A 72,089-nucleotide genomic window follows, 5' to 3' on the forward strand; every position below is an offset into this window, starting at 1 on the left:
ACAGTATGAATCCATTTGGTCTGACTTCTTTCATTAAGCACAAGGGAGGGGGAGGCATTTCCCCTGGATTCTGTAGAAGTCTAAATTTCAAGAAGTTGGCAAGTCTCCTGAGGATGCTGACTAATATGTAGCCAGAGATTTGCCTTAATATCAACTATCCCTTCATTAAATATCTCCTTATATTCGCCTTTAGTTATGAAAATAGCCCAAACTGTTTTTTCCTTCCGAGTCATGTTGCAAAAGAGTCTCCACTCTCTTTAGTACAGACACGAAGCATTTTCAGTCTAATACAATGAACCTTCCAAGCGCAGTGGACCCTCCGAATGCTGCCACTTTCTGTGACTGCCATGTTTTGATACGACTGACATGATTTTGACTGAGTGAGGCTTTCAACCCTTCCTTAGCTCTATACTTTGACAACTGCAAATTGTGGAAAAGCTTTTTTGTTGTATCATTAAATGGAGAATAACAACGGATTATTAAAATGTGTGTACTATAATTCCAATTTGATTAAAAAGACTATTGAGGAAATGAATAGTGATATTCATCTGGAATGATAAACAGCAAAAGATTTATTAGCATTTTTCTTAATGGTGAAAACATGAGTGATATAAATTTTCTTCTTCATCCTTTTGTGTTTTTTTTAAATTTTCAGAAATGACTGTGTGCCGTCAGAAATAGTGTGAAAAAAAATTTTATATCGAACCCCAAATTTGGGCTTTAGATTTGCAAGAAATCAGCACTTTATTTGGAATAGCTCCCATCTCCAACTAACTTGAACCCTAAGGCAATGAGAATCATTACTTATCATCCATCAGTCATTCATTCACTTACTCCTCCAACAAATATTTTTTATTCACTTTCAGGGTGCCAGGCTCTGTGTTAGATGTTGGATATAAAGATGGGGCACCTGGGTGGCTCAGTCGGTTAAGTGTCCGACTTTGGCTCAGGTCATGATCTCACGGTTCATGGGTTCAAGCTCCATATTGGGCTCTGTGCTGACAGCTCGGAGACTGGAGCCTGCTTCAGATTCTGTGTCTCCCTCTCTCTCTACCCCTCCCCCGCTCACACCTGCTCATCTCTCTATCTCTGTCAAAAACAAATAAACATTACAAAAATAAAATATAATAAAGATGAACAAAATAGCCACCCCTTTCCCTCGGAAAGATCTTTCTAGAGTTAGTCAATCAATTATCCAGGTCACATCACTGGTTTGAACAAGTCAGTCAAGAGAGGTGATTAAGATTTCAACTAGGAAGTTGGCCTTGAACGGGAAGGAGAAATGTGCTGCTCTTGGTTCCCAAGGGTGTGAAGCCACTGCGATGGCAAGTGGCGTTCTGTATGATGCTCATGCTGGTGCTTCCATCGGTCAACTGCAAACACCAGGAAGGGCCTTCACAGTGATTCAGGTCAATGGCAACTTCTGTTCTATCAGTGCGCATGCCCACTCCATTATTCTAGGGATTTTTTAAAGTTAATTTTAACTTTATGCTACTTGTGGATTCCCATGCAGTTGTAAGAAATAATACAAGGAGATTCCATGTGCCCCTTAGCCAATTTCTCCTACTGGTAACATCTTGCAGAACTCTAGTACAGTATCACACATCCTAGAGAGTTTAATGCTAGGTAAAGGGGAAAAGAGACAGCTTTGACTCCTCATCAAACTTGAAACATAGCAGGTGCCTCTTCCTTTCTTAGCAGGATTCTGCAGCACTGGCTCTTTCTCTCATACTTTAATATAAAGACCTCCCTCAAGACAGATTTTTCTTTACATCTTAAAACATTTAAATATTTCCAGGTTCTGGGGACCCTGGAAAGAAAAACTTCACCTGTGAACAGTTAGTATGTTCGAAGGAAGGAGAGTGATGGAAGGAATATTCCTGAAGGAGATCATTCAGCTGTGCACAGTCTCCAGGGAGCCTGAACAGTGGCAGCTAGAAGGGGATACAGTCTCCAGCCACTGCTGTGGGGCCATTCACAAGAGAGAGGCTCTTTCTTTTGCAAGAAGATGAGAAGCCACACTTAGAGACTCTAAAGAGTTCAGTTCCAGGCAAAAATCTAGGAGGGGAAGAGAGGGAAAGTGGTCCCAGGAGGAGGCCTACCCACCTCCCAATTCAGAAGGAAGTAAAAGAAAGTCCCTTGGTCTTTCCATAGCAGTGGAGATGAAAGCAAGTCAGGAGGCCACTTGGATGCTCAGCGGGAGTTTTAGTTTTAAAGTCACAGTGCATCTTTGTTCTCATTCACAAATGTATTTAATAAATAGTCTTGAGCAGATGCTATCCATCCATCCGTAACTGTTGAGTTGGCAGAGAGACAAGAATTAAGAGTGACTTTTAAATAGGAGATGCTTGAGACAAAGATGAGAGAGAAAAAAGTATCCCCATCAGGAAGGTGATATCTCATATTTTACTTATCCTGATTGCCTAGCGTCAGGAAAAAACACTGCACTGTGGACCAGGAGACGGAGGCTTTGTTGCTAACTAGATGGGCGGGCCTTGGTTTTCTCAATTGAGAGTCTTGGTCTATATGATTTTTAAACTTCTTATCCAAATCTATAATTTATGAGAAGATATAGGTCGGAGACCATGGGTAGCACTAACTGTAGGATAAAAGGAGCTCTTGGTACTGCCTGACTCAGGTTCACCTTTACAGAAGTAGGCTCCCCTCCACCCAGTCTGGAATTTTCAATGAGACTAAGCAGAGTTCAACATGTCACTAGAAATTAGCTAAGGCTTGCATGATGGTGTCTCCCTGACTTCTCTTTAGTGTCTCTTCCCCATCCATGTGACCCACACCAACTCTCCATCTAAACCCAAAAGTTTGAGCATGTGGTGAGGGTGACCTAGTTGTGAAAAGAGAATGAGCTTATAAGCTTTGATGCCCAGTTTTACCACTGTATTGTGTCCCCTGTTACCAAACTTATATGTTGAAGTCCTAACCCCAGTACCTCAGAATACACCCCTGCTTGGAAATAAGGCCACTGCGGATCTATTGAGATGTAAGATGAAGTTGTATTCGAGTAGGGTGGGCCCCTAAGCTAATATACTGGTGTCCTTATAAATACGGGAAATGTGGATACATATGCGCCCATGAGGAGAGGGCCATGTGAAGACTGAGTTGTGTTGCCGGAAGCCAAGGAACCACCAGAAGCTGGGAGAGGGTCCCAGAGTAGATCCTTCCCCGTTGCTTTCAGAAGGAGCCTAGCTCTGCCAACAGCCCGATCTCCAACTTCCAGCCTCCAGAACTGTGAGAGAATAAACTTCTGTGAGTCGAGCCGCTCAGTCTGTGGTACTAAACTCTTAAAACTTTTTAAATGCTTCAGTTTATCTTTCAATAGTTCCTCATGACAGCCATAGCAAACTAATATACCATCTGTGCGGACTTGGGCAACTCATACAAATTCTATGAGCTCAAATTTTCTCAGTGGAAATTAAAGACAGACAGGGAGGTTGTTTTTTTCTTTCTTTCTTTTTTTAATACAAGGTGTTGTTTTTTTGAAAGAGAGAGTGCAGAGAGGGAAAGGGGGGCAGGCAGAGGGGAAGAGAGAGAGAGTCTTAAGCAGCCTCCACACTGAGTGTGGAGCCCAGTGTGGGACTAGATCCCCACGACCCTGGGATCATAACCTGATCTGAAACCAAGAGTCGGACACTCAACCCACTGAGCCACCCAGTCTTCCTGATGTAAGTATTTTTCTTCAATGTACTTTATTTACTCTTTAAGTCTTCACCCTCCATGGCTCCCAATCCCCTTATGCACCGTGACTTTGCTTCTTCAAGTGCAATTTTATATTTCCTCAGGCCTTCAGTGAGGACAACCATGTTTCCACCAACAACAGTGCTCACCCCTCCATCATTTCTGCATCTTCTGCTGAGTTCTGACCTGGCCTTCAGATCACCGCGCTCAAGATGGAATCCATTTCCATGGCGTCAATTCAATAGATTTTGTGACTATAAAAATAATGCTATTATAAGCTTCTTTCATAACTAAAGTGAAACCAAAACCTCCATGAAATTATCTTGTTTTGTCTGTTTTCCTTCTTAGACCAGAACATTTTTTAGAAATGAAAACTTCATAACAGAGAAATTTACATTTAGTAGGCAGCTGTCTGCCATGATTTGCAAGAACATATATATTTTTTTATAGCTCATGAAATGAGTTGGAAGTTTAGAGTTATTCTTTTAGGCTGTGTGTGTGTGTGTGTGTGTGTGTGTGTGCGTGCGCACTTGGCTTATTAAAAGTAGCTGAATTCGTGCAGCTGAGATTAAATGAGGAGGTCATTTTCAAAGAGAATATCAGACAGACATCACGGTTAGATGTTTTTGACAGCAGTTATAAAATAATGAACATGGTATGAAGCACCAGATTCAGGTCAAGTATTTTTTGAAGAAGATTTATTTATTTTTCTTATTTTTAATGATAGCTCATTTTTATCAGCTCTTAAAACTAGTATGAATGGTTTCAAATTTGGTTTACCCATAGTCTATGTGGCTTATTTAAGATTTGTTCATACATATATTTGTTATAATTGATTCCTAAATTCCAAGGCTAAGAGAATTAGTATACCTATAAACACAACATATCATTTAATTACTCTTGCAGACTCTAAGAAAAAACAGTTCTGGGGCACCTGACTGGCTCAGTTGGAGGAACATGTGACTCTTGATTTCAGGGTCATGAGTTTGAGTTCCAGGCTGAGTGTAGAGATTATTTAAATAAATACAACTTAAAAAAACTTAAAAAAAACACAGTTCGTTTCATTTCTAGGTAGTAACATTGCATTATGGATGAGAACATTTTCCATATGCCAAAGTTAGAAGCACTGATGTAGTTTCCAGAAGGAAACATATTATGAAAAGTACTTATAATTAAATTCTTGGATTAAATGTGTGTATGTGTATATGTATGAATGTGTGTATGTATATGTGTGTATTAATTGATAAATCCTGGGATAAAGATTCAGTGGGGAGGACTTTTTAGTATCCTAGTGGAATTTCCCCCCACCTTCCTGGTTGTCCATTGAAATAGAGGAATTATGGGCTATTGATTTAGAAGGTAATGGCTCTCCAAATTGAAAATGACATAATAGGTCAGACTGCAGTACAGAAATTTAAAAGGTTGACTGTGGCACCAATAGATTCTTCTATGGAAATAATAGTAATTACAGTCACTCTTTGCTGAGTACCTACTGTGTGCCAAGTTCTGCAAGGCAATTTATATGTGGGGTCACATTTAACCCTTAAAATTAAACTTGGTAGATATTATCATCTTGGATTGATGGATGAGGAAGCTGGGGCTAAGAGAAGGTAACTACGTTGTCCAAGGTCATTGAACTAGGAAGTAGCAGGGTCAAGATCAATAAAACCAATCTGGGTTGTGCCAAAGCCATAGTGCCTTTATAATACTTACAGAAAAAGTTCCTCTACATAATGCCATCCTCACAAATGCCCATCATTCTAAATTTTTTAACTTAAGATTTTTAATGTATGATTAAAAAGATAAGTACTGTATAGGCATGATTCAAAATTCAAAATGTACAAAAGAACAAAAATAAGTCTCTTTTCTTCTCTGATTTCCCAGCCTTCTAAGCTCCCTTCCCAGAGACAGCCACTCACCTTGTTTTCTGTGTTTATACACTACATTTACACACAGATAGACAGGCACAGTCTCTCTCTCTCTCTCTCTCTCTCTCTCTCTCTCTCTCCTCTCTCTCTCTCTCTCTTTCTGTCTTCCCCCCAACACCTTCACATGTAAATGCCAGCACAATGAATTCATAGTTATGTACCTCATGTTTTTCACTTGACAATATATTTTGGTGATCCTTCTAGGGCCCAAACAGTCTTAGTCACACATTTATAAACTCTGGTGGATTTGTTAGTACTAGAGTTGTCCAGAAGAGTTTACATTTTCAGCCTGTATACTTTCTTGCAAATTTGTAAGTGGTATTTGCTGGGTTTGATAAGAAGTGCGCAGGAAAGGGAGTGATTCCCTTCCTTCCAGAGATCCATATTTTTATGATTTTTAGTTTATTTATTTTGAGAGAGAGCATACATGAGCGTGAGTGGAGGAGGGGCAGGGAGAGAGAGAGAAAGAGAGAGAGAGAGAGAGAGAGAGAGAGAGAGGATCCCAAACAGGCTCTGTACCACCAGTGCAGAGCCCAACTCGGGACTCAACCTCACAAACCACAAGATCATGACCTGAGCCGAAACCAAGAGTCAGATGCCCAACCAACTGAGCCACCCAGATCCCCCACAGATCCATATTTTGAAGGAGGAGTAGCTATATTACCTACCCAAGTAAGTCATTAAATTATACAGGTACACATTAAAAAATCGAAGTTGAATACCTGTTACCAGGGTGAAGGATAAAACCCAAAGGATAAAATAGGGCTTGGAGGGCACCAGGGTGCATAACAAATGAATATAAAGATGTGCAATGCAAAATCTGAAATGAAAAGATGTGTTTGATGTATAAAGACAGCCTTAAGGAAAGACTATCCAAAAATGCACCCAGTAGGGGAAAACTGCATCCCACTGAAATACCAGAAAGCCACACAGCTCATTCCTAACCCTTAATTCCTCTGAAGAACAATTTACACCACCAAGAAAAGGAAAGCTCTTAGATGTAGAAAGCAAAACCCTTATCAGGACAGATGCCCAGCATTTAGGAAACCATTTGGACACAGGGGAAAAAATAATCTCTTTCCTGCATGATATGGCAGCAGAGAATAGATCAAAAAGCGTTGGGCAGAGGAGTCCAGCAGGGACTACAAACTGGGAGGATTTTCACATTTGGAGACATGCCGAAAAGAGCAGGCAACTCACTGACAGGCAGAAGAAAGATGCGAATAATTTTTCTGTCTTAGCCTTAGCAACAGCTCTAAAAACATTTACAGACCCATTGGGTTGCTTACCAGGCTTAGAGACATGTGTGTCTTCCTCCTTTGAGTGTGTGAAGCAGGCTTGCATTCTATCTTCAAAGTTTTGCAAACCCATCCTGCCCCATTCACTCACAAACTCCCCAAGCATCTGATTCAATTCACTTCCAGGAGCACACACGGAATCCTTCTCACATACAAGCAGGTTCTAGGGGCCAAAATGCAAAATGGAAATATGTAGGACATTCTTCTCATTAAGATGCTTCCCTCTACTGTAAAACAAATTGCTTTTTAATAAGGCACTTTCTACTTTCAGATTACTTAGCTCTATGATACACAGCCTCCTTCCTCTCTACTGGGTTTCAGAACATTTCTTAGAATAGTCCTTGATTCTATGGCTTCCACTAGCTGTAAATGATCTCAATTTGCCCATGAGATATCTCCTCCTGGATTTTGCTCTTTGTTTTCCAGCAAAGACTTTTCCTTTTGTAAATAAGGCAATATATAATTACAGCTATGCCCATGATGTGACAACGTCTTAGCTTATCTTGGCTTGGTCCTTAGATTTCTGATTACTTACACTAACTTCTCAGGAATTCTTGGATTTTTCTCTCACCCCTGGTTTGCTCACAAACAACGACTTGGCTGCCTGTTTATTACCTTTGGACTGACGCAGGAGTATGTGTGCATCTATCTATCTATCTATCTATTTATCTCTCTCTCTCTTTCTGTCTCTATATCCTATATATATATATGTATATACATATGTATATATATAGTTTAATAGAGACAAAAGTGAACTCTTGCATTTTGACCCTGTTACGGGCTGAATTGTGTTCTGTCGAAATTAACATGTTGCAACCCTATCCCCAGTACCGCAGAATGTGACTGTACAAGGAGTCGGGGCACTTAAAGAGGTAAAGTGAAAATGAAGATGTTGGGGAGGGTCCCAGCCCAGTCTGATGTGTGTCCTCATGAGAAAAGGAGATCTGGACACACAAGGAGACATCAGGGCCTGTGTGCACAAGGAGAGACCATGAGGCGAGACAGCGAAAGGACAGCCATTTGCATGCCAAGGAGAGAGGCTTCAGATGAAACCAGCCTGGTGGCACCTTGGTCTCGGACCTCCAGGCTCCAGCACTGTGAGAAATAAATTTCTGTTTTATCGTGCCATTGTGTTAAGGCAGGCCTAGCAAACTAATACAGACCCCAGAGGCAAGTCCATAAGAAAAGAATAGGGGGGATGGGGAGAGTGGGGGCACTTGACTTTGAAGCAGCTGCATGAAAGCTATGCGAAAGAAGTGTAGGGATTTAGGATGATTTTAAATGCAACTAAATGCTTGCAGACCTTCCCCATAGGGGCTCTCTTTACAGAACCCCTGTCTTTGACTGCAGCAGTCTTGGCCACGAGGCTTGCTTTTGCCAATAGAATGTGAGCAGAAATGAGGGAGGTAGTGGCCCATCACTGACTTCTTTGTCAGAATATGAACAGTATCAAGGGAGTGAGGAAAAGATTCTCCTTTACCCTGAGTCCTGTGGGGGTGGGGGGAGGGGAGGCATTGTGGAGCATAACTAGAGCTGATGGGTGGTAGACGTTGTTTCACAAGCCAATGAGATTCTTGAGGTCTTAACTGCCACGTGACTTAGCTTGGGCTAACAGATACAAAATTGATGAGCGATATGGCTGCTAAGCAAAGCTCATGAGCTATTTTTTTTACGTTTATTTATTTATTTTGAGAGAGAGAAAGTGAGAGAGCAAGTGGGAAGGGATGGAGAGAGAGGGAGACCAAGAATCCTAAGCAGGTTTCATGCTGTCAGCGCAGAGCCAAATGTGAGGCTTGAACGCGTGAACTGTGAGATCATGAGCTGAGCCAAAATCAATAGTCAGATGTTTAACCGACTGAGCTACCCAGGCGCCACCTGCCCATGAGCTAATTTGTTAGTCGTCTTTACTCAGATTTTATCAGGAACATTGATTTAACTTACGGAAAACATGCATGAAGAGGTCAAATGGCAAACTGAATTTTCCAGAAAAAAAGAGTACAGGCTAATGGGAGGATTTAAAATTAGGTCATATGAAGGAAAAATGGAAGGAACTGAAGAAATGTGGTCTGAAAAAAGAGAAGATAGGGACAAAATTCTATGGAAAATGGACTGGACCCATTCTGGGGGAGCTGGGGGGGTAGGTTATTTCCCAAGGGCTTTTGATGGAAACATTGGTGAAGGAAATCTTCACTGTTTATATTCAAATTCAAATTGTGTTAAATTTTAAATATGAAATAGTTATTAAAAAGGAAGAATTTCCTAACCTTTAGAACTATTTCTTCAACAGATGTTGGCGAGGATGCAGAGAAAGAGGATCTCTTTCGCATTGTTGGTGGCAATGCAAGCTGGTGCAGCGACTCTGCAAAACAGTATGGAGGTTCCTCAAAAAACTAAAAATAGAACTACCCTATGACCCAGCAATTGCGCTACTAGGCATTTATCGAAGGGATACAGGTGTGCTGTTTCGAAGGGACACATGCACCCCCATGTTTATAGCAGCACTATCAACAGTAACCAAAGTATGGAAAGAGCCCAAATGTCCATCGATGGATGAATGGATAAAGAAGATGTGGTATATTTATACAATGGAGTATTACTCAGCAATCAAAAAGAATGAAATCTTGCCATTTGCAACTATGTGGATGGAACTGGAGGGTATTATGCTAAGTGAAATTAGTCAGAGAAAGACAAAAATCATATGACTTCACTCATACGAGGACTTTAAGAGACAAAATAGATGAACATAAGGGAAGGGAAACAAAAATAATATAAAAACAGGGAGGGGGACAAAACAGAGGAGACTCATAAATATGGAGAACAAACTGAGGGTTACCGGAAAGGTTGTGGGAGGGGGGATGGGCTAAATGGGTAATGGGAATTAAGGAATCTACTCCTGAAATCATTGTTGCACTATATGCTAATTTGGATGTGAATTTAAAAAAATGAAAAATAAAACAAGTTAATAATAATAAAAAAAGAACTATTTCTTAAAGGGATTTCCTTCCTAGAGGTGTTTAACCAGACCCTGGTGATGGATATCTCATCAGAAATAGTAAGGGGGGAATTTGTTGTTGGTGGTGATGTGGTGTGGACCAGTGGTGGAGTGCTAGATCGGACATTTTTAGCAGTGTAGCAAATCTTATAAGGAACTTTTAACATGACAGTGGTATTTAGTAGTCTACATTTATTTTATATAGTCATAACATGTAACTTGTATAAAGCCAGTCACTATAATGGTGAGACTCTTCTAATGAACATAAAAAAATTGAAGTGAGCATAATTACTCATCAACTGTTATCAAGTAACTTCTCTTTGCCAAGCACTGTTCTTAGCATGGGGGAAAGACAACATGGCTAAGTTTCTTGCTCCCCTGGAATTTATACCAGAATAGAAGAGACAGACTGTCAGCAAGTAAACCAATAAGTTCATTTTAGATAGTGCTAAGTGCTCTGAAGGAAAACAGTGCCAGGTAGAGTAGGTGGCTGGATGTGGACACAATAGAGTGAGAGGGTCCTCTCTCACATCCTAACGTGTGAGCTGAAACCTAGGTGACAAGGAGGATTGTGAATAAGAACATTCAAGGCGGAGGGAGTGGCAGAAGAAAGACCAATGTGGAAATGAATGCAACATGGTTGAATACTAGAGTAATTGCTACGTTCTGTGATTGCAGAACAAGAGGGAGAGAGAGGTAGGCAAGGCACAGATCGTGGAGGACCTTACAAGCCAGTTCTTCTCGAACTGTCCATGGTGAAGAACTTAAAAAATAGTTAAAAATTTTTTTCAGCCACAGGCCAACATGCAATCCAACGTGACTAGTTTGCAGCCTGTGCTACCAGATCACGTCCACGCAAGCTTGGCAACCCCCTAACTAGACCTCCTCTTCAATGAGATGAGTCCACTGATCACGTGCTTGAACGTTGTGCCAATGCCAAATTGCCATGATAGTTTCTAAATGCTGGCTCTCAATTTCTCTCCTTATTATATTTATTTTGATGCAGACCAGGAACACATGTTTGTGGATACATGGCCCACACTTTGATTAGTGCATGGAAAGGACCTTGGAGTAAAATCCTTATGATGACCTTGGATTTTACTCTAAGAATCCAGAACCACTAATGAGATGGTGGTGGTGCTCTTGACTAAGGTGAGGAGGACTAACGGGGAAGAAAATTGGGTGGAGAGAGCAAAAGTTTACTTTGAAACGTTAAGTGAGAAATGTCTAGATCTCCGAGTGAGAGGCCAAGTAGGAAGTTAGTTATATGAGCCTAGGGCTCCCAGTTGAGGTCAGGGCCAGAGTTGTAATTTTGGGGAGTCATGATAGCCTGCATTTAAAGCCACAGACTAGGTGAATTACCTAGCAAACATTGTTATGAAAGAAAAGAGAGCCAAGGGCCTAGGCTTGGGGGCATTCCCACATGGGAGTTGTTGATTCCATCAGCGACATTATCTAAGAACTTTGAATCTGATATTTTTGGAGCCAAGGCATCACAAAACACAGAACGGAATCTCAAAGTGGCACAATGCTGACATGAAGTGGGTCAGCAGGTACACATGGAATGAATAAATGAGTTCACCAACACCCTCCCAACTCTGAGATATTGCAATTCTTATGTTATTCAAGTTTCATATTCATGACATAGAGGGTTGAAGAGTGGCCTCCAAGAAGTTATGTCCATATCTCAGAACCTGTGAATGTGACCTTATTTGGTAAGAGGGTCTTTACTGATGTAATTAAGAATGTCAAGATGAGACCATCCTGGATTATCCAGGTGGGCTCTAAATCCAATGACAAGTGTCCTTACAGGAGACACACAGATGAGAGGCAGACAGAAGAAAAGGGGCCATGTGACAATGGCAGAGGTTGGGGTGACGCTGCTTCGAACCAGGGAAACAAGAATGGAGGCAACTGCCAAAAGTTGGAAGAGGCAAGAAAGATTCTCCTCCGGAGTCTTCAAAGAATACAGCTTCATCAACACATTGATTTTGGACTTCTGCCCTCAGAATTATGAGAGAATAAATCTGTTATTTTAAGCCACTATGTTTGTGGTAAATTGTTAAGGCAGCCCCAGGAAACTAACACACATGGAGTCTCTCAGCTGACTCAGTCCCAACATTTCTACATGAACTGTGCTTTATTCTAACCCTGCGGTTTTCTACTGTGGCTGCACATTAATATGGCTTACAGAACATATAGCAAATACTGCCCTGGCCACACCCTCAGACATTCTGCTTCCGTGGGCTCGGGTGGTTGGCTGGCATTGGTGCGTAGTCAGAGATGAGAACTGCTACTTAGTCACAATGTCAAGGGCACGACACAGAAATACACAGGGGAGGAACATCTATACAAAAATTGTTTTAGGGGCCCCAGGGTGGCTTAATTGGTTATGCGTCTGACTCTTGATTTCAGCCCAGGTCATGATCCCAGGGTTGTAGGATTGAGCCCTGTGTCTGACTCTGCACTGAGTGTGGAGCCTGCTTAAGATTCTCTCTCTCTCTCTCTCTCTCTCTCTCTCTTGCTTGCTCGCTCCCTGCCCCTCTCCTGTGCTCTCTCCTAAAAAAAAAATTTAAAAAAAAATTTCTTAGGAATTTTCTTCGGAACGTTCTGTATCTTTATGCCCAAATATAAAGTATTCTTAGAAACTGTCTGAAGCAGTGTCACATTGGCTGTCTACACAGACTCTTAGGGCAGTAAGTCAGTCCTGTTTCCACCACGAAGGGGTAAACAGAGGCTCTAACAGTAGCCATCATTATTGACAGGATGCTCCCCTTGCTGCCCTCAGGAGCACGGGGGAGGCATTGTGTTCTAGGTTGAAGTTTGACAATGCTTAACTTTAAGATAAATCAAAAGCTGCCCCTTGCCACCCCTGGCTCCAAATTGTTCCACTGCCTTCCTTACAATCAGATCATTATAATTTTGAATTTCTGGTGGCATGCTACTTTGTGTAATTTTTCAAAATCTGCTGCCTCGATGTGCTGAATAGGAGAATAGTACATTCTTATTTGGAGGGAAGAGGGCCCTTAATTGTGGAACAAAGCAATTCCTTGTACGTCAGCCCTAAATAAATGTTTCTTTATTTCTGAAGTTGTGTGACCTCCTGTAGTGGTCTTTCCAGCACGTCAGCGAGTAGTCAGGAGTGAATTGTAGTTAGCTATGCGCGCTTGTCTGTAAAGGCCTTTTAACAACAACGAGGAACTCACTGCATCTACTGACTCCCCGGGAAGTCTGAGGTCACAAGTTTGGCCGGGGCACATGAGCCCAGATAATGAAGATGGTTTTGCCCTTTTGAGACAAAGCCAGCAACTGTATGGACTTCATTATGCACTTTGGGTCATGTGCTAACAATGAGGGTTTCTCTAATACTAATCCCCCTAATGATGGCTTCTCCCAGCCCTTACAACAAACCTCACAAGGCCCCGTGGTTTGGCAAGCCAGATAGAATAAAGGCAGCACGGTGTTTGGCTTTTGAACTGAGTTCAAGGCAATTAAAGTTATGGGCTAAAGAGGAAAGGAGGGGGTTTAGAAATACCAGTATAATAAGTAGGATGACTGCAGTACCCCGTAAATTAACTCAATTAGACAAAGCCTGATTTAACGGGGGAAAGATGGTGAGAAGCGCTACCCTCATTAAATCTGGCTGTTAGAGGTGCTCCTAATGGCTTTAAATTTGTTTTAGCCGTTTGGATCATATAAAATAGTCTGTGCGTGTGCACGTACACACGTGTACACACGTGGGCTCTGCGATTTTTGTAGGTATTTTTTAAGGAGGAGAGCACTAGAACGCCAAGCAAAACAATATCAACTCCCTCACCCTCAAAACCAAAAATCAACGGAATGAATGCTCAAGAGCTTAAGAGTGGAAGACAAGGAGAAAGGCAGAGTAGAATCAGGGAGTGGAAAGCAAGAGCGGGTTCTTCTGCTGATAAAGCCATGAGCCCCCTTGGGTGGGGGCTTTTGCTCAGTTGCCTGGGCTGTGGAATCCTGCCTGGAGCCTGGGCACAGTTCCCCAGGGTCTGCATGACCGTGAACAACCTGGTGAGCAAGGAGTGCTGCCCGCCACTGGGTGAGGACCCGGACAACATCTGTGGCTATCTGGAGGGCCGGGGCCAGTGCGTGGAGGTGCAAGCTGACACCAGGCCCTGGAGTGGTCCTTACATCCTACGGAACCAGGATGACCGAGAATGGTGGCCAAGGAAGTTCTTCCACCGGACCTGCAGATGCAGAGGTGAGGCAGGTGGACAAGACGCGGGCATGCCTTGAGCCGGGTCAGGGGACCCCAGGTGGGAAGGGAGCCCCTTCTCAGAAAGAGAAGAGGCTCTTGGAAGTGTTAGACCAGGCTTTAAATGGCCAGCCAAGTTTGTTTTTCATAGGCAACGAACTGGGTAAGACTGATGTCTTGGTTATATTTTTCACACCCTCTAGGACATCTAGTTATAGAAACCAAATGAATAGTCCATGGGCCAAGCCTGGTTATGTGAACTCATGCCAACATGCCATTGGCTTGTCTGTTGGAAGGGGAAGCTAACGAGCTCCAGAGTCAGCTTTGAACCTCAGAGCAAGTCCTTTCAAGATTGGTTTGGTGGCCTCTCCTTCTGAAATGGGTTTGCGCTTGTAGAAGAGGGGGTGGGTAACCTTGGCATCTAGAAGACAGGAGTCAAAGGCAGGTGTTCCGCAGTCCTGGTCTCAGTGTTTCTCATGTTTTGAACGGGGCTCAAGCAGAGTACATCTTGCTAGCTAAGGTTATGCTTGGGTTGTCACTTGGGCAAAGTTGGAGGGATGTGGTGGGACCGAGCTTCAGTGAGCTGGGGAAGGAGAGTCATAAAATAACAATGGCTTTTTCTGCTGTTGTCTGGGTTGGATGTGGGCATTTCAAGATTTGCCCCGTGTCCCTCTTTCAGACCTTGGTGTCTCTTTTGACTCAATTCTTTGAAATCTCTAGGCATTTCTTATTCCTCCGGCTCTTCTGAGCCTTCCCAAATCCTTTTCAGTAGTGCCTCTCTGTGTTCAGCAGCCATGCACAGTGGTGATAAACACTCAAAGGCTGGCAGGGCATTTGAAACACAGAAAACACAAGTGGTAACTTTAGCAAAGCCCTTGGCCACTGTTCTACAGCATCCAGCTGCATAGGAAGCTCTCCTTTTTATTATTATTTTTCACTCATGTTCTCATATGATGCTGGCACATAGGAAATACAGATAATTGAGCTATGCAGGAGCATAAAAACATAAACTCAGGAAATGTACAAAGGACTGTGATGTCAATGTAGGAATGATGTTAGTTTTTCTAACTTGTAAAAAATTCTGGCTGTATACATCATTTTGTAGCCATCTTGCTAATTCTGTGATTCAAAGCAACCATTAGGTTTGCCTCTGGTATTCATTGTGACAAAAGTTTTAAATAGCATATTGAACATATACTATCCATTTTTTTTCTAAGCTAATTGAGCATTTGCTTCTATAGACATTATTTCACGGATTCTCATGGCCTTTGTCTGAGAAGCAGTAGGTTTCATATTACCTGTGTGATTGAAACCACACTACATACTAACTTCTTTGTCTATGACTCAAAAATTCTTCTAGAATACTTATTTCTAGGCCAACCAATGATAGAGTGGCACGGCTTACAATGGTTGGGCATCCCCATTTATAGAATCTGGGAGCAGAAGGTATTAGGCAATCACATATAACTCTTACTTCTTCTTATCATCATCTACTTTATATTTTTGACCTGGCTAGCAAGTGTTTTGTTTTGTTTTGTTTTGTGTATTGTTTTTTGTTTTTTTAGGGGGATGGAAAGGACAGAGAATGGCAGAATAGAAGGGGTAATTTTAATTTCCCTTTCCAGAAGAAATGCCTATAACTAGTTCTCCGGAAGTGACAGGAAATTCGGGTAACAGTGACCTGCTTCCTAACATAAAAAGAGATCTCCTGCTCTGAGGAGGATGAACATATGCCTGAGAGGCAGTAGGTCAGAAACAGGGTTTGGCCTATAAGTCCAGACAATAAGGACATCACATGTCTGTAGACCAGTTCAAGGAAGCAGTTTTCTCAGTGTGTATGGTCTTTGTTTCCTCCTCCATGATTTGATCTGTGTAGACTCATTGAGGACCATAGCTCTTTCCATATGAACGTTGGATGGCTCCACTTATGTTGGCCAGGCCAAGTCCTAGTGGCTGAGCTGGAAACCAATTTCGTATAAACAGTAATCACCATTTTGTGATGTGTCATGAGTCCCAAAGCTAGCCACATGACCTTCATTCAGCTTATTCTCCCCCCAGAGTGAGTTGCTTGTCTTCCAAGGGAAGTTTTTGTGGTTTGGGAGGCAGTCTTCAGAATCTAAACCTGACCTTGAACACCCAAAAGCCCTCCTCTCTGGTATCCTCATAGCTTTTTGTAAATAGGGATCCTGGGATTCTTCTAGGTCACTCAAAGGTTATTAAAAAAAGAGACGTAGTTTAACTATGGAAAGCGGACTATTGATGACCCTGAACTTTGTTAATGCGATGGAAAATTAGATGCATCGTTTACCTGTCAATGGACATTTAGATTTTTTCCACATCTTGGCTCTTGAAAGCAGTGGTGTAATAGACATGGGGATGCTAGTATCTCTACAAGATCCTGATTTTCATTCTTTTGGATAAATACCCAGAAGTGGAATTACTGGATCGTATAGTAGTTCTGTTTTTAATTTTTTAGGAAGCTCCATATTGCTTTTTCCACAGTGGCTGCACCATTTTGCATTCCCACCAATAGTGTTCAAGGATTCCAATTTCTCTGCATTTTAGCCAAGTGGTACATACGTCCAACTGAATACTATTCCGTCTTAAAAAAGAAGGAAATCACACAATACGTGATAGCATTGATGAACCTAAGGGGCATTATACTAAGGAAATGAAGCAGTCACAGAAATACAAATGGGCTACTATTCGACTTTTGTGAGGTATCTAAAATACTCAAATTCACAGAATCAAAGAGTGGAATGCTAGTTACCAGGGGCCCGGGGAGTGAGAAACAGAGAGTTACTAGTCAACGGACACAAAGTTTCAGTTGCGCAAGATGAACAAGCTACTGTACCACATTTACCAAGGGTCAACAATAATGTACTGGACACTTAAAAATGCGGTAAAGGGTGTAGATTTCATGTTAAATATTCTTACCCCCCTAAAATAAAATTAAAAACTAAAAAATACCCCATAGTCTTCACGACCTCGTAGTTGGTAAATGATATTAACCTAGGAAAGAGAAATAAAAACAAACTCTGAAGGGGGAAAAAAAACCCTAAATTATGTGTTCGAGTTCTCTGGAGAGAACTTCTCTATTCTCCGTAGGGATACATGGAAACCAAAAAATTGCCAAATTGAGTGGTGAGGAAGAGCTGAATTTCAGGAGAAGATGGCGCTAGCTTTTCACCTTACGAGTCTTAGAACATACCAATTGCAGCCGTGTGTTTGGACTTTTGGAAAACATGCACAGCGAATAGGTTTTGAACTGTTGTCTGAGAGCTTCTTGTTTGTACACGAGACTAAGTACCTCCATTTTCCAATCTCTAAAATGGGGATAATGATGAAACCACACTTGTAAAACCTTTTTGAGCTCTGTAGATGAAAGGCTGTATGTGAGCATAAAGTATTGTTATTAAAATAATAGAATCTCTAATTAAAAGGAATAGGCTATTTAGAGCTCCTTGTAAATTCACTAATCGGTGGTCTTTAAGCTTATTTAGTCTAATGGCTTTCTGAGGTTGAGCTGATACAGTTCATGTAGGAACGTGCATGTCTTGGTTTTTCTAACTCTCCATTTTTATCCCAGTCCTAAGTAGGTCTAGGACTTTGTCTTTTTAAATTTAATTTTTGCCCAAGGACGTATTCAATGGTATATAGATTGGTATCAAGGGACCCTTTCATTTTTTTTCCCCTCTCCATTTTCCAGTAAGATAATGCAATCTTTTCTAAAAGGCCCATCTTCTTATATTTTTTGCTGCTGCTATTGGTAGATTAGGGGAAAAAATGAACTCAGGTTAAATTGATGTAAGAAACCACTAGGGAATCTAAATTAGAAACATAAATATTTTGTGTGCTGGGCTCTCCTGTTGTTTCATTTTTCAGTTGTCGTCAGCATTTTAACGAATTCTTTAGACCAGGTTTAGAAGCTCAAAACATCAAAGGGGTCTGACTGCAGAGCTTTGGGAGATATGCTGGAAAAGGAATTTTTTTACTGAATACATTTCTGGGTTATAGGTGAGCTCAGATGCAGACAGATGCTTTCTTTTTTTACTTATTGGGGTACAGTTGATATATAATATATTCGCTTTAGGTGTACAACATAGTGACGCTACAGTTGCATAGATTACAAAATGAAAGTTAGTACAATAATGTTGACTATATTCCTCGTGCTGTACATGACATCCCCATGACTTACTTATTTTGTAACTTGAAGTCTGTACTTCTTAATCCCCTTCACCCATCTCCCCCCTCCCCCCCACCCCAATTCTTTCTTATTGGGAAAATTAGGACCTCTGTGTTGCTTTTCAGAGGCAAGTATAGCTTTGTAATAAGAAACGTCTTTGCTCAACATAATTGTGCAACAGCTCTGGTCTCCTGAGTCAGAATTCATCATTTTGTCTTTTGTGTTCTGTGGTGTTTGGGTTGTTCCTCCGTTTTCACTTTTCCCGTAGTTAGACTTGCGTTGGTGTTTCACTGCGCACACGTCCTTCCTCTTTTTTCCCCCCTCTGTTTTATTATTTACTTATTCCAAGTTTTTGTTTAAATTCAAATTAGTTAACATACAGCGTGGTATTGGTTTCAGGAGTCCGACCAGTGATTCATCACTTACGTACGATACCCAGTGCTCATCCCAAGTGCCCTCCTTAATACCCCCCACCCATTTAGCCCATCCCCCCAATGTCCTTCATCTCCTGAATGGTGGCATTGTAGCATATTTGCATTTGTATCTCCTAGTGCCTAATGCTTTTTATGCAATTACTCATTGATTCATTCATTACCCGCCCAACTGATGTTTATTTAGCACCAGTTATGCTAGACCCTTCAGGTACAAAGAGGGAAAAAACCCAACATGATTTTGAAGGTGTCCGTAGTGTAGCGGATGGAGAAGACAGACATGAAGACAAATAATTCCAATACTGCTTGTTAAGTGGCATCTACTAATAATGACACTTAATATAGAACTTACTCTGTAGCAGGCACTGTTCTAAGTGCTCGATATATTAACATGCTTGTTTCCCATAAGAACTCTATGAAGTAGAGCTCTTATCCCAATATGACAGGTCTGGAGAAGTTGAGTCCGAAGTTACAAATAATGGCAACTTCTCTGAACTTACCAAGTTGGGAGCACAGAGAGAGGCATGCTGAGTTCTGCCTGCCCTTTAGGGAGTAGGTGTTAATAAATTATCTGTTGAATGAAAAATGGGGGAGATAATTAGCTATTGATAATTTTGTTTCTAGCAACCAAAAATAATTGTGGTAAGGGAAGTGCAGGAATATTACAACTCATGGCATAAGTTATGAATTACTCAATTTCAATAAAACTCAAAGACAAGTTTTACACATTGAAATGTAGAAATGCCTTGAATTATTAGAAAATTTAGGTGTGTTATTCCTTAGCATTTTGAAGGAGGGACTCACTCTCCTATTGTAAAGCTGTGACTATATATTCATCTCCAATCATCTGCCTGTAGGGAAACAGCTGGAAAGTTGGGTATTTAGTATTTTTTGGATGCAGTTTTTTCATTCACTCCTCAAAAGATACTCTAATCCTGTGAGTGTTGCCAGAGAAAGTGATACATTTTAATCAAAGGTGTTTTGAAACAGATCTACAATTTTAGTAGGTACCCTAGGGGAAAATAACCCTGGAATATGTTGTATAGCATCTGGGACTATACTAGTGGCTCAATAAATATTTATAAGTAATTTGTATTTAAGAGCTTCACGCTAGTAATCCGTGTAAACTTTAACTTCACTTGACAATGTAAATTTAACTTGTAAATTTAATTGAAACCATTCAAAAACATGTTTTGGTCTTGGGACTAGTAGGATTTTTTCTTTTTAGTATTTTTTATTTATGTTCTCATACAGTGTTAAAACATACAGATAACTGAACTATGCGAGTATAGACAGGATATTTTGTATGTTACAAGGAGCATAGAACCCAAATAAATTACCTTAAGAAATTCTTCCTACTTATAATATTTTTAACAACATTTTCTTTAACCATCAAAAAATGCATTGTGTAGGGGCACCTGGGTGGCTCAGTGGTTAACTGTCAGACTTCGGCTCAGGTCACAGAGCCTGCTTTGGATCCTGTCTCCGTCTCTCTCTGCCCTTCCCCCACTTGCACTCTTTGTCTCTCAAAAATAAGTAAACATTTAAAAAAATCCATTGGGTTAATAGAAAAGGAGGCCTGTGCATTTTTTTTTTTATGCAGCACAAGTGCTAATCATTTTGTTTCGTGTTATTGTAAATTTTTCTTTTTCTTTAGAAATTCAAATAATCCTGTCTCTACTATGGTCATAATATTTTTTACTTACCTCTGTTTTGGTATTTATAGTTCATCCAAATGATTTACCGGGCCTGCTTTTCCTTTTAATCCAGAAGGATAGGGAGAAAGAGGAAGAAGAAATTTTACTTGTATCGGATTATTTACTACATGCTTCATACGCTTTTGTTTTTAATTATTTTTCAAAAGAAATTCAACTTTATTGAGATATGACTACAAATAAAAGTGTACAATTTTTATTTCGTTTCATTTTATTTTATTTTATTTTATTTTGTTTTATTTTATTTTATTGAGAGAAAAAGAGCATGAGCTGGGGAGAGGGGCAGAGAGAGAGAAAGAAAGAGATAGAGGAGTGGGGGAGAATCTTAACCAGGCTCCACACTGAGCGTGGAGCCCAACAGAGGGCTCAACCCACAACCCCGGGATCATGACCTGAGCTGAAATCAAGAGTTGGACACTCAACTGACTGAGCCACCCAGGTGCCCAAAAGTGTATGATTTTTAAAGTGTACATTGTGATAATTTGGCTTTATATTTTTCTTATTTATTCAACAGTCATTTTGTACAAGGCCAACCACAGGCTTAGACAGCAGGATAACTGCCTTCTAGCTGCCTGTCTCTGAAGCAAGTCAATAATTGTGATAAATGCAATGAAAGGGGAATATGTGGCACCAGGGTTGCTGAGTGCAGAAACATCTGACCTTGACGTGTAGAGTCAAGGATGACCTCGTAGACCACCCGCTGTGAGGCTGAAAACAGTAGTAGATAATCAGGCAAAGAGGAATTTAAAGAGATGATGAGGGAAAAGTGCTGCAGGTAGGACGGGAAGCAAGTAAAAAGGTCTGGGAGGACGGGGAATAGGAGGAGAGGAGGAGTAGGGGAAAGAGGAGGGGGAGGAGGGGCAGGGGAGCAGAGTTGGTCTCCCACATTAATGCTTTATCTAACCCCTCTAATGCCCTGGGAGATAAGCATTATGATCCCCTTTTGCTTCAACATTTTGCTCCAGAAATATTACAAAATTTACCCTCTAATTTACCACCACCTAGGGAATGAGGTGTTGGTCATACCAAAGGCAATAATCGAGGCTAAAAAGGGCAGAGTCAAGAACAAGCTGAAATAATTTCAACTGTAGATGCTGATCAGAAAACTCTTTAGCTCATAGGACTAGTACTCATTCCCTGGGTTGATAAAGCAGAGACCTTTGTGCCACAGACGGGGAGCCCTGCAGTGATTTGCACTTCTCGATATCATGGCAGCTAATTCACCTTTATGACCTGCCAGCCTCCATTGATTTTGTCTTAACTCTGTCTCCTTTGTGAAATAAACCAGCTTTGTTAATGTTAGATTTCACCTGAATTCCTGGCAACCAGCTTATTTATTTGGGTTCTGCCCTGAGCTTGGTGTATATTCCCTTCCTTCTCTAAATCAGTGAACCACTCTGGGTCGGCCCATCTGTGTGTGCCACAGGATAGCGGGAGTCAGCAGCGTGCACGTGTAAGGCGGGGTTCAGTAGCGTGCATGTCCGAGATGGCTGTGCAGCCTGGGGGTGGGGGGGTGGGGGGGACACGGGGTTGGGGGATGCCTGCATGAGAGGAAGGAGAGCTTGGAAGGTGGCACATGTGTATTAGTTTGTTAGGACTGCAGTAACAGAGTGCCACGGACTGGGTGGCAAACAGAAACTCTCTGTCCCTCTGTCTGGAGGCCCAAAGTCCCAGGTGTTGTCAGGGTTAGATTCTTCTGAGGTCTCTCTCCTGTTTTGTACGCAGCTGTCTTTTCCCTGTGTCTTCATATGGTCTCTCTGTACCTATTGCCGTCTGAATTTCCTCTTCTTACAAGGACACTAGTCGTGTTGGAATAGGGGCCACCTAATGACCTCATTTTAACTTAATTACCTCTTTGGAGACTCTAGCTCCAAATACAGTCATCACTGAGGAACTGGGGGTGAGGACTTCAACTTATGGATTTTGAAGGGACACAGTCCACCTGTAACAGCATGTGATGCCTTTCATATTCTGTTTCTTTGCTGGGAGTATTTCTTTTTGTTTGTTTGTTTTGAGAGAGAGAGAGAGAGAGAGAGAGGGTGCACGAGCACGTATGTGAGACGGGGAGAGGAAGAGACAGAATCCCAAGCAGGCTCCACGATGTCAGGGCACAGAGCCCCACTTGGGGCTTGAACTCACGAACTGTGAGATCATGACCTGAGACGAAACCAAGAGTCAGAGGCTTAACTGGCTGAGCCACCCAGGCACCCCTGCGGGGGCTATTTCTACAAAACTCTCTAGCACTCGGTTCACTTGGAGATAGCAACATTTCAAGAGGAGAATAAGGGAAGGAAATCGGTTTTCCTTGCCTTCTTGTAAACACCTTCAGTTTCTCCTCACTATTCCAGTGTTCAGATTCAGAAATTTCTTCCATGTTACATAAACTGACTTCCTCTTCTGTCTCTCCTTTTTCTTTTTTTCTTTTGAATATAAACCAGGACATTTTTATGGGTACCACTGTGGATTCTGCAGGTTTGGCTGGACCGGCCACGATTGCAATGAAAGGAAACCCCTGGTTGTTCGGAAGAATATCCATTCCTTGACTCTTCAGGAGAGAGAGCAGTTCTTGGACGCCTTAGACCTCGCAAAGAACACCACACACCCTGACTATGTGATCACCACACAACACTGGCTCGGCCTCCTGGGGCCCAACGGGACCCAGCCACAGATCGCCAACTCCAGCATTTATGATTTCTTTGTGTGGCTCCATTATTACTCTGTGAGAGATACATTATTAGGTGGGTTTTCCCCTTAGCTTAGGGTATATTCCTATAGGTTTGGGGCTGGGGGTGGATGGGTGGGAAGTAATCAGGCAGGTGAATTAACAAGAGAACAACCTTTAGGGAAGGGTTAGGCTTATGAAAGTCATCAGATTATCAAAATGCTGCCCGAAGTTGGGATGGAGCAGTTTCTACCAGTACGTTGGCTGACTTTCAAAAATGTTTTCTCCTGGAGTTCGTGTTTTGGGTTCAAAGTCTAAACTCTCCTCTGTGAAGCTATTTCCCCTCAAAGGCAAGAGTTGGTGGAGCGGAGGAGGCAAATTCCTTTCGATTCCAGAAGAAAACATTCTAAATCTGGCCATGGAAGCCCTCTCTGACCTTTTTCTTCAAATTAGAGGAATTAACTGAACATGTGCTAAAGCACATGACGCTTCTCTGTGCAGAATTAGAGTGTGCAGAGAGAGTGCGTTTCATTAAACTCGCATGTGTTAGTCTTTAGACTTTCGGATCATCATCATTCATGGTGCCCATAATATGGTGTGCTCCAGCTGGGATTGAGTCAGTGAATGCCGCAGACATCAGTACATTCCAGGGGGGTGTGAATCCATTCTGGGTTCTGCTCGGTGCAGTTCTGAAACATTGGCTCTACCTATTACCCCCACTTTTGGGGTCCCTGGTTAAGGTCAGGGCACATGAAGACATCAAGTTCACTTTGCATAGTCAGATTCCCATGGGAATTGCCTGTCTTTGGGTTTATCACTGGTTCCCTATTGCTGGATTTTGCGTCATTAGTTTGTTTGGGGAATATTAAACTGCGTTCTGAATTGAAACATTTAAAAAGGATGATGTAGCCATCATCCGTGACAACCATTCTTTCCTCAGTGTGAGTCCCTTAAAATCTGCTCTCGGGTAAGCATTTGCCTTTCTTTATCGATAGATAAGGAGGCTCTTCTGGCTATAAACCTGTGTAGTTTTCCTGTCATCACTCTGAGGAATTTTTGCTTTATGAAAGAGTAGTCTCTCTGGAGGGACAGAAGACTATAATTTCTGGTTGGATCTAGGAATTAAATTTATATTTGTGTCTGTTCAGCTTTCTGAAGTTATGATAGGCACTTTGAAAAAGAACTAAAGTTAGCTAAAGTTTCTACATAACCACTAAAAGCTGTTACGAAAGAGGAAGAAGCATAGAACAGGCAGTAAGGAGGTCATTAAATTGCCCACAGCTTTTCACTACAATTGGCAGTTCCAATGGCCAGCCAAATTGGTTTGGATGTATTTCTCTCTCTTCTAGTCTTGGCGACCATGCTTGTCAGCTAGTGGTTTTAACTGCTCATTGGCTGAGGCAAAACCCAAAAGAATGGAAAGTTCTTCCCAGTTTCATAAATGCCTGAATTAGGACTAAGTGCAGTTGAAGTTACTTTACTATTAATTAATCCCTCCCTTATGAATGTGTGCATTTATAAGGAACAGGTTGATAAATGTCTTTTGAAAATGTATTTCATTGAGGGCTTCGTGGTCTATTCCTTTGGATACCTTTATTTCATCTTTATTTATTTATTTATTTATTTATTTATTTATTTTTATTTTTTTATTTTTTTTTTATTTTTTAATATATGAAATTTACTGTCAAATTGGTTTCCATACAACACCCAGTGCTCATCCCAAAAGGTGCCCTCCTCAATACCCATCACCCACCCTGCCCTCCCTCCCACCCTGCCCTCCCTCCCACCCCCCATCAACCCTCAGTTTGTTCTCAGTCTTTAACAGTCTCCTATGCTTTGGCTCTCTCCCACTCTAACCTCTTTTTTTTTTTTTTTTTTTTTTTTTTCCTTCCCCTCCCCCATGGGTTTCTGTTATGTTTCTCAGGATCCACATAAGAGTGAAACCATATGGTATCTGTCTTTCTCTGTATGGCTTATTTCACTTAGCATCACACTCTCCAGTTCCATCCATGTTGCTACAAAAGGCCATATTTCATTTTTTCTCATTGCCACGTAGTATTCCATTGTGTATATAAACCACAATTTCTTTATCCATTCATCAGTTGATGGACATTTAGGCTCTTTCCATAATTTGGCTATTGTTGAGAGTGCCGCTATAAACATTGGGGTACAGGTGCCCCACCTTTATTTCATCTTAATGAAATGTTGCTTAAAAATATGTCAGGGCTCTCAAAGCTGAAAGTGACCTGAATTTCTCTCGATCTCTGTTGACAATCAAACTTCTGAGAGATGAAGGAGAATTTATCCTAAAAGTGTTAGTTGCTTCCGAAATTGTTCTGTTGTTGCTGTTGCTGGTTTCAGAGGGATAAATGACAAAACCAAAAAATTTTTTTCAATTAAAACAGCATGGACTTATTGGCTCTGTAGACCCATCCCAATGGGGTAAGGGTTTGACATTTGAAAAATTCTATTCCACAATCTTTAGCATGTTTCCCAATTGCTTTAGGACCAGGGCGCCCATACAAGGCCATAGACTTCTCACACCAAGGACCCGCCTTCGTTACCTGGCACCGGTACCATTTGCTGTGGCTGGAAAGGGATCTCCAGGTTGGTCAAAACTATGCATTGGGTACTTTTAATTTTGCATTTGGTCAAGACCCATAACAGTCTTTGCTTTCCATGCTTTCTTGTTGTATTTGATATTATGAGTTAAATAACTAGGCTTGCCCTTTGCTTTTAGCGCCTTATTGGCAATGAGTCCTTTGCTTTGCCCTACTGGAACTTTGCCACTGGAAAGAACGAATGTGACGTGTGCACAGACCAGCTGTTTGGGGCAGCAAGACAAGATGATCCAACTCTAATTAGCCGGAACTCAAGATTCTCCAGCTGGGAAGTTATCTGTGATAGGTAATGGCATATATACCTGCAATGGAAATACAGAGACCACATTTCCTTGTGTCTGAGAGATGGAGAGGCACTTTATATTTCTATTTCTAATGTGTGTTGAGTTCTGTTTCCATGTTGCTGAAAATTATTTTCCTGAAGGAGGTAGGATTTTTAAAAATTCTAAGCCCCTTAATAAAAAAAAAAATGCAGGTATGGAATTGAATGTGCTTGGTCATAATTTCTAGATCAAGTGTTTTCTTCTTTTTTTTTAATGTTTATTTATTTTGAGAGTGAGAGAAAGAGGGAGAGCACGAGCAGGAGAGAGGCCCAGAGGGAGAGATAGAACCCCAAGCAGGTTCCACACTGTCGGCGCAAAGCCAGATGCGAGGCTCAATCCCACGAACTGTGAGATCATGACCCAGGCCAAAATCAAGAGTCAGATGCTCAACCAACGGAGCCCCCCCCCCCCCCCGCCCAGGCGCCCCTAGATCAACTGTTTTAAAATTAGAAGTAGTTTCTGCATTCAGCCAAACATTCTTAAGCACTGATCATATTCCAAGCAGTGAAATAGTACTGGCAATACAAGGATGGATAAAAGAGCTTCCCACTTGACTATGGTTTTATGTTTACAAAGGCAGATTGTGTGTAAACAAATTACAATACAGCGTGAAAAGTATCATGATAGGTATAAGTGGAAAGCCAAGAAGAGAGGCAGGGAATCCTCTAAGATGCGGAGGCACAGACCTTAAGCAGATGTAGGGTGGGGTGGTGAGTGTGTCCTAGGTGGAGGGAACATTATGTATGAAGCTATAGAAGTCTCTGGAAGCAGTCTGGTATGGCTGGACCATCGGGCGATGGTGAGCTGAGAGGGACCAGGGATGGGGCAGGGGAGAATGATCTCTGAAATACTGAAGAACACATAAGCAGATGAGCAACCTGCCGCCCATGGGGAACCCTGTCCTCCATGATCCCTTAGATTGGTTTCTTTTCCCTGGCACACATCTCAGGAAAAATTCCCCACAAGGCTCTTCTGCCTTCCTTTATTCATCTGTTTCCTCCAAATCCTCCTGTTTTTAACCAGACTGCTCTAGCTCCCCCGCCCTGTGTCTTTCTCCTGCTCCATGGCATGGAACTTCCTTGTCAACGCCCCCAGTGTGGGTGTGCATGTGTCTGTAGGGGTGCAGGTCAAGCTGGCAGGGATCCTGTCTCCTCCATTCTGAGCTTTCCCTGCAGCCCTGTGGAGAGTGCCCTACAACATGCAGGGATGTAAGAAGTGCTTTTTGACATGATGCCATAATCCCATAAAGCCCCATTTCTCATAGCTCCTTGGGGAATTAATAGGTGGTCCAATCAAACACATTTAAGGAATGCTGAGTTACAAAGGTTTTACGTTTTAGAACATCTCCGAGACTTTCCTATGGAAGTGTACTCTTAGAGGGAGCCTAAACTCACCCAACTCTGACACACTTACTTCACAGACTGTGTCACTGGCACACACTTGGGAAATGCTGCCTTGGAGGCCTTTCTGCCTTGTTTTCTGGTACTGGCCTCTTTCATCCTCACGTGTGCATTGATTCTATTCTCACAGACCCAGGACTATCCCCTTACCCATTAAAACCCACACAGAGGGGCGCCTGGGTGGCGCAGTCGGTTAAGCGTCCGACTTCAGCCAGGTCACGATCTCGCGGCCCGTGAGTTCGAGCCCCGCGTCAGGCTCTGGGCTGATGGCTCGGAGCCTGGAGCCTGTTTCCGATTCTGTGTCTCCCTCTCTCTCTGCCCCTCCCCCGTTCATACTCTGTCTCTCTCTGTCCCAAAAATAAATAAAAAACGTTGAAAAAAAAAAAATTAAAACCCACACAGAAACATCTTTGATATTTTATCTCCTGCAGTGAAATAATGCTCTACTGGTGGAATTCTAGGCCACAACAAACTTGTAGGGTGTAATCTTTTATGGGTGTGGAACCTTCTCAGCCTCTGTGTTTACCACATAGCTATCCCTGCCATCTTGGAACACTTTCTCATGCAACTTTTTTCTTAATATCTCTCCTCTACCTAGTTTTGTCTGTTTTTACTCTGGTGCCCTTCATTTGCCTTCAGTTTGCCTAAAATGTTCTCCTAGCCTTACGCAGCCATTTCTGCCAACACTAGCTTAGCTGGGTATAAAACAGGTCATCCTGCTCTCTTCAGTTACTCATCATTCAAATGCACCTCCTAGGAGTCACCATCTTGCTTATAAACTTTCTTACTTTCCAACGGAATGGTACTTTATCTTCATATACATGCATATTTTATGCATCTGGTTTTTTGAAACTCTTTAATCCATAATTACTTTTGAAGATAGTACTTTTACCACATATTTTTGACCCTTGTAAGGTAACTATAATAAGATTTTATTATGACTAAGTTTTTGCTTGGTTTGCTTGGCCCAAAGTTATGATAGTAGCCACAAATTAAAACATGCTATTTTCACTCTCCTTACAACCCTTAGCCTAGATGATTATAACCGCCGGGTCACCCTGTGTAACGGAACCTCCGAAGGTCTGTTGAGAAGAAATCAAGTGGGAAGAAACAGTGAGAAATTGCCAACTTTAAAAGACGTGCAAGATTGTCTGTCTCTCAAGAAGTTTGACAATCCCCCTTTCTTCCAGAACTCTACCTTCAGCTTCAGGTTGGTGCTCTGAGCTCTGTTAGACTGGCAGTTTACAATATTTTAGATTTTCATGCCTGCGGTTGTAATGAACTGGAAGGAAATCCAGTGTTGGGAGTCATTTACAAAGCTAAGTAAGGGCTTGATGAGCAAGGATAACAAGGAGCCACTGTTAGGAAACTCATCATCCACCCACTCTAATGGGTAGTGTGGTTTTAATATCTTCTAACTTAGCTATTCAAAACCATCTTTTGTATTTCTAATTATGGCACATATATAAGCACTGTCTTCAGAACCAGGGTACTTCATTAAATATAGTATTTAAAAACATTTGCTCGTGCTCTTTCTTTTCTTTTAAATTTATCAGCCATAGACCGTAACAGTGAGGTCTAAGATCTCCGAGGAGTATTACAGACTAAATTCAACTCAAATTATAGCACAGCAATGACATTACAATACTTGAAATTTAAAGGCCAACTAATAATTCTCTCCCTCTAAAAAGACTTTAAGAATTGTAAGAAATAAGTACGGGATGTAAATAAGATTTTAAACAAAGATGAATGGGGCTCCAAAAAGGCACGGTGGATAGATTCATGGTCTTCCAAACCAGAGTCTCTCTAACTGTGTGTAAATTATACAACCAATGTGTTATTTGGGGCTGGACAGGAGTAAACTGAATGTAAACGCAGAGTCTGTGCTAAGTGCAGCAGAGCTCAGAGTCTGCGTTGGCATTAGACACAGACCTCAAGTAGTGTCCAAGGTCATGTAAAGGCTGACACCTAAGATGGTTTGAGAAGGAGTATGCATTCATTTTTTTACTGTAGTAAACATGCTGTTGAAATGGAGTGTAATCTTTATAGATTTGAGTTAAAGGAGTGGTTATCAAGGTGTGGTGCCTAGACCACCATAATGGGCATCACTTGGGAGCTGGTTGGAAAGACAGATTGTGAAACCCAGCCCACACCAACTGAACCAGACACTCTGAAAGTGGGGCATGAAATATGTGTTTTTCTTCAGTGATTCCCATGTACGCTTCAATCTGAGGATCCTTGAGTTAGGATGAAGACAATTTGAATTTCCTACAAAATGGGGAGGGGAAAAAGACAAGGGTAAGAAAAATTTGGAGATATGTTTCGAAGGCTGAATATAACTGATCACAGACCATGAATCTATCCAACATGCTTTTTGAAGCCCTATTCATCTTTGTTTAAAATATTTACATCCATACTTATTTCTCACTCTCAAGCCAGAGGTCTGTTTATTTGAGAAATGGGAATATAAGATTTTATATTAATTCCAAAAATATTTCTGATCACTGGCCATGTGCTGGGCATGGTATTGATCCCTGGCAATAAAAATCACAAGAAAACACAGTCTGTGTCTTCTAAGAGTTCATAGCCTGGCATGCGAGACAGATATGAAGGTAAAAATTGGTCATACAGTACACATAAAAGAGGTGTAATCCCACTGAGCAGTGCAGTAGTAGCAGTGATCAAGAGTTCCCTCCCCTTATTAAGATCATTATTAAAGGTTGGGACTAAGTTGCAGTTAATGAGCTGGGACAAAGCTCATTAACTTTGAGCTTTCCCTGCCCCATCTCAAGTTAGAAGGCTATTATTTAGGTTGGAAACAATAAAAAGAGACCTTTATCAATCGTGACTCTCGTTGCTGACATATTGATTTCTCTCAGGAATGCCCTGGAAGGGTTTGATAAAGCAAACGGGATCCTGGACTCTCAAATGATGAGCCTGCATAACTTGGTTCATTCCTTCTTGAACGGGACAAGCGCTTTGCCACACTCTGCTGCCAATGATCCCATTTTTGTGGTATGTTCAAAGGCTCAGAATAGATGGAAAATTTTCTAGATAATACGTTGGATGTATTTGCTTTTCAGAAAGATTAAGGTTTCGTGTGTGTGTGTGTGTGTGTGTGTGTGTGTGTGTTTTCTCTGTGTGAATGTTGGGATGTATTCATATGTGAATTCATTTTACTCTACACCACACAGGTGGTTATATGGCATTTAAAGTCCCCTCTTTAGAAACCCATGCTTTAGAGATGATTAGCTTTGGAATGACCCCAGACAGGAGTTTATAGTCCAGAGGTCGATTCATAAGTTAGCATAATGATATTATAAATCATATCACAATTTAGCATAATTTATATAATAAATTAGTAAAATGGAAATAACTTTTTAATGATCAGATGAGTGGTGTTGAAGATGAACGGTGGGACCACCATGACCCTTGCATGGAACCCAACCACTTGGCAACTTCGGAGCAGCACACAAGTCCACGGCCCTGTTTGGCGTTTGGTCCTGGGCCCCCTCGTTTTGTAAAGCATTCTGCCTATAAATGAGCTGCTCCTGCTGTCTCCATGTCATTGTGTCCGCTTTGGACTGAATCTTTCATGTCAGATACTTGCCAGAAGAGAGTGTGGGCTTCCTTCAGAGTACAAGAATAGGTTCTTTTAGGCCTTCTGTGTCTACTCACTAATCAATGCTTGTAGGTTGGCCAGAAGCTGGTCTTCACTTGCTTTCATGGTTCCACGCCACCTAGGAACACGTTCATTTGAGATGGGGAGGGCACTATGGCCACTACCTACCCCCAAACGTAGGAGGCCACTGATAGGTAAGAGAACCTGGTAGTGCTGAATGGTTTGGGTCGGTTTGCAAACTTAATTGTATATTCAGTCATTTCTTTTTGGTTGGCAAATGAAAGAGTCTACTCACATTAATTTAGAATAAGAAAATGAATATTTTGACTTAACTGGGAAACTGAGAAATGCCGCCGGCTTCAGGTATGGCTGAATCTGGGGGCTCAAATGACGTCAGCTAGCTCCCTGTGTCTGTCTTCATAAACAACCTCTTCCTACGTGGTAGTTGAGCTAGCCGTTGAGAGCCACAAATGTGCACTCTGCCAGCTTATCACAGGGGGAGGAAGTAGCCATGTTACCATAGTAACAGAGAACGGTTCCACGATTGGCCAGGCCTGGATAATGTGCCCTCCCTGAACCAATCAGTGTGGCAAGGGGAATGAGGTATTCTGATTGGCCAGACTAAGGTCACATGTTCACCCCTCTCCCCTTCCCACCAATGAGTGTGCGCCACTTTAGGGAGTTCCGTGCAGGAAAGAAAGTTTGTGTCAGCCAGTAGAGGGGCGGAGAGTGGAGAAGAGGTGCTGGACACAGTAGTACGACAAATGCTTTCCTTTAATACAGAAACTGCATGTGATGTTCTTTAATTTATTAGCTGGCTTCGTATCTCTGAGAGGAAATACAGCCAGTACGGAGAGCTTCTGTTGATTATGGAGGAACCTCATAATTCTTTAAAATTCATGGTGTAATGAACTCCCTTGATATGTTTGTCTCACTTTAAAACAAAAGGAAAACGGGCACCTGGGTGGCTCAGTCCGTTAAGTGTCCGACGTCGGCTCAGGTCATGATCTCACTGTCCATGAGTTCGAGCTCTGCATCGGGCCCTGTGCTGACAGCTCGGGGCCTGGAGCCTGCTTCGGATCCCTCTCTCTCTTTCCTTTTCCCGCTCATACCGTCTCTCTCTGCGTCTCAAAAACCGAAGAAATGCTAACTAACTAAATAAATAATTAACAAAAGGTAAAACAGGAAGACACTTGATGGGATGCTAAGTGTTAGAATTCCAAGCCTTATTCGTTTTAAAAACCTGCTCACCAAGGGGCTGTCTTGAGACAGCCCCAAAATAAGGAGGTGCAGGTCAGGGCCACGTCACCCCAGCTGTCCTTGGGCTGTACCCTCCAGTCAAAGACCGCAAGGAATGTACCTGTTGTGGAACACTGTTGGCTTTAGTCTTTGTCGCAGGGACAGACTGGGAAACCACCGGGTGGCTCAGGTGCTGGAAGAGAATGAAGGGATCTGGGCTTGTGCTAGCGGATCTGGGGAGGGTTTAAGGAGGCAGGGCCTTGCCCTGCATCGGATGCTGTCTGGATTCTATGACTGAGTATCCCAACAATTTTTTTTTTTAATTTTTTTAAATGTTTTATTTTTGAGACAGAGAGACAGAGCATGAACGGGGGAGGGGCAGAGAGAGAGGGAGACACAGAATCGGAAGCAGGCTCCAGGCTCTGAGCCATCAGCCCAGAGCCCGACGCAGGGCTCGAACTCACGGACAGCAAGATCGTGACCTGAGCTTCAGTCGGACGCTTAACTGACTGAGCCACACAGGCGCCCCTCCCAACAATTGTTAGTAATTGAGAGAGCAGTGGCAGTCGCTCGTATTGGCCAGGAAAGGGCTAAAGTTCATGTTAGGTATTTTGCGGTTTGGACTCTGTTCACTTTTGTCTGCACTCCGACGCTGGTGCAGAATTGCCTTGGTTTTGTCCTGATCCATCACGGAGGGTCACAGGGTGACTTTGTCTGATGTTGATGCCCCATGATTGTTCTACCTTCGGCAGAACACCCGGGCCTCCCTGATAGTGCCAGGTCAGCTCCAGGTTGTCCAGAGGCTGCTTTTCCGCCCCTCAAGTACAGCTTGCCAGCGTTGGTGTAGAAGCTTTAAGACATCTTAAACATTTGTATCTCAGCTGCTGAACCCCTAAAGCAGTGTCTCTGCTTTACAGATACTTAACTGACCATCTACTATTTTAACCCCGTCTTCAGGGTTGTGTGTCCTGGAGAGTTTCAAAGCAACTAGAAGAAGAAATTTCACCACCGTTCCTTTTTTATTTTGCCAGTGCTTTGAATTTAAACTCTTATCTAGTATAGATTGTATGTTGTAGCAATAACTTTATGTTATTTTTTTCCTAGAGTTTTTCTCACCTTAGTGTTAATCTTAACAATGGGTCTTAGTCAGCTCAGGTTGCTGAGTTCTGGAGGCTGAAAGTTCAAGTTCAAGGTGCTGAATGCTTTGGTTCCTGGTGAAAGCTCTCTTCCTGGCTTATAGACCACTGCCTTCTTGGTGATGTGTACTTAAGTGGAAAGAGAAGCAGCGAGCTCTCTAGTGTTTCTTCTTATAGGAACACCAGTCCCATCCTCTCAGGGCCCCACACATATGACCTTATTTAATGCTAATTACCTGTTTATCGGTCCCATCTCTGAATACAGTCACATTGGGGGTTAGAGCTTCAACGTATGAATTTGAGGGGGCCGTAATTCAGTCCCTATCACAGTGTATCCTGAAACCATCAGTTGATAGCAGTTTGTTTTTCTGGACTCCTGGAAGGCCACATGGCATAGTCAAAAGAACAATGGATTGTAAGTCAAGTAAGTTGCCTTTAGTCCTGAATTGTGCAACCTTGGGAGTCTTACTGAATTACATGGAGCACTCTGCAAAGTGCAGGTCACGGGGCTCGATCTGGTGTCGGAGGAGGGTGTGCTCATTAATGCAACACTTAATAGATTAGAATAATATGAAGCTGCTTTAGAAACTGCCAAGTACAACACAACAGTTATCGTAAAATAACAGTGTGTTTCATGGTTGTTGCTGGGAAAGAATTAGAGAACTATATGTTGGCTTTGAATTGCTAAACCTTAATTAAGGTTTTTTATCTTGTTCTCCATAGCAGACAGTTGTGCCCTAAGGCAATTTTACTGACAAGCACAAAGTCAGAGTTATTTCAGAGGTGATTTATTATTTTTACTCCACCCAAGGTACAAAAAAAAAAAAAAAAAAAAGGAGATATGAAGGAGGGTAAAGGTATAGCTCACAATGCTCTAAGCTTGCATGATGGTGTGAGGGTCTAGATAGCTTTCTGGGCTCCAGGATGGATGAACTCCTGGCAAGGGTGAGTTATAGGAGATCTGGATACAGAGCAGTGGATGGAACTGTTTCTTTTTCTCAAAAAGCGTTTCTGCCCTCATATTTGTGTGTAGGAAAACACGAAGGGGTCATCAGAAATGTGGACTCTTAGTCCCAACCTCCAGCAAGGTGGGGGCTTCTGTTTAAAGCCTCCACAGCTGTCTTCTCTCTTCTGTAGGATGCTTGCCTCATTCATGGGTTCTGACTTGATATTTCACATCATTTTTCTGGCTCTTGTCTCAGCCATCAGCCTATGCCAAGGAGTTCTTGTGTCTCCCTTCTCTGGTATATAACTTCACATCTCGTTACCGATACTGTATTTCTCTAAATAAGATTTTATAGAGCATACGTTTTCAACAATATAATGCCCACACACTGTCCCTATTCATGAGGAAAAATGTGACACCACTCCTTACCCAGTACTCCAAAATGTTAGGGGGAGAACAGCAGAATCTTCTGACTGATTACGGATTATACACCCCCACATGACCTTTCTCTCCTAGTAAAGGAAATAAAGGCGATGCTGGTAATTTGCTTTTCAGCATCCTAAGTTTCAAGGATTGTTACCTCTTATCTCCTTCTTTGGAGGATGCCTAGTAAGCACGTAGGGCTTCACTCACTTTTCTGTGAATGGCCCTATCGATTGCATATGTTTTAGGGTTTGCAGGCCAAATGATCTCTGTTGTAACTACTTCACCCCTGCCACTGCAGCGTGAAAGCAGCCATAGACGGTACATGAACGAGTGAGTGTGGTGTTCTAATAAAACTTTATTTAAAAAACAGGTGGTGAACTTTGTTTGGCCTACAGGCTTTTAGTTCGCCAACTCCTCCTCTAAGGAATTAAATGTCCCTTCTCTGTAGGACTATCTCCTTAGTCTGTTTCATTCCTGCTCTAGCTGGGAGCTCACATTATGGCTTTATGGATGAGGAATTCTAATTCTGTGACTTACATGTAGCTCAAAGTTACTAGATGTTTAATCATCCTTATCTTCATTACTTTTACTACCTTTAATATTTAAAATTCTGTTTTTCTTTGGTATCTGTTGTCATGTGCATGTGAATAGACAGAAAGCCAAAGCCTCTCTTTGCGGGCACGGAAGGAATAATGTTTGGGCATGAGTTCCAGAACTCACAGTTTCTTTAGGCTACTTACCTAGGGTTTCATGTTGAAGCCAATTCAGCCTTAAATAATTTTTTCACATATTGAGATCCAGGTTAAAGCATTTCAATTAAAAGAGTGATAGCTTCTAGAGTTTCAAATTCATGAGGCAATTTATGCAAATATATTGCATACCACACTTATTAAAATTATTTTCATGAAATCTCTTCAAGCAAGAGAGGTACAAAGTTGTATGTGATCACAATAATGAGTAAAAGATCTAATGTTAAAATACAGGAAAAAACTCTGAACCAGTCTCTGAAGTTCTAATAATTCATAAGGTAATTGACAGAAATGCACACATTTATCATGGAAAATAAGATTAGGTCACGGAAATGCTAAGTAGTGCTGTCTTCAATATTGAATTTAGATATTATCTAAGCGGCGGGGTGGGGAGGGAGGAAATCCAATAGGCTATTAGGCTAACCCTAAAGTTAAGTAGTTGAGTTAATTGCCAAGAAAGAAACTATGTCAGAGACTTAACATTTTCTTCCCAATTTCAAAGCTATTATTCGTAGGGCTGTATTTGGATGTTATCTTTTTAGAAAGGTACATTTGGCAAGCACTAATACTTTCAATTTCAAGTGGCTGGGGATTCATAGGTTGCACATACAATACTCACTGCACAGCTCATGTGTTTGTCACCTTATACACTGAAAATTCTACAGGGGATAAGATGTGTAAGTAGTCTTATAATCATTTGTGTTTCTTAACAGTGAGTAATGGTTGCGTAAGATAGCTCCATTAATTTAGGAATATAAAGCAAGAAAAGAGAAAATGAGTTTCCCCAAACAAAAATCTAATGGACTGCATGAAGTTAATCCCCTTATTAATGGGTCATTAATTAGGTCATCATGACCTAATTAATAGGTCATAATGACAAGTATAAAATGTTTCTAAGTTAGTATGCATTTAGTTAAAAATTTAATTTATTTTTATTAAAAATTTTTTAATGTTTATTTATTCTTTAAGAGAAACAGCAAGCAGGAGCAAGGGAGGGGGAGAGAGAGAGAGAAGGGGACAGATGAACCAAAGCAGGCTCTGTGCTGACAGCACAGAGCCGGATGCAGGGCTCGAACTCACCAACTGTGAGATCATGACCTGAGCCAAAGGCAGATGCCTAACTGTCCAACTGACTGAGCCACCTAGGTGACCCTAGTTAAAAATTTTAAAAAGATGTATATAGGACATTTTGCTTCTCTCTTCCCAAGAGTGAAGCACTTAAAAATGGATCCATTTAATTTATCTTTCTTATGAAAGATAAATCATAATTAGGCTAATACCTTGAGTATTTAAGTTACTGTTGTTTTATGTCAACTTTAAATTTTTTAATAGCTTATGATTCCTAATGATTTATAGTTACAGAAATATTGGCAAAAAAGTTTTTACATGTCCATAATTCCATCTCAATTTTCTGCTTATTTCCCCTCATAGTCTATGTTTGCACAATTGCAGTTATAATGCACACATTTTAGGTTGTTACATAGTTTCCTAAATGTTTTCATTTAAAAATTTAAAAATAGATAATACTCATAAGAGGTTCAAATATAAAAGACATGAAATGAAATGAAGTCTCTCTAGGCTATCCATTATCATTTTTTCCTATTCTTCCAGATATATTTTATGAATATACAAATATGTTATCTGAATGGTAGCATACTATAGACATTCTGTGACTTCATTTTTTTGTGTTTTTTTCCTTTCCTTTTCTTTTTTTATACTTATTCTAAATTTTTCTGTATCCATTTATGAAGGGCATTCTCATTCCTTTTTTATGACTGTATTGTATTCTACAGTGCAGATTTTATCCTGAAATTTTTAACCAGCTTTTTATCGATGGGCATGTAGGTGGTTTCTAGTCTCTTGCTTTGCAAACAATGCTACAGTGCATGAACATGTAGGGTAAGTGAGAACAGAATTGCTAGGTCAAAGATTAAATAAGTGTATTTGAGGGGTGCTTGGGTGGCTCAGTCGGTTAAGCATCCGACTTCAGCTCAGGCCATGATCTCACAGTTCATGGGTTCGAGCCCCACGTCAGTCTCTGTGCTGACCGCTCAGAGCCAGGAGCCTGCTTCAGATTCTGTGTCTGCCTCTCTCTCTGCCCCTGCCCCGCTCACACTCTGTCTCTCTCTTCCTCTCAAAAATAAATAAATGTAATAAAAAATTTAAAAAAAATAAGTGTATTTGAAAGGTCACTAGGTATTGCCAAATGGCCCTCCTTAAGGTTGAATAATTTTCCCTCCAACCAGCTATGCAGCAGAGTGGCAATTCCCCAACTCTCTCTCATTAATCCAGTGTGCTATTCCACTTTTTCATCTTTGCTAATGGGATAGGTGAAAATGGTATTTCAGTGAGCTTTAATTTGCATAATGAAGTTCAGAATCTTTTCATGAATTTACGTTTCCTTTTGTGATCTATCTGTTCTTGTAGGATAATGACTTTTGGAAAGACAAAAAAGAACAACTAAGGTTCATAAGAGAATTAGTGAAAGCGATCTGTTCTCTATGTAAGTCAGTAACAAAATACCACATCTTCTTCTGACATTTTAGTTGTCCCGTAAATCGAATTCTCTGTTCATACAAAAATGTAGTTTCTAGCTTTCACTACGGTTTGGGAAGTTACTTTGATCATTGACACCACACCCAGCGTCTAGGACAGTACCTGGCACTAAGTTGGTGCTCGGTGCGTTTTGTTAGGAGACTGTTTACATTGCTAAGCATCTGTTAATGTGACAGTCTCTATATTAGGCATCATGCAAACACAATCTCTAACTTCACAAAACTGTGTGTACTAGACTGCCCTCCTCATGTTAAATATGGGGAAAACGAAGGTCAGAGAGGCTAAAAAAATGTATACAAGAGTGTATGAACCAGTAAGTGGCTGAACAGAGATCTTTAGATAAGTTTCCTACTCAAAAATTTCCCCATGTTCAAGGAAAAATGAGATAAAAACAGAGAAGGAGGCAGACCATAGAGATGCTTAAATATAGAGACCAAACTGAGGGTTGCTGGAGGGGTGTTGGGTGGGGGCAGGACTAAATCGGGGATGGGCATTGAGGAGGGCGCTTGTCAGGATGAGACTGGGCATCATATGTCATGATGAATCACTAAATTCTCCTGAGACCATTATGACATATTTGTTACCTAGCTTGGATTTAAATAAAATTTAAAAAATGCTATAGAAAAGAAAAAAAATTTCCCCATGTTGAGTCTTCTAGCTACAATCTGCTTTTTGTCAGTTTAGACAATCTTAATTTAATCCTTTCACAATAGCTTTTATTATAGCTGAGGAAATTTAGTCCTGTTAGATCATGTTAATAGGAATTAACACTAATTGGTGAAAGGCAAGTTTGAATAATTTTGCTTGGCTTTTGAAAAGAGAGGGCATTGGTTTTATCATGATTAAATGTTCCAGTTTTTAAAATGCTACATTTATTTATACAATACATGTATTTTTAAACGTCTCAGATAAAGTCACTAATTCTTAAGTAGTGTAACATCTTGCTAAGTTTTATGAGAGCCGAGGTATTGGTGGCTGGCCATCCGCTTGAGCTGGGTCTCCCAGGGTGGCAGGATTTCTTTTTTTTTTTCTTTTTTTTTTTTTTAATTTTTTTTTTAACGTTTATTTATTTTTGGGACAGAGAAAGACAGAGCATGAACAGGGGAGGGGCAGAGAGAGAGGGAGACACAGAATCGGAAGCAGGCTCCAGGCTCTGAGCCATCAGCCCAGAGCCCGACGCGGGGCTCGAACTCACGGACCGCGAGATAGTGACCTGAGCTGAAGTCGGATGCTTAACCGACTGAGAGGGTGGCAGGATTTCTATTCGCTCAGTCTGGGAGATAGTTTGGCTTTGGAACTTGGCAGGAGCTAAAAGGTACCTGAAGAAATTCCTTTCAACTCTATACTTTATATGGATAAACCCATGCTCTATTGAGAACTCAACCTATACTGAGAAATGAACTATATGCACTTCATTATGGATGAAATTAAGTAGCATAATGGCAAACCACATTTCTACGTAAATCTAAGGTGGTTAGACCATTGATGTGGGTTCCTTTCTCCTAGTGCTTTCGTGATCCCTTAGACACGCATGCCCTGGGAGTACCTCAGTTCTTATCTAGAATCTCTTCTAACATCCTGGTGGTTCCCTCTTTCCCACCTGCTTATGACATACAATGACTTCTTTTAAAGCTGTCGTCCTAATAGCAGAACCTCTTGTAGTCCTCTGTTTGCATGTGTTCCAAGTTTAATCCTTGAAATATAAGCTTTCTTCCTCAAGGGCTCAACTGATATTTCTTTTTTCTTTAACTGAGATATAACTGACAGGTAGAATTAAGTTCGTTTCAGGTGTTCAACCTAATGATTCAATATTTGTATATATCACAAGACAGTCACCTCAGTAAGTCTAGTTACATCTGTCACCATACATAATTGATATTTCTTTTTAAATACATGCTTTTAAATGAATTATGCTATATATATTCTAAGTACGCTTATGTATACTGTGCATACAATGCTATAATACAAGTATATGTGGACTATCTACGGGACTCCTTCAAAATGCCCGAAGATGTCTTCCATTCTGTCTGCTCAGGATGCAGTGAGAGAGTGGCTAGGGAAGGATAGGGAGAAGAAGTATGAGCAAAATGGAAAACACACAACATCCTGGCTGAGCACTGCCTGCAAGACTATTAGTGCTGAAATGTCCTTTTTTCTTATGACTGTTTCTTGTCTCACTAAATGTGCTGCATATGGCATATCCATCTCCTTGTGGCACAGCATAGTCTCAGTGGAAGCTGGGTGTTGTTGAACTATTTCATGCCTGTTACATATGGTTTCTTTAGGGAAGTGTGAAACCAACATTCTGATCGCATATTGCTTCAGATTCTTGCTAGAACAAGGCAAGAATACATACATATTATCATAAAGTCGTAAGCGGGAGGAGATCTCATTTTTTTAGGAATTACAATCAGGAATTCTCTTATTTAGAAATTCCGACCTAACTTTTATGTTTTCTTAAATGTTTATTTATTTTTGAGAGAGACAGAGAGACAGAGTGTGAGCAGGGGCAGGGGGTAGGCAGAGAGAGATGGAGACACAGAATCCGAAGAGGGCTTCAGGCTCTGAGCTGTCAGCACAGAGCCCGACACGGGGCTCCAACTCATGAGCTGTGAGATCATGACCTGAGCCGAAGTCAGCTGCTCAACCGACTGAGCCACCCTGGTGCCCCCCAACCTGACTTTTTATTTGTGCCTTCTACCCTAAGTTCTAAATTGGAACCTCCCATATGATTTTTTTTTAACGTTTATTTATTTTTGAGACAGAGAGACAGAGCATGAATGGGGGAGGGTCAGAGAGAGGGAGACACAGAATCTGAAACAGGCTCCAGGCTCTGAGCTGTCAGCACAGAGCCCGACGCGGGGCTTGAACCCACAGACCGCGAGATCATGACCTGAGCCGAAGCCGGACGCCCAACCAACTGAGCCACCCAGGCGCCCCTGAAACTCAGGGTCTATTGTGTGACTTCCTAGGGATTACATATGAGTTCTCAGACGAGCAGAGCATTGTCACAATAATACTCACTTTGACCATGACTGATGTCTTCTGGACATCACCAGCACCAGTGTGCTGGTCTTTGGTGATGTACCAGTGTCTTTGTGGTCATTGTGGCAGGAATCCGAACATGTAGACATCTAAGTGAAGGTTAGGTTTGATAATAACTTTATCCTTCAGTGATCCCGAAAAAGAGAAGCTTTCCCTGTATTTTATCCCAGTTTCTTTATGTCTATAAGCACAACAGCCGTTGATTGATTGCTTTCTTCTGCGAGGGTTGCATTTAAAAATTTTTACCTTGAAAGCCCACAAAGTCACATTTTCTTCAATACTGCCTCCAAGGTGAAACTTTTTTCTTCCTGTACCTATCCTTAGTTTGTTGGAGCAAGACAGACTAGGTTTGTGTACCAAAATTTGTAACCTCATTTCTGAAACACTCAATTAATTTTATCATTATTATTTTTTTATTTTGAGAGAGAGAGAGAGAGTGCAAGTAGGGGAGAGGGGCACAGGGAGAGAGAGAATCTTAAGCAGGCTCCACACTCAGTGAGGAGCCCAGCACAGGGCTTGATCCCATGACCCTCGGATCATGACCTGAGCTGAAATCAAGGGTCAGACAGTCAGCCAACTGAGCCGCTGAGGCACCACTGAAGCGCTCCATTTTTAATTCTGAAATATAGCTATGTATCTCCGTAGCAGACATAAGGCAACATCAGTGTACTGTTACTTTACTCTTGCTTTTATTTGTTACCCTCAAATTACATTTGGCCCTTAAAGAGAGATTAACCGAGCTCACTTTTAATTCGTGTCAAACAAAGATACTATTAGCTTCTCAAGAGCAATTGAAGGCATCTTGTTCAAGAACAATGTTCACAATTCTAACAAAAATACCTATGCTACAGCTTGCATGACTTCTTATTCTGGGGGATATGTTATTGCTTGTGGTATTGTGTTTATCGCATTCTTTGCATCTCGTTAGCACACACTCGCTTGTTTTTACTACATTCTATAAATTGGCTACTCTGCGTATAGCTCCTACTAGAGCATTTATTGTATAATGTTTTTATAGCCCTGCTGAGACCTATAATCTCTCCTTATTACTTTTCTCCTGTTCTTTTATCTCCCCAAATTATGAATTGCTGCAGAGTCTTGTCTCCTCCTTAATTATTTACACTTTGCACTGGGTGAATTCTGGTGCTTTCCAAGAGTTATTTGCCTCTTGCAGTACTGAATCTGGATCTTTCCATGTCTTGAGAATCCCTTCTCTCTTTTCCTAATCACAGTTTGATCTCTGACTTGAACTCAGACAGTATCTAAAAGCTCGAGATATTGTGTGGCTTTCTTTGCAAAATGCACTCTGGTACACCCTTAGATACTTTTTCTTTGTATCACGTAGGGTTTGGTTCAGCTGCTTAGAACAGAAAACCTGTTAGAGAAGTCCAAGCAAAAAAGAGGTTTATTTTTCTCTTTATGTAAAAGAGCCCCAGTGGCGGGCAGTCCAGGGCTGGTGTAGTATCTCCACAGTCATCATGGACCCTTCTGTCTTTCTGCTCTACCTTCCTTGGTGAGTGACCTCTTTTCCTAACTTTGTCAGTTGGCTGTTAAGATGCCTGCGGCAACTTCAACCATCACATCCATGTTCCATGAAGCAGCAAAGGCAAATGGAAAGGGAAAGGGGGACACTCTTAAGCTGAGACCATGACCTTTAAAGAGCTTTCCTAGAAGTCAGATCCAGAGACACCTAGTTCAATCTCAGGGATAATTTGATACATTGCTTCACTCAAAATACAAAGCAAGTTACAACGGAAGAAGAGGAGAATGGATGTTTGGTAAGCAACCAGGAGTGCTTGCTGTCTTTAGGCATTCCACCCTTACTGCGTGGGCTCCATACTTGCAGTGAAAGCTGTGTTTAAGCCTGGCAGGCTCCCCAGGTTACAGCTAGAGGAGGAAGCACAACTTCTCTCCCTGGGAACCTTCTAACCTTATCCGGAGTTCCCAGGACATGAGGAACCTTTTCAGGGACCTACACCAAAGCTAACACATAGTCCTTTTTCCAGGGCTAATGCCCCTTCTCAAAGATGACTTTTTCTAAACTCTACTTGTAGGAAACATTGATCATTTGGAATGTCACGTGTCTTCCAAAGCTGTTGCTTTAAACTTTACGCCTTTATTTCTTTGAAACTTCAACTTTGCTACTCAAAGCTGAGACTTCAGAATTCACAAAAATCTTTCATCTCTGCAAAAGCCTGGCCTGGGTCTTAACATTTGATGTTTTTGTTTTTAAGATGATTGTCTTTGCCATGAACTGTAAAAAATCCTCTCGGGGGAAAAAGCTATCCCTTGAGTAAATGACTTGATTCCTTTAACTACCCTCTGTGTATCCATGTGAGACAATACAGGCAGAAAGTTCTCGCTGTTGCCTGATAGGGACAACTAACCACCAGGAACCTTGGGTAAGATTTGAAAATGTTATTGACTAAATTAACAACAGTAACATAAGCCAGGAGGGCAATGCAGTTAAAGGTGCTAAGTGCAAAGAGCTATGAATTCAGACTGGGAGCCATGAGGGAAGATACTCGAGGGCAGGAACCATTGCATTGGTCCTTGATGAACCGATGTCAGAAAACAGATGAAACAGCATTGCAAGCTGAGGAAACAGCACCAGCTAGAAAGGGGCCAGTTTAGTTGAATTGTACAAAAGATAAAACTACTTTGCCCGGCACAGTCTTTAGGCAACAACTCCTTATTAACATCACCTCTGTCCAGGTTGCATGCTAAGGTCATGTTTCAAAGGTAGAAAGACCTGATCTCTGACCTTTAGGAATTAAGGGTCTTATTGAGGAAAATAGATAAATAAGTAACAAGTTATAGTAAAATTTGGCTAGTGTTCTAATTGGAGTACAAGGAATAATGGTGGTTGGGTGAATGAATTCATTTAATAAGCATTTATTGGAATAAGTACCTCCCTGCGCCCATGTGACAGGTTCTCGGATGACAGTCACTTGGGACCCAGGGGAAAAGAAGGGGACAGTGTCCATAAGTCCTTGAACTTACAGTCTGAGAATAAAAAGAGGAACCCAGCATAAAGGTTGAGCTGAGCTCTCACATTTATGTCCTGTTGCAAAATTGGGGCTATAAATGTGGAAACTTTGCTACTAAATATTTTAAAACATGAAATAATTGCTGTATTTGAAAAGGACTTTAATAGCTTCCTTGAGGAAATAAAAATGAGCACTGTGCACATCACAACATTTTTTAGATTCTCTTTTGCTAGCATAACACCCAAAATCCAAATGAGAGGGTTACAAAATGAGTATATAGAAGATTGGACCTGGTGAGAATAATTTGAAAAGCTATTTTGAAGATTTCCTTCCCCCCTTCCTTCCTCTCCTTCCTCCACCTCTCTCCCTCTCTCCTTTCTCTCTCTCTCTCTTCCTTCCTTCCTTCCTTCCTTCCTTGTCTTTCTTTCTTTCTTTCTTTCTTTCTTTCTTTCTTTCTTTCTTTCTTTCTTTCCTGTCTGTGTTGCAACATTGTTAAACACAGCCTCTCTCTCTTCTGTTAAAACCAAAGCTTCTGAATATTGAGTAGGATATCTATCTTGTCATACTTGCCTTTATTCTCAACTTAATAATTAACACTTATTTACTGAAGGCATCAGATGTTCCCAAATGAGTGTTAAATCTGCAAATGAACTTTCGTTTGTTCACTGACAAAGAGGTTTATGATCCTGTTTGGAGAGATGCCATGCAGCCTTGAAAACTGAATTAAAAATATCAGTGGTTATGTCACGAAGATAAAGTTGGGTATAAAGAAGTTCCTCATGTCAAGAAGAACACCATTCCATTTTAAAGAAAGCTCCAATCTGATTGGCCTGATTGGAACAGACAGGTCAATGTCAAATGCCATGTGTCCAACTGTCTTGTAGGTACTTCATTCCTTTACTGATGCCATTTTTGATGAGTGGATGAAAAGATCCAATCCTCCTGTGGATGCCTGGCCTCAGGAACTGGCACCCATTGGCCACAATCGGATGTACAACATGGTTCCTTTCTTCCCTCCCGTGACTAATGTGGAATTCTTTTTAACTGCAGACCAACTTGGCTACAGCTATGCCATCGATCTGCCAGGTAATGAATGCAACTTCTAAGTGGGTAATTCATGCATCTTCTAAAGAACTTTTCTTTCTTTTTCAAAATATAAACCAAGACCTTACACTGAAGTACTCAGGTTTGGTTAAGTCAGTTGGCAATTTTCTACAATATATATATATTTATATATATATTTATATATATATAGCAAAATGTGCCTTGGAACGACCAATTAACCATCAGAAAAGGGACTGGTTGGATGACTGAATTAATAAATAATAATATGTAATAAATAAGTAATCCGAATCAATAAAATACCGGCCATGGTTTGAAAGGTCTACCCAATAAAATCAAAATGCACTAGGCCCATGTGGACAGGGATTAGCAGGACTTAGCCGTCACTTAAAGAAGGGCTGAGTGCAGGGTTAGGCAAGTGCAGTACTTGCCCTGAGCACAGAGTTCAAGGGGAGACCGAAAAAATTCAGGAATTGAGATAAATAATAATGCAATGCAATATTTTTCAGAAATGAAAGTTAATGCAAAAAAGATGAATACACTATCAAAATTTTATTAAAGACAGGATTGTGTTGTTTGTTCATCCACTCCTGCATTATCTTGTGACAACACCAATTGCTTCCAGTTAGCCCATATCACCCGTGCTGGGTGGGTTTATGAGATTGATGTTGGCCTGCCAACACATTGGACTACATGGGGCTTCACCTGTGTTCTTCATCACCGTTCTTTAAGTCATGTTTTTAAGCTTCAGATTTTTTATTAGCTTTTCCCACTTGGTTCAGAATATGGGAGGATATTTTGATAAGTGTCTATACACAGGCACCTATTTTTCTATTTGCTGAGGCCCCAGTATGGCGCCATGTGCCATTTAAACCATCTTAGGACAGGCTGAGAGAGAAAAGGTAAAACAATTAAAAAATATCTTACTTTGTCAAGAATCCCCCAAAACACACAGCCCATCTGCTGGTGAGTTTTCCCTGTTTGTGTCTATTTCTCTTCCCTAAATCTCAGCCTACGATGTAATCACAATGACTTCTGAGCTCACATCTCTCTCTCTCTGACTTCAGAGTCTTTCAGGCCCTGGAACCTGTCCCTTGCTTTTCCTTCTAGTCCTGCAACTTTGCCTACTTGTTCTCCTTACTTATTTGAAGTTTCCTTTCTTTGGACAGCTGAGATATCTTTTTGAAACTTCATTTTTTTTCTCTGTTATTGAACATAGTAATAATCAAAAAGTTTGGGATGTGCATTTGCCCATTCTTCCATTTCCTCTGACATCAGCTAATTAACAGGTATAGATTGAGAGTCTAAATATGCCCAGAAGGCATTAACTCATTAGAAGACACAAATTAACGTTTCACTTAATGGTCTGACAAAGAAATTTACAATCCTCTCTGAGGAGACGTAACTGTAACCTAAGGTCGGAGAAGGGAGTGGAACATTTGGGAAAGGCGTCTTGAATCAGATTCAAAGATGTGGGGGATCTTCTGAAGGTGAGGTGGAAAGAAGGGAGCATTTTAGACTGAAGAAGGGCCGGGACAGAGCTGTGAAAGGTGCAGTCTGTATAAAGGACTGTGTGAAGACGCTTGGTCGGAGAAGAAGGTTTGGGGAGAAGATTACCCACATTAAGTTCGGATCTGATTACTGGGGACCTTAAAAGCTAGGCAAAAACCACAATGAGATGCCACTTTCCACCCATTAGGATGGCTATTATAGACAAAGCAGTAAATAACCAGTGTCACTTAGGCTGTGTGGAGTAATTGGAACCCTCCTGTACTGCTGGGGGGAATGTAATGCGGTATATAGCTTCTGCGGAAAACAATATGGCAGTTTCTCAAAAACTTAAGTATCAAATTACCATATGATCCAGCAAAGATTCGAAAGCAAATACTCCAACAGCTATTTGTAAACCTCTGTTCATAGCAGCATTACTCACAATCGACAAAAGAAAGAACTCAATGTCTACCCAGGGCTAGATGGATAAACAAATTGTAGCATATGCACGCGATGGAACACTACTCAGCCTTAAAAAGGAAGGAAATCCTGTCATATGCTATGACATGAAGGAATCTTGAAGATCTTATGCTAAATGAAATAAGCCAGTCACAAAACAGCAAAAACTGTATGATTTCACCTATATGAGGTATCTAGAGTAGTCAAATGTATAGAGACAGGGGCTGGGGGCTGGGGGATTGGGGAGATATTATTTCAGTTTTGCAAGGAGAAAAATATCCTATGGATAGATGGTGGTGCGGTCACACAACAGTGTGAATGCACTAACGCCACAGAACTGAGCATTTAAAAATAGTTGTGATGGTTAAATACATGTCATGTGTGTTTTACCACAATTTAAAAGAACGATCATTTTTTATTCATGAGCAAAGAAATGGCAGAATAAAATCTGTGTTTTAAGAATAAGGTTCTGGCAACAGATGTTGGATTGTAGCAGGAGGAGAAAAATTACAGACAATCTTCTTGGAGAAATTGCTTCAGGGTGAGTAGGGGTCGTCTGTGGAATTGGAGGAAAATCCTAGAAGGAGGATTTTACATTTAGGCAAATGCAGGATGTAGAGTAAGAACCCGGGTCAGAGAAATCGAATTTAAGAATAGCTGGCCAATGAGGTGCCTGGGTGGCTCAGTCAGTTAAGTGCCAGACTTCAACTCGGTCATGATCTCACCTTTCACAAGTTCGAGCCCTGTGTCGGGCTCTGTGCTAATGGCTCAGAGACTGGAGCCAGCTTCAGATTCTGTGTCTCCCTCTTTCTGCCCCTCCCTCCCTGTCTCTCAAAAATAAATACAAGCAATAAAAAATTAAAAAAAAAAAAAAGAATAGCTAGCCAAGGAGAAGGGGAGTTTTAAAGAAATGACAAACTGGCATAAGTATATTAAAATGAAATCCATTAATTTTGTGGAGAGTGCTTATAAAATAGATTTAAGTCAAGTATTAGATTTATCATGTGGAAGATTCAGATTACATTCCCAACTATTTAAATGGGCGCAAACTTCATCTGCTTCTGCTATTGAATGTCTCCTGTTATAATAGCCAATCTGACCTGTCTCACACATTTATCATCCTATTAACAGGTAGAGAAGTAGCTGAAATTCTCCATTTGAGGGCTGTATATTTTGCAGTTCCCCAGATACTATTTTAGCATACACTTTAACAAATGAGATTCTAACTCACGAAAGTAGTTATATACTTCCTTGGAGGGTTTATTCTGTATAAATGTTTGTCGTAAGAAATTTAAAAATGCAATCAGCTGTATGTAGATAATAGAATGCCATTTCCTCAAGAAAGACAATTCTGGACATGACAAAGTGTTGGTGGGGAAGGGAAAGATAAATTTTATCCTGGCCGGTAGAGTTTTGCTTTATCAACAAAAAATGCACGTGAAAAACAAATTGGTGTATTCTTTTCTTCTCTAAGAGTATTCAGCTGATGAAAATCCCCATTGTAGACCCTTCTTTTCTGCTTTTATTGCAGTTGAAGAAACTCCAGGTTGGTCCACAACCCTCTTGGTGGTTATGGGAATGTTGGTGGCTCTGGTTGGCCTTTTTGTGCTGCTGTTTTTCCTTCAGTATAGAAGACTTCGAAAAGGCTACACACCCCTAGTGGAGACACATTTAAGCAACAAGAAGTACACAGAAGAAGCCTAGAGAGCTCACGCCTTTCCCTAGAGAAGCGGCCGTAGGACCCTGCTGATGTACAAACGAATCCTCGCTGTCCCTCCTTTAGTTGAAGATGTTTGACACGGTTCTTCCTATTGTAGTGATTATCCCAAACACAGAAGACGCTTAGCTGTAGTTGCTGGTTTACTTGTTTAACAGACTCAAACTGGAATGTTTGAGGCTATTTCTCTCACCAAACTAAGGTAGAGCTAACAATTTATGGTATCTGATAATAACTTCCACACTGATTAAGCCTCCTCATGTTCTGAGAACACACACACATGCACGTGCGCGCGCACACACACAATTGATAGAGTGGGTTCATTTTAATTTGCAGGTCAGTGTAATTTGAGACCTGGGCAAGATCGTGGTTCGATTTTTTCTTAGCCCAAGTGTCTTAATTTGTGATGGGGTGGGGGTAGGGGGGGCAGGTGCTTCCTGAGTCTCCATGAGTTTAGCTCTAAACATCTATGCTTTTAGGTGCCTTCCTGATTGTCTTTCTGAGGCTTTCTGTGTCTTTTCTTCTGTAGCCTTTACAATGTGCTTGAAGATCCTATTTTCCAAATAGGATGGGGAATGACTGACTGAGTGAATGAATGATCAGTTTGATTCTCTTTCGTAAATTAGACTTTCCAGAATTTGTCAAAGCCTGCAGTTCTTAACAGTAGACATATCATGAGATTCCATAGCTGGATAAACATTGATCCTATAGTGATAAATAGATGAAGGGTTAAGTTATAGAGTTTCCTAATTAATTTACTGTTTTAAGTCTACTAACAAGTATAGAAACACTTCTTCGAGGAAAGGCTGACTGGAAAAGGCTGTGAGGCTAGAATCCTGAATATGGGACAATTTGATTAGAGTTTCATTACTCTGAGGTCTCATTTGGCTGATCCTGAACGAATCACTTTACCAAGTAGCCTCTCAGATGAGAAATTATTCATGTATAATGCCGCTGGTTTATTTTTAAGAGTTGACTTTAGATTTACTAATGCTGCACTGTACTGACAGTGACCTATGGATGCTAATCAATTAAGTCTTATCATTTTAAAAGCAAACCATTCATACAAAATGCGACAATGCAGAATTAAATGGTTGTGTTCCACTAAGTAATCATTGTATCATGAGATATAAGAATGGACAATCTTTACTAAGATACACATACTTACCAAGATGACCCCTACTTCTGAGAAGTTAACAGTTACTGAGATTTCAAGGTAAATTTCCTCTGCTCATATCTGGTACCTGTGCTTCAGGAGTGAGGCCAGAGTTCTAGAAGGTAGCCTGTGTGTCCACTCATTTCAACTCCTCTTTACTGGAATGGATGTGTGTGAAGAATGGGTGGGAAGAGGACCCTGGAGCTAGATACTTTCTACATAGCGGGTGTGTGGTGCTAAAGGGTGTAAGATTCATCAAGACGCAGTGTTATCCCCTGGAATGAGACTGTGAAAGCCAGAGAAATGGACAAGGCCCATTCTGAACTGAATTTGAGCCTGAGTGAGTCTCGTAAAGCTACAGGTATATCTGAGAGTGGGCGCAGCACATGAGAATCAAGGTAGCCCAGGGTCCTTTGTGGACCTTTTCTAGCCACAGCCACACATAGATCTCATTCCTGCCTTTAACAGTATCTATGGAAAATTCAGCAAAGTTTCATGAACGTACTCTAGTCTGGAAGGTTTACTCTCCGAACTTGGGGTTGTTGAGGAACACAGTTTTACATCCTGTTTTTAAGCTAAAAGAGAAACGTTAAAATGAAGATATAATTGTGCATGGTAGGTGTGTTTCTGAAAAGTTACGTTTAAATCAATGATATGTTAAAAGTACCAGGGGAAATTACTTCTTATAGATGAACTATATGAATAATTCTACAAAGCAAATAACCACCTCTAGCTTACTTTTCAGGTACATCAGAATTTTCATTCATCATATTCCCACACGATTTATTTAAAGCAAGATCTATCTGAGGTAGAAATAGAGGGTAATCACTTACACTTAGCTACTTTTATCTATAGTGAATGCAACTTTTTACAAACATTATGTTTTATAATGTCTTCCTAAGAGAAACGATTTCCTAATTTTATAGTTCATAGAAGAGGAATAAAATTTTCTAACATTTTCTAACATCACAATAAATCAATGATGAATGCCTTTTATGAAATTTAAAGGTGGAGTGAACTTGTTGGAATGAAAAAGTTGGTATTTACTTACATTGAATATTATGCAAATAAAGTCAGAAAATACCAGGAAGCATTGTACGGTTGTATTTCTCAATGACAGTGGAAAAACTCCAACCTTGAAGAAAATGAATAGATCACTGTATATGCTTCTATCCTCAGTATTAGAAAAATTGTATGTAAATGAATTATGGTTTCGAAAGAAATGCTTTTATAAAGCTAACATTCAGAAGTGAAATTAAACCTAATAACTACCTTTCCTTTGTGAATGAAACTCTCTTCTAATTGTAAAATTCCTTGCTATTAATTTGTGTTCTGCTTAGGATTTAACATTGTTAATTGTAGTAATCCTAATGAGTAATTTTAATCTTATATTAACAAGAAGTAAAAAAAAAATTATTAAAGAGAAAAATGAAAAAAAACCACGTTGTTTTGCAGACTTTTGTTCATCTGTTGGGGGCTATTGTTTTTTAATTTGTGAATGTCAATTCCCATCTTTTTCGCACTCAATATACATATATTGGAATATGTGTGTGAGTGTGTGTGTGTGTGTGTGTGTGTGTGTATAAAATACACAATAACTACTTCACTTTTGAAAATAAGTTCTTAAACTGATGTTTGTACTATCGTCTGAGTTTTTTAGCAATTGCTACTTCTTGGCTCTCAGTTGCACGGGTAGAGAAACCAGACAGCAGCCTACTCCCAGGTGATGAGTTACTTTCGATGTCTCCACAGTCTAAAGACTGATCTTGGGGTAAGGTAGGGGAGTAGGGTGGCTACTTGAAGTCACTGACCGGGGAGGCAAGGTCCTACAGCAGCTAACTTGCTGATCCTCTTGCAAACTTGCGATCATTTTGTTGGGGACGCAGAAGAAAGGAGTTAGAGTCAGTGAAGTATGTGGTGTTCGCTTCCATGTTTAGAATCTAAGCTTCTAAAGGTCAGGTTGGATGCCTCTCTGTTCAGCTTCAGTGCCATTGTATCAAAGCACTTTAAGTGCTCAGAGAATGTGGGTGGTTAATTTGTACAGGCGCATAAAGAGTCAATTCGCTCCCCAGTGGGGACGTAATTACTCTCCTCAGTGCAATGGCAAAACCCCAAGTTGACCTCTTCCTATTTCTGCAGAGTCTTGCTCATCCTGAGTGCTCTATAAATATTTTTAATGAATAAACTGTTCTCAAAGTAGAACTTTTCATTCCGGGCCTCTGGCATCTGTTTTAACATGTGCCGGAGAAAACATAAGATAGTGGGATCTTGAATCCCTGCCATGAAATTAATAGCAACCTCTCTTTCAGATTCTGAGTTGTACATACGCTGTATGGAACTTTATTCCATCCAACCCAATGCAAGGGAATACTTTCAGCTGTATTTTCTTCTCCCCACCGTTGGCAGGCCCCAATTCTACCATTTACAGGGACAAGGATAGAAAGCGAAGACTTCGTGGTATCATTTTAGGGCCTTGGACTATCTGATGTCTTAAAAGCTTTCTTTCAGCGGAAGGTGTTAGTGGCCAAATTAGTGCCTTTCTTATGCAGATAGACCCAGGAGTTTGTGCAGAAACTCCCCAAAGATGGCATGATACTTTGACTTTAGCTACAATGGCAATTCAAGCGGAAGATAACCACTGTGAATGTAATTACGCTTTGGCAGGTAGTTTAATGAAATCTTGAAAACAACATGCAAGAAAATGATGAGGAATGGGATAAGTTAAAGTTTTCTAAAAGAAAACAAAACAAAATTCAAGGTTCCTGTGGAAGACACGTACGTCTCTCCATTTTTATCAAGATTATGCCCATTTGGCAGAAACCGTTAACCCGCTTGTGTTATTTGCCCCACCGACTCAAGTCAGACTTCATGAATGTAATTAATATGACTGAATTTGGCCCTTTCTCAAGCCATTCTCTGCTATAACTATCACCTCGTCTCCCACATGGAATCGGGCTCTGTGTTGTAAACAAGGCCTCATAGAAAGACTTAAGCTTGTCCTTTATTAAAATAGTAGATATTTCACTGCCAGAGTACCCACTCTGACTACTCATTCACTTTGTATGTTATTAAGCTTTTCTGAATTTGTAATTAGCAGACCATCCTGATTAACAGCAGAGTAGAATTAGGCTGACAACAAAGCAAAAGCTGCCCTCTTGTGTTTTATTAGAAAATTGCACTGTGTGGTAAAGGCCTAGCTTTTTTTTTTTCTGTACTGTGGTTAATTGCCTGGGGTGGGGAAAAACAAAACAAAACAATCCAGACGCTAAAAGATTTGCCATGAATTCAGAAATCAGGACAGATAAAGCACAATATTTAGAAGGAAATTATTTCCTGTGGAGGCAGGTGATGATAATTAAGGCTCTTAGAATTTCCCTTTTAACAGATTTTGAAATGTTAAATGTTCAACAGTAAACTATAAAAGTTTCAGGGAACATTTCAGCTGCTGGGCAAAATTCTTTTATGCTTGTCAAACATACACGGGATATTTTATCATTTATCATACAATATGATTTATAGGATCATACTACAGCTGGAGGTTGGGGAAATTTCTTTTTCAATTAAAAACTGTTACCGAGAAGCTGGTAAATTTTGGAAAAGGTGTTAGGGGTCTTCTGAAAAAATACTGGATCAATGAATTGAAACCAGATGTAAATATTTGAGTTTGGGTGAGGGTGTGAACAGGGTCAGGAAATATCCTTCACTGTGGAAAATTCACTTTTCAAGACTAGACTATTGGCACTATGGCACCAACAGCAAATACTTATTTGGGTGCCCACAAGCAGCTTAGCTTATATTAGGTGATTGAAAAAGGGACTTAAGTAGTAAAGAAACAAAGCTTTCTTTAATTTTTTTGCAGTGCTTACTTATTTTTGAGAGACAGAGCGTGAGCAGGGGAGGGGCAGAGAGAGAGGGAGACACAGAATCCGAAGCAGACTCCAGGTTCCGCGCTGTCAGCACAGAACCCAACTCGGGGCTCAAACTCATGAACCATAAGATCATGACCTGAGGCAGAGTCAGACACTTAACCAACTGAGCCATCCAGGCGCCCCAAGAAACGAAGCTTTCTATCTAGTTTTGTAAAGCTTCCCCTTCCAGTATGTATACCCAGGTAAAGATTAAAGGGAGAAATACAGGGCAAGGCTTCCCCCCCACCCCACCTTATTCTGGGTTTTGTTTACATGAGAAAAGTGGGGGTTCAAAATTTTTCAGCTGAATCTACCTGTTTTCTCCATCTTTGGTGGTTCTCTCGAATGGGGATTCCAGACACAGTGATGGTAGCTGTTTTTATGGGGAGTAGGAAAAAGGCAAAAAACAAAACAAAACAAAACAAAACTGCGGAGTCAGATTTGAAACACTTAGAAAGCTGCCAGAGGATGAAGGCTTCTCTTGAAGGGCATCATTAATATGTGCCCTATTGATAAATATGTTATTATATGACACATGTTGCTGGAAACCTAATTCTCAAAGCAGCAAATTTATTATTAACGTTTCCACCGAAAGCCTCGTTTCCAATATTTTTATTTGCTTCTTTAAATAGCAAGCTTTGACTTGACTGTTGACAGTGATCCATTCTTCTCTTCTTAAAAGAGTATCTGTATTTCAAAAGTCTTGCTCTTGACACCAAAGAGGCACACTGAGCTAAAACGCATATGTGTTGAAGCTTTAAGTCACAGACCTATTTATGCAACAAGTGGCCAGCCTTGAACACAGACAGACATGTAATCTCAGTCATAATCCTACAATACTCTCTTGTGCCCCTGTCTCTTCTTCTGCCGTGACAAGCATACAACTTCCAACCTCTACGTCTCTGAAACTCTCATTTGAGCTACACATTTTCTTTTCGTTTTGGGCATTTTACAATTCCGAGGCTTGTAACATATTATAAACTCAAGGTCGTTTTCCTTCACTCTGCGCATTTCTCTCCTCTCAATGTCCTCTTATCAAGATGCCGGCTTCTTTGTGTTTTTAGCACGTTTACTTGAGATAGTCCCAGCTCTTTGATCTTGTGCTGACTCTAAATCTTTTGCTGTCAGCCACCGGGAGAAGAGATCTGGTGCATCCCCAGTGCCCTGTCTGCCAGAGTTTGACGGCATCATCGGGAGTCTCCCACAATCAAAGGGCTCTTCCAGCCCAGGAACATGCAAATTTGTTCCTTTTCTACTTCAGTATGTCACAGTCCACATTTTGCAGCTTAGCTGCACAAGAGCAGGCATGATAAAATCATTCTGAAGTTGACACAGGGCGTAATGGATGTCAATTCATTGTTTTCGACCAACAGCCAACAGAACATCAGATTACTGTGAACTCACCTTGCAGCTAGATGGCTACCTCGGACCTTTCCTCCACTTGCTGGAGACAGGATGCACTGGCACGTGGCTTTTATCACAGAGCAATCTGCTCACCTTTGTTGTAGCTGTCGGGAGGCAAGAACCCTGCTCTCTGGAAGGTTTGGCTGAGACTTCTGGGTATGTACCTCACTATACATAGTCACAGGACAAAACAGATGCCTCAGCTCATTCCCCGCTTATAGCTGTCACCTGCCCCCGCTGGAACTGTTCCCTTCTCTCCACACTAAAAATGCCACTGGAAAATATTTGTTAAAAAGCCCACTATTTTTTCCCATTCAAACCACCAGTCAGTGACTTGACCTTAATTATTTCCCTGCGTGAAATCTCTGGCAGTCTAAGATAAGGGTTCTCTGCTCTCATGAATAGCATGGTATTTCCGAAGCCCTGTCACAGGCTGGTGTTCAATACAATCCAAGCATAATTCCTGTGTTGACATTTGGCAGGTTTCCTTTTAGTCCATTGGGCCCCGCGCTGGTCCAGTGGGGCGGGGGGCTTCCCGACGGCTAATTTCAAAGGCAAAGGGGCACGCTGGGGATGAAATACCGACTGGCTTCAGAGGGCGTGGAAGTGAAATGCGTTAAGAAAGTTTCCTAATTTTATTTTTGAATTACTTTAGTTTTGTGTGGCAAAATATGTATAATATACAATTTGCCATTTTAACCGTTTTTAAGTGGTTCAGTGGCATTAAGCACATCCACAATGTTGTTCACCGTCTCCACCAGCTATTTCCAGAACTTTTTGGTCAGCCCACACAGACACTCTGTGCCCATTGAAAAAGAATTCCTCATTCTCCCCCTCCCCCTGGCCCCTGGAAACTTATTTCACACGGTGTTAGGAGTCTCTCCCATCTCGATCCTCAGACCCTCAGCTCTTGTGTTTTGGGTGGGAACCTTATGGTCTTAAATCAGTTACTCTATTCCATACCCCTGGCTGCAGTGTCTCAGTCGTGAGTATAAAACTGAAAGTTGCAACGTTGGAAAGGACTCTTTGCTGAGGTTTCTGGGAAGTAAAGCGGAAAGACAAGGTGTCACCTTTGAGTGGCATGGTGTGAAAACACGAAGTCTGGAATCCCAACAGCCATTCTGTCTCCTTGAGGGAAAGTTTGAAGGTGAGGGGGCAGTTTTTTTTTTTCTTTTAAATTTAGGCCCATCTGAGCTGGGGTTTCTCTTTCAATATGAAGATAAATTCATCTGTGGGGAATTTTAAAATAAAATGAGAAAACAGAGGAGCTGGTTTACTTGTTTCTTTTCAGACACAATTATCCATTCCTCTATTGAGTAAGAAAATTTTCTTTGTTCCTTAAAGATTGCAAGAAAAACAGTGCTGCACAAGGAATGGCCCTCTGAAGGCAGAGGGACATCCGGGATAGTGGTTCGTTCAGTGTGTGGTCTCTGGAGCCAGAGTATACGCATTGAAATTCCAGTTCAGTCACTTATTTACCACCTAATCTTTATTTTTAACTTCTTTTTTTAAACTGTTCTGGGCTTTAGTTTCCTTGTCTGCAAAAAGGATATTAATAATGTTCCTCCAGGGGCACCTGGGTGGCTCAGTCGGTTAAGCATCAAACTTCAGCTCAGGTCACGATCTCTCGGTTGGTGAGTTCGAGCCCTGCGTGGGGCTCTGTGCTGACAGCTCGGAGCCCGGAGCCTGTTTCCGATTCTGTGTCTCCCTCTCTCTCTGCCTCTCCCCTGCTGGCACTCTGTTTCTCTCTGTCTCTCAAAAATAAATAAATGTTAACAATTAAAAAATAACAATGTTCCTCTGTCTCCACACACACACAGGTTGCTGCAGGACTGAGTTGAGTGCATATATGTATGTTCTTCAGAACACTGCCTGTATAATAGACTGGGTGGTTTACACAAGAGACGTTTTCTCAGGTCTCTGGAGGCTGGAAGCACAAGATCAAGGTGCAGTAGAGTTGCTTTCCCCGAGGCCTCTCTCCATGGCCGGCAGATAACTCCCCTCTTGCTTCCTCTTCACATGGGCTCGCCTCCAAGGGCACGCATCCCTGGTACTCGCCATGTGTCCAACTTCTCTCTTCTTTTAAGGACACCGGTCAGATTGGATTAGGGCCCCCCCCACCCCCCCGCCCCAGTTGCCTCATTGGTAACTTAATCACTCCTTTAAGGCCCCATCTCCACATATGGTTACATTCTGAGGTTGGGGGGGTGGGGTTGGGATTTCAACCACAGAAATTGGGGGCAGGGGCATAATGCGGCCGACAACAGCCTGGAACAGAGAAGCCACTCAGTGGGTGTCGAAGTTATGTGTCAGGTCTCTATGGAACGCCTGGCATGTGACACCAGCGCTGTGGGTGAGACTCCTTGATCGAGACGGGCGATCACAGCTCTGAAACTCAGAAGCAGGCTCTGCCGAGTTCGCAAAGGCATCTGCAAAGCTAACCAGGGCCCTGGTGTTGGATGGTGTCTCTTTCAGGCGGGAAGGGCGTGGGTGATTTCTTGGTGCTCCGTCTGGGGCGGGGTGTCCCTGAGCCACAGACGGTTTCCACTGGCGTGGAGTCCTCTCACCGCTGAGCCAGGAAAAGGGGGAAGGGAGACAGTGACAGAGCAAGAGAGGCACATCCGGGAGGGAGGGAAGGAACCAGGCCACTAAGCCCCAAAGGGCACCGCTGCCTTGGTGGAGAGAGAACAGGAATGCAAATGGTGTGTGAAATGTTAAATGTGAGTGAACTTTAAGCAATTGACATGGTGCTTCTGCTTCATTACCAATTTCTTTCTTTCCTTCTTTCTTTCTTTCTTTTTTTTTTTTTTTTTTTTTTTTTTTGCTAGGGAAGCCAGAGCAAATGTTCCCGTGTTTCCTGATCTTTCTAAGACATGAACTTTACTGTCAGGCTCAAGTTGGATTCACCACAGGTATACCTGGGAGCCTCAGATCCTGCTTTTTCCTTAGTTTGCTCCCTCGGCTTGGCTTTGAGCCAGGAGAGAAACAGAAGGGGACTGTAGAGTAGGGAGGGGAAGGGCCAACTAACTCCCCACCACTCTCAGTCTGGAGCAGGAGGCATTACTGGCTTCCAGAACAGTCTAGAGAAATGAAGAGATTTCCCCCTGCCTAACCACATGCCTCTCTACTTAGCAGATGCCTGGATGTTTGAAGGTTTCACTTTATAATTTTAACCTTCCAGAGGTCTTTTTTGGTCCTTCCATATTTTGTCTGTTGTCTTTCACATATTTGACTGCTGTAGGACAATTCTTCCGAAAATGATGCATTGATGCCCTTAGACTGCCTTACAAACCGCACATGGGATTTGCATGTATCATCGAACCAATGAAAATTGTGCACTACACCGCATAGGGGCCACCTGCCGGGAGCCAGCTCAGTCTCCACAGAGCTGTTAGGGTTTTCTCCTTGCACTATTTGTGTACTTATTTGAATATTCTTTTTATTAACATTATTTATTTATTTATTTTTATTTCTTTAACTTAGTTTTTCAATGTTTATTTATTTTTGAGGGATAGAGAGACAGAGTGCCAGTGAGGGAGGGGCAGAGAGAGAGGGGAGACACAGAATCCGAAGCAGGCTCCAGGCTCTGAGCTGTCAGCACAGAGCCCGACGCGGGGCTCGAACTCACAGACCGTGAGGTCATGACCTGAGCCGAAGTCAGACGCTCAACTGACTGAGCCACCCAGGCGCCCCGGCCAAGGCTAATTTTAATCTGCACTCCTAACCCTGGACTATTCTGTTTCATTAGGCTATTAAACATATCAGAAAAGTACATATCTATGTACTTAAACTCTTAAATCTAAGCAAAATGAACTTTATTTCCACCCCTCCCCCTGTCCAAAAGATACACTTACTGAACAAAACTTAAACAAAGGAAATATAATTTGGCCCTTTTATCACTCATCACTGTTAACAATTCAATTAATAATGAAAATTAAGGGCGCCTAGGTGGCTCAGTCAGTCAAGCGTCTAACTCTTGATTTCAGCTCAGGTCATGATCTCACGTTTTATGGGTGGAGTCATGGTTTGTGAGATAGAACCATGCCCCCCCCCCCCCCCCAAAAGCTCTGTGCTAACAGCGTGGGGCCTGCTTGGGATTCTCCCTTTCTCTGCTCCTCTCCCATATACACTCTCTCTCCCTCTCTCTCAAAATAAATAAATAGACATTTGAAAAAATAAACAGAAGTTATATTCCTAACCTTAATTAGAAAGTCTTTTTCTGGGGCAACGGGTGGCTCCATCCGTTAAGCTCCTATTGATTTCAGCTCAGATCATGATCTCCTGGTTGGTGAGTTCAAGCACTGCATTGGTTCCACACGTTGAGTGCACAGCCTGCTTGGGATTCTCTCTCTCCCTCTCTCTGCCTCTCCCCTGCTCATGCACACTCTCTCTCTCTCTCTCTCTCTCTCAAAATAAATAAATAAAATGTAAAACAAACCTTTTTAAAAGTCTCTTTCCAAAAGCAGTAGGCATGACTGAGGGTGCAACCTTGGGGTCCAGAAAGGATCATGTTTCTTTTTCCCCCAGGTATATGATACACGAAAAACTAGTAAGAAATCTGGGATTTCCATCTCGGGTTTCTCTCCTTTCTGTATTGCTCAGACCTGGTGGGGCGGATGTAGTCTTCAGTCTGACTTTATCCCCAAGGGAAAAGCACTGGCAATTTGTTAACTGTTCCATTGATTCCCATGATGCCACGGGAGGAGTTTGAAAGCTGGTTGTACTAAACAGTTCAGCACACCACCGTGGTCCACCTTTTTTTTAATGTTATAAAAATATTTTTAAAGGTGTTATTAAATTTTAAAAAGTAAACACGCATTTGACTTTTATATAGTTTTAAATTTGAAATTAATCACATGTCTAATTTTAAAAATCGAGCACATTTTGAATATTCTAGAACAAAAAGTTTTTGAAGCAAAATATGAAAAAGAATTTACAATTCACACTGACTTTGCAAGTTTTATGAAAACTTATTGAAATATTGAATACTTAAAAAAAATTTTTTTAATCTTTATTTTTGAGAGAGAAAGAGACAGAGTGTGAGTGGGGGAGGGGCAAAAAGAGAGGGAGACACAGAATCTGAGGTAGGCTCCAGGCCCTGAGCTGTCAGCACAGAGCGGGACGTGGGGCTTGAACTCACAAACTGCGAGATCATGACCTGAGCCAAAGTCAGACACTTAATCGACTGAGCCACCCAGGAACCCCAGAAATATTGAATACTTTAACTACAATGCTATTGTATTTTTAATCCTCCAATCTTTACTATCAACATAAAGTATTATAAAGAAATCTAGATTATAAAACATATTGATTTTACTTAAATTGTGATAAAAGTTAATTTTATTAAACACATCAATGGAATATTTATGAAAAAACTTATAAACGTAATACGTCTCTATCTTATTACTCATCCAAATGTTGGTGGCCACAACCACAAGACTAATCATGCGACATAATAATTGAATTTAGTTATCTTTACTCTTTAGTTTACTTTCCATTATATAAAAGCCAGAGATTTGCACATATTTTTTAAATTTTGTGGTATTACACGTATATTTATTGTTTTGAGGCAGGGGTTTGCAAACTTTTATCTCAGGAGCCAGATGGTTATGTTAGACATTGCAGGGAAGGACAGTTTCTGTTGTAACTACTTGACTTTCTTTTTCTTTTTTCAGGCTCTACAGTTTTTTTTTTCCTTTCAGTGTATTGAGGCATTATTGACATACAGCACCATATAAGTTTAAGGTGTACTGCACGATGATTTGACTTAGACATAATGTGAAATGATTACAAGTTTACTTAACACCCATCCTCTTGTATCGATGTCTAAAAAAAGAAAAAAAAATGTCTTTTCCCTTGTAATGAGAACTTTTAGGGTTTGCTCTCTTGGCAGCTTTCAAACATAACCAGAGGGCAGTGTTAATTACAGTGATCATGTACATTTCATCCCCACCCCTTATGTATCTTTTAACTGGGGGCTTGTACCTTCCAACCACATCCTGCCTGCTCGTTACTGAAACGGTCTGTGCGCTGCTGTCCTTTGAAGGATACTGTCCTATTTCTACTTCCCGCGCTGCAGTTGGGTGAAGCTCTTTCAGTGACACGTGAAGGCATCTCCCAGGGTACCACCTGCCCCGGGAACCTGGGGTTTGACATCAGACTAGCCTTGTTTCTGAACTCTCTCACTGTCTCTTTCCCTGAGGAGGAAGGAGAGTGTTCCCCTCAAGATCTGGCAGCTTTTCCTTTATAAACCTTAGAACACCAGATGTGTGATTTCACTTCTTCCCTGGGACAATGGCACTACCTTGTCCCAAAAGAAGCTAAACTTGGAACCTTTCATGGGTCCCTACATTCACTCCTGCAGAGGCCCACATTCAGGACTTGCCTTCCCTACACACCCGGGTGACCTTCAGGCATCCTTTTCTTTGAAACAGAGAACACAAAACCAACCTAACACAAGAAGACAGATTTAGCTTCTGCTGGAATATCTGATTCTGTAAGTCAACACCGATCTCGAGCCCAACTCTTCCAGGATGGCCACAGCCTTCCAGAGTTTGTGAATACTGCTTATTGACTTTCTAACAAAATTCCTTTTTTTAAATGTTTATTTATTTTTTGAGAGAGAGAGAGAGAGAGACAGAACACGAACAGGGGAGGGGCAGAGAGGTTTCATTCTTTTTGATCACCGAGTCATATTCCATTGTGTATATATATACCACATCTTCTTTATCCATTCATTAGTCAATGGACATTTGGGCTCCATACTCAGGCTATTGTTGGTAGTGCTGCTATAAACATCGGGGTGCATGTGCCCCTTTAAAACAGCACTCCTGTATCCTTTGGATAAATACTTAGTAGTGTAATTGCTGAGTCATAGGGTAGTTCTATTTTTAACTTTTTGAGGAACCTCCATACTGTTTTCCAGAGTGGCTGCACCAGTTTGTATTCCCACCAGCAGTGCAAAAGTGTTCCCCTTTCTCTGCATCCTTGCCAACATCTGTTGTTGCCTGAGGTGTTAATTTTAGCCATTCTGACAGGTGTGAGATTGTATCTCATTGTGGTTTCGATTTGTATTTCCTAATAATGAGTGATGTTGAGCATTTTTTCATGTGTCTGTGAGCTATCTGGATGTCTTCTTTGGAAAAGTGTCTATTCATATCTTTTGCCCATTTCTTCACTAGATGATTTGTTTTTTGGGTGTTGAGTTTGATAAGTTCTTTATAAATTTTGTATACTAACCCTTTGTCTGATATGGCATTTGTAAATATCTTCTCCCATTCCATTAGTTGCCTTTTAGTTTTGCTGATTGTTTCCTTTGCTGTGCAGAAGCTTTTTATCTTGATGAGGTCCCAATAATTCATTTTTGCTTTTATTTCCCTTGCCTCCAGAGACTTGTCAAGCTGCTGTGGCTGAGTTCGAAAAGGTTGTTGCCTGTTTTCTCCTCTAGGATTTTGATGACTTCTTGTCTTATGTTTAGGTCTTTCATCCATTTTGAGTTTATTTTTGTGTATGGTGTAAGAAAGTGGTCCAGGTTCATTCTTCTGTATATGTCGCTGTCCAGTTTTCCCAGCACCACTTGCTGAAGAGACTGTCTTTTTTCCATTGGATAGTCTTTCCTGCTTTGTCAAAGATAAGTTGGCCATATGTTTGTGGGTCCATTTCTGGGTTCTCTATTCTGTTCCATTGATCTGAGTGTCTGTTTTTGTGCCAGTTCCATATTGTCTTGATGGTTACAGCTTTGTAATACAGCTTGAAGTCTGGAATGGTGATGCCTCCAGCTTTGGTTTTCTTTTTCAGGATTGCTTTGTCTATTTGGTATATTCTCTGGTTCCATACAAATTTTAGGATTGTTTGTTCTAGCTCTGTGAAGAATGCTGCGGTTATTTTGATAGGGATTGCATTGAATGTGTCAATTGCTTTGGGTAGTGTTGACATTTTAACAATATTCGTTCTTCCCGTCCAGGAGCGTGCTCATCTCTTTCTAAAGTATTTCCAGAGCTGAACTCATCTGTGTGGTTCCTCACCCAGACCCAGACCTCAGATTTTCTTTCAGTTTTTTCTTTCTCTTTTCTTTTTTTTTCTTTTTTTTTTTATAGAGGAGATCATCTCAGAGCCTCTTAAAGTAACTGCTCACAATTTGCCCAATGAACTATAAGTTAAGACCCCTGATTTGATAATCAGCACCCATCCCAGATGAACAACCACATTCACTATTTCAAGGGTTCATTATTCTCCAGGAAATGAGTCCTTATTTTCAAGACTTCCTTGTCTGGGTAGTGCATGCTTTCCATATATTACTCTAGAAGCCACACATGGGATCCAGGGGTATGGCTCACACCAGGCTGGGTGCTAGGGGTGCATCGTGGGTCTGTGACCTGTACTGTTGCACGGGGTCCCGTGCTTAGAAGGGCCCCGTGCTCACTATAGTGCTCTGTTGTCACCATCTTGAAATTCCTAGTAGTTTTACCTTTGAACCTGCACTTTGTACGTAACGTCTGTTGAGACAGTGCAACATATATGTGAGAGGAGAAGATACACATAATATGTGTCTGCTGTTCCTTGCTACTGCTTTTTTTCTTTTTAAAGTTTATTTATTTATTCTGAGAGAGAGAGAAAGAGCATGTGTGCATGTGCACATGAGTGGGGGAGGGGCAGAGAGAGAGGGAGAGAAAGAATCCCAAGCAGGCTCCACACTGTCAGTGCACAGAGCCCAACATGGGGCTTGAACTCATGAACTGTGAGATCATGACCCGAGCCGAAATCAAGATTCAGACACTTAACCGACTGAGCCACCACTGCTTTTGCATATAGCACTGGGGATGCCCCATGAACACAAACCTCCCGTGGACCCATGGTGTGGGAGGGAGTTCAGCAGGACACAAGGTGGGTACCAGCAAGCATGTTGCACCTGTGACAGGTGAGTAGGAACACGGATGAGCCTAAGGGCCACGCTTTCATTTGAATGAGAAGTCTCATTGAATGCAGAAAGGGGTGGATGGTGTTCCAAGTCACACAAATGGCCAGGGAACCTCATCATAGCTTTTCTCTGTTAGTCAACCACTCCCTCTGACAACATGACACAGAAAGAAAAAGAAAACCCGAGCAACCCACCGCTCCTTTTCCTTCCCGGTTTTCCTTACTTGTCAGTAAGCTGAAGGTACAGAGTGTTGGTAGAATGTGTGAGAAGTGAAATGAAAACAATTCAGTTAGTGTTAGTTTGGCGCAGGGTTTTCACTGTTCTGGTAAGAACGAAACCCAAATGAATAAGCTAGGAAATACAGATTGTGTAATTTCAATGGTTTCTGCATAAGAGTTCAAAGCGCTTATATTTCCATTTAAAACTGTCAATGCACAGTATAAAGATGAGCAAGAAAATTCATGTTATAGCTTAATTTTTTAAGTGCAGTATTAAATAGCAATTTAAAAAATACCATGACAAGTTGGGAGAGAGATCATGGAAGAAAGGAAAACAGTTTATATTCTTGCACCTCGCACTATACCTTTTTCCTGGACAGGCGATCACACTTTTTCATTGTGCAGGGGATCAGGCACAGCAGCTGTGCCTGCTGGGGATGCTGGCTGAGGTCGGAGAGGGATTCCCCATCTTCTTCAAAGGCCTGCAGGGCATCTTTGGAATCTGCAGGCCAGCAAGACTCTAGAAGAATGCATTCACATATTCCTTATGATAGCTCACTTCAATCTGTCTTATGTCAGAGCAGAGTTATAGGCAGGCCAAGATATTGATTTTTCTCCATCCTCAGGGCTGTGGGCCCAGCCAAACTTGTCAACAGCTCCAGGCAGGGCCCCTCTGCCCTCAAGTGGTCTCATGTATTGACATCAGAATGCCACACATGTGGAGGGAAAGTTGCTTTAGAGAGGTGCAGTTGTGGGCCAGATCAAAAGATTTTTTAAAAAGTCTGTATAATCTCAGGTGCTAGAGAGGAGGCTAGAAGAATACCTTTTCTCTAAAATGGATGTGATTTTTTTCAAAGTGTATTTATTCTGAGAGAGAGAACACATGCAGGAGAGAGGCAGAGAGAGGGAGATAGAATCCCAAGCAGGCTCTGCACTGACAGTGCAGAACTCAAGCCCACGCATGAACCATGAGATCATGACCTGAGTTGAAACCAAGAATCAGATGCTTAACTGACTGAGCCACCCAGCTGTCCCTAAAATGGATGTGATTTAACCGCAGGACCACTGCAGTGTTATCAGGTTTGGTTAGATTCATCTAAGAGGGAGAATACAAAGTAAGCAATTCTTTTTTGGTTTGATTTACATGTATTGTGAACTGACTACCATAATATGTACACCCATCTTGTCACACAGACACAGTAAAAAGAAAAGGATAAAGGAAACATTTTTTTCTCCTTTTGATGAGAACTCTTAGGATTTGATCTCTTAACCACCAGGCTATATACCATGGAGCCGTGGTAGCTCTAGTCAAGTTGTCCATTCTGTCCCTTGTCCTTATAACTGGAAGGTTAGACCTTTTGACCACTTTTCCCCAATTCTGCACCCCCTCTGCTAACCACAAGTCTGAGCTCTTTTTCTATGAGTTTGTTTTTGGTGTTTTGTTTTGTTTTGTTTTAGATTCCATATACAAGTGAGATCATACAGTATTTGTCTTTGTCTGACTTATTTCACTTAGCCTCATGCCTTTGAGATCCATCCATGTGGTTGCAAATGGTAGGATTTCCTTGTTGTTTTTTTTTTTTATGGCTGAACTATATCCCAGTGTGTGTGTGTGTGTGTGTGTGTGTGTGTGTGTGTATCACAACTTCTTTATGCATTTATCCATCAGTGGACACTTAGATTATTTTTATGTCTTGGCTATTATAAATAATGTTGCTATGAACATGTGGGTGCAGATATTCTTTGAGTTATGTTTCTGTTGCCTTTGGATATATTCCTAGAAGTGGAATTGCTGGGTTATATGGTAGTTTCATTTTTCATTTTTTGAGGATGCTTCATACTGTTTTTCATGGTGGCTGTACCAACTTATAGTTCCACCAACAGTGCACAAAGGTTTCCTTTTCTCCATATCCATGCCAGCATCTGGTATGTCTTGTCTTTTTGATGACAATCATTTCAGCAGATATTTCATTGTGGCTTTAATTTATATTTCCCTAATAACTAGTGATGCTGAGCATCTTTCCAAGTACCTGTTGGTTTTTTGTATATCTTGTTTGGAGAAACAGGTCTTTTGCCATTTTTAAATTGAATTTTGTGTGTGTGTGTGTGTGTGTGTGTGTGTGTTATTGAGTTGTATGTGTTCTTTATATGTTTTGGATACTAATCCATTATCAGCTATACAGTATTTTTTTCCCATTCTGTAAGCTAAGTTGTCCTTTAACTTTGTTAATGGTTCCTTTTGCTGTGTAGAAACTTTTTAGTTTAATGTAGTCTCACTTGTTTATTTTTGATCTTGTTGCTTGTGTTTTAGGTGTCATGTCCAAAAAATCATTCCCAAGATCCATATCAAGGAATTTTATTCCCATGTTTTCTTCTTGGAGTTTCACAGTTTCATGTTTTACATTGTCTTTTTTTTTAAATGTTTATTTATTTTGGAGAGAGAGACAGAGTGCAAGTGAGGGAGTGGCAGACAGGGAGGAAGACACAGAATCCGAATCAGACTCCAGGCTCCCAGCAGTCAGCACAGAGCCCGATGTGGGGCTTGAACTCATGAACCATGAGATCATGACCTGAGCCGAAGTTGGATGCTCAACCGACTGAGCCACCCAGGCACCCCTTACAGTAAGTCTTTAATCCATTTTGAGTTAATTTTTGTGCACGTTGCAAGATAATGGGTCCAGTTTCATTGTTTTACATGTGAATATCCAATTATCCCACCACTATTTATTAAGGAAGAAACTCTCTTTTCTTCATTGAGTGTTCCTGGTTCCCTTTAAAAATATTAGTTCACTGTCTATGTTTAAATTTATTTCTGGGCTCTCAGTACTGTTCCATTGATCTATTTGTCTGTTTTTATGCCAGTGCCATACTGTTTTGATGACTATAGCTTTATAGGATAGCTTAAAATCATGAAGTGTGTTGCCTCCTGATTTGTTCTTCTTTCTTGGGATTTCTTTGGCTATTTGGGGTTTTTTAAAGTTCTATATAAGTTTTAGGAGTATTTTTCTACTTCTGTAAAAAATGCCATTGGAATCTTGATAGAGATTGCATTGAATCTATAGATGGCTTTCAGTAGTATTGACATCTTAATAATATTAATTCTTTCAATCCCTGAACACCAGATATCTTTCCATTTATTTTGTCTTCTTTGATTTCTTTCATCAATGCCTTGTAGTTTTCAGCATACAGCTCTTTCACCTTCTTAGTTAAATTTATTCCTACTTATTGCTTTTTATACTCTTATAAATGGGGTTGATTTCTTTATTTCTTTTTCAAAAATTTCATTACTAATGTACAAAAATTTTACTTATTTGTGTATGTTAATTTTGTATCCTGCAATTTTACTGAATTCATTGATTAGATCTAACAGTTTTTTTGGCTGAGTCCTTAGAAGTTTCTATGTGTAAAATCATGTCTGAAATAGAGACAGTTTCACTTCTTCTTTTCTGATACTTTTTATTTCTTTTTTCTTGCCTGATCGCTGTACCTAAGACTTCCAGTACTATGTTGAATAGGAGTGGTGAGAGCGGACATCCTTGTCTTATTCCTGATCTTAGAGGAAAAGCTTTTGTCCTTTCACCATTGAGTATGATGTTGGCTGCGGGCTTGTCATATATGGCCTTTATTATGTTGAGATGTGTTCCTTTAGTGCCTAATTTCTGAAGAGTATTTTTTATCATGAATGGATAAATGGATGTTTGAATTTTGTCACCTGTTTTTTTTTTTTTTTGCATCTTTTGAGATAATCCTATGATTCTTTTCTTTCATTCCATTAATATGGCATCACATTGATTGATTTGCATATGTTGAACCATCCTTGTATACCAGGGATAAATTTCATTTGATCACGGCAAATGATCCTTTTAATGTGCTGCTGAGTTTGGTATGCTAGTATTGTGTTGAGAATTTTTGCATCTGTATTCATCAGGATGTTGGCCTGTAGTCTTCCTGTCTAGTAGTGTTTTTTTTTTTTTTTTTTTCTGGTTTAGGTATCAGGATAATGATAGAATGATAGAATCATAGAATGAATCTGGGAGTGATCCCTCTTCTTTGATTTTCTGAAAGAGTTTCAGAAGGATGGGTGTTAACTTTTCTTTCAATGTTTGATAACATTTGCCAGTGAAACCATCTGGTCCTGGGCTGAAATAAGCAATTTTGATGATACAGTCATTTCTTGTTATTCACAGTAGTTGGGTTTTACAAAGTTGCAGCAAACACTGAATTAGCGAATACTGAATTATTGCCTCTGGGGGAATACAAGGTTAGATTCCTAGGAGCCCCTGGCCACAACATTTTCACCAGCTGACCAATATGCAGTTTTGTTTTATGTGTGTTTCTGTGTAGAGCCGTCTCATTGAATACAAGTTGTTGACTCATTAACATTGAACTCACAGTCAAGAACATTGCAACGTGTCTGAATGAAGCTTTCCTAACACATGTAATTTCTCTGCAAGACACCTCATAGACACCTTGGGTTTAGGAATGCTACACAACACTGGCCACGAGGCTGCAGAGCCATTTAAACAGCAAAATCACTGACAAAAACAACAAAAAAACGCGAAACACATAGCACTAAATAGACTGTGAAAAGGATAGTAGTTTTTAGTAGATCTGAAAGCAGAGTGTCACCTTGTTTAACCTCATCTGGGACGTGTGTGCCAAACTCCATTTTTTCACTGCTTTGTGCACACGCACATCTGTAAACAACCATAAACAACCGAAGCACTTCAGGGTTCATTCGGGGGCTCCAACAAATTTTAGCAAGTAGGCAAAGTGGCGCATGCGCAATCGGCCCATCGCGGGGATCAATCGTGCCGAGGAGAAAGCACGGAAACACCAGTTGCGCACTCGGTGCTCGTATTTGATACAGGATTCCGAGCTGACAGGCTTCGGCGTCCTCAAAGTGTCAAGTGAAAGTGAAAAGATAAACAACATGCAGTGTGAGGGCGGCCCTTATTCCATCCAGTTCTTGTGACGATGGAGTTCACGGTTAAGGCAGCAGAGCAGATAAGGGTTTAGCTGTTGCCCTTGCTGTTGTCGCTCTTGGTAACAAGCCGCTCCGTAAAGTCAGGTCTGTCGAGGCCCGGGCAGATTTTTCACAGGGGTGAGAAGCGCATGCAACAATGTGGAAGACTGTTCCAGAGTTAGTCTCGAGGGTCAGCTTCAGGCCTGAATAAACAGGAGGCAGGACTCCCGGCTTAAATGGCCTGAAGAGATAGCAGGTTGGAGTTGAGATGCTCCGCTGGTAAGCTCCGGATTTGCTGCTAAGGGCTTTGTGGGGATTCGGAATCCTGGTTTGAAAATAGGGACTAGGAAGTGGGTTTAAGAGGTTTAGGTGCTCACCTTTCCGGTGCTTTTAAAGAGAGCATTGCAAACTGGTTTGGGGGGGGGAAGGAGATTTCTGCTCTCACACTGTGTTCTTCACCAGCTGTGCGCTGATGAATGCTACCTCCGAATCCCACAGCGAATTTGTTCAGGTGAGGCTGGCTCACGCTCCTCAGCTAAGCCAGCATGTCCCCTGTTGTCAGGCACCTTGCAGTTCCTCCCGTTGTTATCTCCTTCTTGGTTAAGGAGGTAGTTGTGTCCGCGACTCCCAGCAGCCGTGGGGCTAAATGATAACAGACTGAAGCCCTGCGCTGTGCCCCCTCTCCCTTCTCCTCACTCCTCTGGTCTCCAGGCCAAAGGATTTTGTTGGTCTTTTTCTGCATCACTCACAGCATGCCCTCCCCACCCCCACCCCCCCTTTCCTTGCACTTGGGCTTTTCCCCATTTGGATTTTCCCCATTTTCCTATCCTGAAATACAAAAAGGCTTCTTAATAACAGCAATAAGGCACATTCAGAGGGAAATTAGATGCCTAAGGATTTAGGGATACTTAACTCTTTTCCTTTTTTTCATGCTTTACAACTGTGATTAACTCAGCATAGACCACCCTCCACCATTTCTTATTGCTTAATTAAGAAACATCTCAGAATTTTCTCCCTATTAGTTTCAGGCAGATTAGAAGAGAAAAATATTTTAACAGATGCTAAAGCATCTTTCCAACGGTTTGAAGATTAGGAGAATGCCTTTTATAGAGCTCCCAAAGTGTTCCCTGGCTGCTTCTGCCAGAGTTGAAAAGAATTTAGTGGCTGAGTACTTAATGAAAAGCCAAGATGCTCTGACAGGGAACTCCTGGGCAAGCATTACACTGGCTCCAAAGAGTTACTGCAAATTAAATTTTATCCTTGTCCTTTATGATCTATATCAGGCAGCAGGTGTAACAACAAGATTGAAATATTCTTGTCTTACATTGTTAATAAAAGCACCCACTCATTAATATATGTGCTGCAGGAATTATGGCATGGTGTGCTCCAGTTGAAAAGCTGGGTATTGTATTGGCAACTTTGTAGGCAAAAGGCAGGGAAAATACAATTTGAGTTTGGGGACAGGGTAATTACTGTTGCCATCTGGTAACACATTCTTTATCAGAGCTCAAACCTCTTATGTGTTTTAAGGGCTTGTGGGGGCATCTTGCTAGGCAACCTAATAAAAGATTACTTTTTAAATGTTACCTTGAAACCTTTTCAGGACTGCCTTTGTCTAACAACACAGTATCACATCTGGCAGGATTGCCATCACCCGAAAGCAAAATCTTTTACTAGTGTTCATTAAGTAGTTTCTGAAGATGAATCATCACCAACATGAGTTGGTGTTAATAGAGGGTCATTAGCTAAGTCGTCAATATTTGTGGGAAAGACAGGCTCAGCAAGAAACACATAATGAATGTAAAGCAAATACAAAACACAACACCCCTGCAGCGAACTCCTTCCCCTGATGGATGAGAGCACCGCATTTCGCAGTCTAGCTGCTTGGCCATGTGCACCTGAGCACTGTCTCTAAAATATCTGGCATGAAATATCATGAGCTAAACAAGCACAAGGAACACAGCAGCTCAAGGGAGCCTTATGGGGAGAAATGGTATTTACGTTAATGACCACGGCTTAGGAAATTGCCATATTCCACACTGGGGTAACACAGGCCTGCGCGAAGCGGCAAGTGACTGGGCAGTCACGTTGACTGACAGCAGGGGAGAAATGTCAAGCACCTTCTTCTAGTTGTCACCGAAACATCAGATCTCTCCTTCCCCCACCGCACAGCCCACAGGGCAGGCAAGGTAAGAAAAGAAGTGTGATTAGGGTAATTCAGCAGCTGGGAAGGCATTTTCCGACAGCACTCTAGATAATGGAGTGCTGTACATAGGGTAATAAATAGAGGGGGGAGGATTGTAAACTTGTAATTCATTCAAGACGTTAGATGATCTCATGGACAGCGCAAAGCCACTGTGGTTTATCTTGATGTCACCAAGACCTTAAGATCGAATGAGAACTCAGCCAGTCAATATCTTGCCTTGTTTGTTTCTGTGGAGTATAGGGAATTGGGGGAGAACACCCAGATCTCCATGTGATCAATTATTCTAAGCCATCTATATTTATAGGCATGTCCATATGGCTTTAAGTATATACTTCCAGAGCTATGTATGCATTTTCCCCATACCCCAGGGTATATGCAGGAAACACAATTTTTAAAATCTGG

At 41.2% G+C, this 72,089-nt stretch overlaps 1 protein-coding gene across 1 annotated transcript; it reads left to right on the forward strand.

Annotated features, from left to right (window-relative positions):
- Positions 1–13,327: 13,327 nt before the first annotated feature.
- DCT (dopachrome tautomerase) lies at positions 13,328–51,341 on the forward strand. Its single transcript, XM_019444087.2, has 8 exons — positions 13,328–14,142; positions 22,907–23,206; positions 25,637–25,737; positions 25,871–26,037; positions 28,505–28,684; positions 30,354–30,489; positions 45,068–45,269; positions 48,727–51,341. Exons 1-8 carry the CDS (start codon positions 13,752–13,754, stop codon positions 48,897–48,899), a joined length of 1,650 nt encoding a protein of 549 aa, XP_019299632.1. The 5' UTR covers positions 13,328–13,751; the 3' UTR covers positions 48,900–51,341.
- Positions 51,342–72,089: the final 20,748 nt, after the last annotated feature.

Source organism: Panthera pardus, unplaced genomic scaffold (genome assembly GCF_024362965.1).
Source record: "Panthera pardus isolate Hobbes unplaced genomic scaffold, ASM2436296v1 HiC_scaffold_1, whole genome shotgun sequence".
Taxonomy (NCBI): Eukaryota; Metazoa; Chordata; class Mammalia; order Carnivora; family Felidae; genus Panthera; species Panthera pardus.

Coding starts and splice junctions, on each gene's coding strand:
- DCT (XM_019444087.2), top strand. CDS start 13,752: ATGAATGCTCAAGAGCTTAAGAGTGGAAGACAAGGAGAAAGGCAGAGT. Junction 26,038..28,504: donor TGGGAAGTTATCTGTGATAG/GTAATGGCATAT, acceptor TACAACCCTTAG/CCTAGATGATTATAACCGCC. Junction 45,270..48,726: donor CTATGCCATCGATCTGCCAG/GTAATGAATGCA, acceptor CTTTTATTGCAG/TTGAAGAAACTCCAGGTTGG.